This window comes from Vigna radiata, chromosome 5 (genome assembly GCF_000741045.1).
Source record: "Vigna radiata var. radiata cultivar VC1973A chromosome 5, Vradiata_ver6, whole genome shotgun sequence".
NCBI classification, from domain to species: domain Eukaryota; kingdom Viridiplantae; phylum Streptophyta; class Magnoliopsida; order Fabales; family Fabaceae; genus Vigna; species Vigna radiata.
In genome coordinates this window covers 21,033,253-21,096,786 of record NC_028355.1, presented here as the reverse complement: position 1 = coordinate 21,096,786, position 63,534 = coordinate 21,033,253, and the positions used below count along the sequence as shown (strand labels likewise).

The following is a 63,534-nucleotide window of genomic DNA, read 5'->3' as shown; positions in this document are numbered from 1 at the left end:
ATAAAGTAATACGGAAGAGAATTTCAGTGTATATATATGTATGCTATTTTTCATTTTAATATTGTACTTCAATCAAGCTTGTTTGTATTCACGTTGTTATTACAATGGAGTCATTTTATTTAAAATTTATTGACAAGTGTAAATTTTAAAAAGACTACTCAAATAGAGAAGTGGTGGTGTTATTAGATGTAAAATTTCAAAGTGAAATATGTTAAAAGCACTCTTTTATTTGGACATGGTTTATTTTATGTAGTAAAGTTGTGCTTCTTATAATGATTAGAACATAATATTTTAATAATTTTTTTAATTTTTTATAATAAATTGTTCTATTTTATTTATTAATATATTTGAAACAAACCAAACACAAATTATTACGTAAATAATTAATTGTAAAAAAATTATTAAAATAGATTTTTCACATTTTTTGTGTAGTGTAAATTTTCTCTCACTACTTCAGTTTTTTTTTTTTTCCAAAATAGTAATTTTTTAAAAAATAAATAAATAAAAGTATATCATTGCTAACCACACCTGGCAAGTTGTCTAAACTAGTTGCTCAGAAAGATGTAACTTTATGGGTATGAAAATTTACCCTACAATTTAAAGGTGGCATTGTGAGAGGATAGGATTCATGAACAAGAGACCTCCTGCAGCTCCAAGTATCTTGAATTGGATTACGCAGAGCAGACTCGTCACAATCGGGTTCCAAAACATGCCCAGTTGAAATTCCTGAAATAGACTGACCAAAACCAACAATTTATTACCAGCTTCCTCCTTCTCCTTATGGTCCCAACCATTTAATACAACTCCATCACGTTGTCTTTTCTTTCAAGAACCAAACAAAAAGGTTTAATAATTACTTGTCCTTGTAAGTATGACTAACCTCCTCGTAGGATTGCATGTCCCTTGCACAAAATGCGTTTGTCGGGTCTATGTTTTGATACTCTCCTCTGCAATTCCTTTGCAGTGACTGTTCACTCAGTAAATTATAAAAAAACTTGTTAGCTTTTGACCTTTTGGACTCTACCAAATAAACAAAGAACAAACAAAATCACCTGGTAGAGTTCATCAGAAATGAGTGCCATGCCATGATTAAACGGAATTTCGTAGTTTTTTTCAGTAAAAGTTGTTATGGGATTTCCCAGAATGTATCCCTGAAAAAAAAAAAGGGTTCCTGTTAATCAACGTGCTAAATTAATAAAATTATAATTTGGTTTTATCCTGGATCTTTTATACTCTATAAAAGAAATTATTATGGAAACTGTTCAAATTTGTCTGGAGATAGATAACTTGTCCCATATAATAACAAGAAAAATAATAATGATGGTAAAGGAGACGTGTTATATAACAATAAGATAAATTGAGAGAAATATATAGAACTTTTTTATTTAGAAATCATAGTCGTAATTAATTGCACAAACCTGGAGATTTATCCATGGTTGGATACCAGCTTCGTTCCCTGAGAGTAATGAGATATGGAGAAAAAGTAGTGTGCTACTTGTCAGTTGTCAATGTCACAACCATTTAAGAGGAAATAGGTGCTACTTAATCTTAGTTTTAATTTTGGTATTCAATTTATTTGACTCTTCAGTGAGTGTTATACCGTGTGAAATTTCTTGAACAAGAACTGGTATGGGAAGGCCGCAGAATGAGTCACCAGCAATGTACACCTCATTTGAGAGAAATTCCGGATGATCAATTAGCCACTACACACAATTTCAACATCATTGTCACAGACTATTCCACTTATCATCACGTTCATTTTTCTAAGCTGGAACTGTAGAAAAGTTATGCTATTCTTAGTCAGTTAAGTTTCTTCATTTCTAAAATTAGTAAATTTAGTCTTCATTTTACTTTTTTCCCTGAATACTTAATTCTTTTAAGTACAGAGAAATGTAGCGGAAAGAATATCAAATTTGATAGACTTTATATGAAATACTTGATTTGTTAAATTTCCAAAGACAACTAAAACCACAGACAAGCCAATGAAAATTTAAGATGGGAGTGGTGTACCTTCCTAAGAAATTGATGAGCATGGCGAACTATCTTGGAGGCACTTTGATTAACAGCAAGCTCTGTTTTGGGATAAGAGAAGCCTGTACCCGCTGGCAGGTCCACAAATATAATGCTACTCACCTGACCAACAAAAACATAAACAGTATAATTAAGCAAAAATTTAAACAGTATAGTTAAGCTTATGTTTATTTGGATAAAAAATTATACTAATAACAAAGAAAGTTGTAGAAGGATGATTAAGTACATAGCAAACGAAATCAGTGTTATCAATTAATATATCTAATTCAGGCAACATATGTCCACACATGCATGCATACTCAACCTTTGTCCATGATTGTGGCTTCAATGTTAAATTAGGTAAGCTCCCATTGTATTCCTGGTTTTCAAAGGACAGTGGACCTGCAAAACCACCCAGATGACAGTAATAATAATACGTAATTAGCACTTAATCAAGCAATCTAACTATTTTGAATCGAAAAACTTCCCCGTTTATCACGTTAACAGAATCACTGGCTGCAGACATATTTTTCCCATACAGAATTTCCAGATCATAATGTTTAAGGTTTTCACTGTTATTTATGCCATTATTTAACTGCGGATCAATTAATTAGAAAGATGATAACCATATTGTAATTTCTTTCATGCAAGATTCCGAGAAATTATGACATATCTTTCGATTAAAAAATCAATAACGAAGAATAAATATAAAGAGTTATAGAAAATAATCTAATATAATAGGCGATCTAATTGATAAAACAAATTTGACATAGAAATAATCTTGATCCGGTTAGTCAAGTTAAATTTGGAAAACTCATTTGGAAAATATTATAACTATGTTTTCCGATAATAATATTTTGTTTTATTATAACTTGCTAAAATAGATTAGAAAAATAGATGATGAAATATAGAGACTGTAAAAATATTGAAAGTGGGATTAACAAGTAATGATTATGAGGAGAAAATAATCACCTATTTCAAAAACTAACCCAGAAAAAGCGGAGCAACCAGGTCCCCCCGTTAGCCAAAGAAGAAGAGGGTCCCCTTTGGGGTCATTCTCCGACTCAAGAAAATAGTAGAACAGTTCTGCATTCTCCTCTGCTTTACTTTCGCCCACTTCCACATACCTGATTCCAATTCCACCACATCTATTTATTCTAAATTTTCATTGAATAATTGAAAATCATGAATGACCTAAATGGAAAATCTCGGTTAGCTTACCCAGTTTGAAGTAGAAAAGGAAGGGGTCCATCGAAGCCAGGAAGGAAGCGCACTATGGAGTGAGACGTTGCAAAGTTTGAAGAAAGAAGAAAGAGAATAAGGATAAGCAGAAGGCCTCTGTAATCCATAAACGCCATAGAGATAGTGCGAACTTGCGCTTGCACTCAAGAATCATAGTTTGTTTCTTGTCCCACATTGCTTTTCTACTCTCTTATCATTTCCGTATGGGTTTTGATATTCGTAAGGACGGATTCAACAATGCTATTTATGAAGGTGACCTCTTTTATTTACACACACAATTAATATTTAATTTTAATCACTCTTCTCTTTTCATCATCAAATAATAGCATTCATTTTAATAAAGTTTTATTTCTCTTTTATATTCCTTATTACAAGAATAATTATATTTATTTTATATTTTTCTCTTTCAAAATAAAGCATTTAGATATAATTCACTTTTAATGTTACTTTTCTTTTTCATTTGTATCAAAATTTATATATATAAAAAACTGTATTTGCAAAGCTTTATTACATTTTATTTTATATTATTTTGATATAAACTATTATAATTTGAAATATATCTCATATATTATGATAACTGCGTGATGGATTAGATATGGAGGATAATTATCCGTTACTTTTGGCCTATTAATTTACACTCTTCGTTAATTATTTATACTATTATAAAAACAACTAAAATAAACAAAATCTACCAAAATTAAAATTGAGTTTTAAATAAATATTAAAACTGAAGTAAATAAAATTAACTAAAATAGAAATTAAATAAGTATTTAAGTTATAAATCTATACAGTTTTGCATCCAAATTTTAAGAAAGACAAAAAGCTTGTTATCGGTTCAATCATTTTTGGAATTTTTCATGGGACCACCTTGACCCAAGTTATTTGGTCATGACAAATTACCACTGTTTTTCTTTTAAGAGAATTTTGACAAATTAATAATACGACGTAATATCACAAAAGGGTGATGACATACATAGAGAGAATATTTCATTTGACAATCTTTCAACATCAATAAAATAACACTTTTATTTTAAAATATAATATAATTTAAAATAAAATTATTAAAAATATATAAATTCTATATCAACTAAAGGTAAAACAAAATTTTAGTATATAATTACATATTTTATCTTAAAAAGAATAATACTGAATTATATTTAACATCCATTTTATAATATAATCTCATATTTATAAATTAAAATATGTAATATTTGTTTTCTACTTGTAGTTTATTTTTTATTGTTATATTGAAAGAGGCAAAGAAATAAAGATATATATATATATATATATATATATATGTAAAAAAAAAATCTTACGAAATTAATTTCCTTAATAGGCTACGATTAGGTTTTACAGGCCTAAATCTGGGTTAACATTTAAGCTTTTAGGCTTTGTTCTTTTGAGGTGATTTGGGGGAGATGATTTGGAGGAGATGATTTGAGTGGATTTGAGTGAATTTGAGGATAAATTTTTTGTTGTTTTTTTTTAATGAATTTGAAGGTAATTAAGGGTGGATTTGGAAGTAAAGTTTGTGAGAATTAGTGTAGGATTTGATTGATGGGACAGATAAAAAAAATTTGTTTAATTGATAAAAATTAAAGATTACCAAAATGTCCCTCATTATTAATGTAATATAAAATGATAATTGTTAATATTATATTTAATTGTAACAAATTTTATAAAGAGTAAAAAATTACCATTTATTATTAAAATTAATTTTAAAAATGTAAAAAAATTATAATTTAGTAAAATGAAATTATTTTTAAATTTAATATTTTTTGTAATATTATATATAATTGTAAAAATTATTATAAGAAAATAGAAAAATAAAATTAATTTTTAAGATGAAAATAAATTTTATTATTATTATTATTAACATGTGGGACCCATTTTGATGGGAAGTGAGAGAAAAACAAAGAGAGCTTTTGCATAGTTTATGTTTTAGAAAGAGAACATATTTTTTTCATTTTTTAACAAAATAGAATGTGCAGAAGAACGTGTTTCTTTCGTAACAGGGTAATTTTGTCAATTAATCGTAAATCAGCGCAAATTCGAACAGTTTGCGAAGATACAAAATCTTCACCCATTCTTCAAATTCGTGTTTTCACTCACCCTTAAATCAACACAAACGAACGTCCTATTCTTCGCAAATCATTCTTTGCAAATCAGCGTGAACAGGAGCATCCACGCAAACGAACACAGACTTAATGTGTTTTAGGTTTAACTGGATTACACGGATTTTATTATTATTACCGAATGTCATTTGGTAAACATGTATTATGTCAATAGCTAACACTTAATAAAATAAAATAAGTTTAACCCTTTTAGAGATTAAAATAAACTTTTATACGATGAAATTAATTGAAATAGTTTTACAAAAGTTCTGAATTAAACTAAGTTTAGTTTATATAAGTGTCTAAATTAATTTATACATTGGCTATTTAGGTACCAAATGAATCGAAATGTTGAGAAAAAAATTAGTGAAATAAGTTTTTCAAATGAAACCAGTAAATAAAAATTGTACGTAACACTAAAATTAAAGGTAGAACATTTTTATATAAAAAGAAATAATATTTAAAAAATAGTAAAAATAATTAAATGTGTATATTGTAAAGTTTTTGTTTAATGAAAATTGAGGATTTTATTTCTAAAATGCAATAAACTATTTGAATGAGACAAGAAAAAACATGTGTGATAAAAATTGTAATTGAATAAATTATACTTCTGAGAGATTTAAATAATTTTTGTGAATATTCAATAATTAAATAGTTGTGAATTTAAACGTATTTATATTGAAATTGTTTCGTTTGCCGATTTTTTTCTATAAAACTATTTAAAAATTTACTGAATTTTGTTATTTTAGTTTATATTTAATATTTTTATTATTATTAAATATACAAACATTTTAATATTAACAAATATTTAACGATTTAAAAATATGAATCGGAAAGTTTTCCGTCAATATTAATTGATAGCGAAATTTCGCTCAACTCTTTACACCTTCAGTCAATTAAATTGTTTCTATCAATTAAAATAAACCTAAAATGTTTCATGTCAAATGAGCATTTGAAAAATTAAAATAAAATATTCAAAGAAATCAAACGTGTTTCATTTTAAAAATAAAATGTATAGTTAATTATCCATAATTTAAACGAATGAAACTAAATCTAATTGAAAAAAAATAACAAAGATATGACTATTAAACTACCAACGTCCATCCAAAGTTGGTTTGGACTAATAGGCAGATACAGCCATATTCATATTAAAAAGTCGGTCGAAATCTTGAAATATATTATTAATTGGACTCACCAACTTTCTTTTGTTTAATTTTTTCACTTAATTAGAAAGCTCTTGAAAAAATTGATTATTGTTTGTTTGATCATTTAGAATATGGAAGTAGACATAATGTTTTGGAATTTTAAATTTAAACACGTAACATCTAATTTATTTAATAGTGAAATATTATTAAATAAGACTTCATAAACTAATAATTCATATAGAAATAAACACATAATTAGATTATTATAATTATTCAAAATAATTATACTAATAATATATATAATAGAGTTTCAATCATTTCACTTTTGAAAAACTAAAACCATAGTTACAATTATTTTTTAATAAATAGACTAAACTTAATTCTTATAATTCTATATCTATATACTTGCATAAACGTATAATCCACACATATTTTCTCATTTACTTATATTTATGGTAAAAAAAAAACAAAAACACAAAAGAAAATAAGTTAGTTTATAAAAAAATTAATCACATGACAATTAAATTGATTTCATCATAAAACACTGTATTCCAAACATTCATAAAATGAATCAAACATATAATTATAAACTTTTTAGACTCAATTATCCGGATATAGACATTGTTAATGGATTTCACCCTATTACATTCTAGTATCTATTAACAAACTCATCATCATCATCATTACAGTTTCATACACTATTATATACATGCATATTTATCAACAAATCCATCAACAATTTTATAAATAATCATATACATTCTCTTATTCTAAGATCAAACCAAAACCATAAATAAAAAATGTTTTTAGAAAAGAGAAACCACTTAAAACATGACAAACATAAGAAGTTAACTTTTCCAATTAAAGACCTCTAATAAAATATTCAACCATTCAAAGTAAAAATTCATTTGTCTATAACTTATTGTCAAAATTTTAGCTCGATCTAATGATTAACGAAACAAAAATTTCAATTTCTCCAACATGACACAAAACAAAAAACCACAGTGACATCTCACGTTGAAAAAGTGTGTCACAGGTCCTTGGAACCCACTTATTTGAATGTGCTTGACAGTTCAAAAGTAGCGTTCAGTGTCCCTAAGTCAATCGCCGTTGTCTAAGTAGCACTCGACGACATTACGACAGTGATAGATGGTATCAGAAAACTCAAACATCGCATTTTGACTTGATTTGAATAATTTGACACTATTTGAGTCAATTCTCAGTATTTAAACATTTCAAAGATTATAAGTTTCGTGTTCCTTAACTTAACTAGTGACATATTATTCAAATCTTACAAAGGTATTATCAACAACTCATCAATCAATTTTAAGTTATTCATATACTCAATGTTTGTTAATCATGATTATGCACACATTTACAAATAATTTAAGTGAAAACAATTTTCAATTAATTCAACATAATTTAATATATTTCACATTCAACCTAATTTAAGTGAAAATCAATCCTTCAAGTAAACTAAATATACAATTTCACAATTCAGAATTGAACTCATCACCCATTTTATCAAGTCAAAGCGATGTTCCACAAGAAATTATAATTGAGTTAGTTTTTCTTACTTTAATAACAACCTTAAAAAATATGGATGACACTCATATGCCTTTTTACTCAAAGTTTGAACTCACTTACAGACAATATAAAAACGAACAAATTGAATAAAAAGGATCACCTGTTAACAAAGAGTGAAAACAAAAGTTATGAGAATACATGCAACCCAATAAGAATGACTTGCAAAGTTAAAAACATATTGGATATAAGGAGTACAAAATTGTGAACTTATCCTAATGAAGATTTTGTTTTATTAGATTTAAAGAGTTTTCCACTGTCAACATAACTTCAACCCCTATTTATGAAGAAGATAAATTTGGACGAGAAAATTGAAAAAAAAAAAAAACGAGACCTATATTTATAAAATTGTAGGATTTTACTCTTAAAAAAATATATTGTTTTGCATTTTAAAATGGTTTTACAAAACCATTTTGTTTTCATTATCTAACCTTACAAAGCTACAAATTTAATCATTTTTTTACAATCACTATCAATTTAATTATTAAATTTATAAAATATACATTTTTTTTTACTTTTTTAAACATCGCAATTTTTATATCTTTTAAACACCAGTTATCTTTTTATCTTTTGTATTTTAACTGTTCACTTAATAATTGATTATTTTATATATAATTATTTACTGCAAGTAAAAACAACTAGAAAATCTTATAAATATTTTATTAAAGTTAAAAAAATTATTATATTTATAATTATTTTAAAAAATATTTATTCAGAATTTTATGTAAGAATGAAATTTATAATTAAAGGTTGCAGTAAACAGAAGTTTATAAAATTTAAAAATGTAGTTTTTTTTTAAGTTAAAAGTAAGAATTTGGGCAAAAACCCAAATTCAGAAATCTTAATAAATATTTTACTCCATTTATATAAAAAAAAACCCAGTTCTATATTTTAATTCAGAGAAGAAAAAAGGAGAGTTAAAATTGACTCGTGAGTTGTCTTCAGCAATGAATTAGGTAGATTTAATAATTAATTTAGTATGCTCTGATCACTAAAATAAATCAAATCGAATTAATTCATATTAAAACCTAGCCCGAGTAACTTATTGACCCTTTAGAACATCATTGCCAAAAATCAATGCCGTGAAAGGATGCATTTGTCTTTAATGATTACACAGTGCTTCCTCTCATCTCACCAAATTTCATTACTCTTATTCCATTTGTTATTTTCTCCTTCTTACAATTATTTCAGTTTTAATCATTTGAAAATTTTAATCCACTCATACTCTTGAAACACTTTCTTCTAATTTATTGTTACAATATTAAAAACAATATAAAGAACGTTAGCTTTATTTCAATTGATTTTTTCATAGTGAATGACGGTTTTTGTTTATGCATTTTTAAAATTTAAACTAATTATTAATATTTTAAATATAACAACAAAATATTAGATTAAAATTCACTGGAAGAGCTACAAAAACTATTTAAAGTCTCAAAATGAAATTTACCATTAAAACAAAAATTAAACAAGATCTTCTATCTACCTGATATATAGGTCTCTCATAATAAGAATTATGGCAATAAATATGCTTTTAAATATCAATTCTTAAGTGATAATGATATATGACGAAGGGAGGAGAATTTACAGTTAGGCACTGTTTTTCATTTCGTCACTCTTCTTTTGTTTCATTCCAACTAAATGGACTCCTTCCTCGGAGAACCATCCTTCATTAAAGACACATTAATTACAAAAATTCTCTTTTGCCGTCTACTGCATGCCAGATATATCATAGTTTTAAAATTACTACCACATTAATTTTTTTTTGTCAAGTAAAAATATATAAAAGTGCTTCGTTTTTTAAGAAATATCTATTTAATATGTTTATTTAATGTTAAATAATAAATACAAGAATATGTTAAACCATAAATTTGGTGAGAATATAAACTTTTTTTTTACCATGTATTAAAAAAACTATGTACCAATTACCAAAGAGATATTGAAGATAATAAAGTGAAAAGCGACTTTACATGAAACCGTCCCCTTCAAAGCAGTCCCTACCACCCACAACGAAAAACCAAACCACAACAAATTCCGATCAAACCTAACCTCAATCAAATTCCCAGAATGTATTAATCAATTATGTTTTTCTCTGGAGAAGAATCCAAAGAAATCAAAACCTACTTTAATTCCAGATCCAAAAGTGTGTACACACTTCACAGTACAGCACTCGTCTTTCCGACAGCGTAGCTTCTACTTCTGGGATACGATTTGGGAAGGGTGCCAACATCTCCTTCGGACAAATCATAAGGCGTGTCCTCGTCGATCCGGCCCATGCCAACGCTCGTGGACTTCGGAAGCCCATTAGAGGAAATGGGCGGCCGGGACTGGGCCTGCTGTTTCAGAACCAAATCAACGTCGATTCTGTTGCCCAGGGTCCTGGCAGAAGCCGCTCTGAGAAGCTCGGCGAAATCCTCGTTGTCGGAGCGTGACGTGGCAACACTGTAGCTTCTGGGGAGAGCCTCGAATCTGCCAGCAGCATCAACGGGGTTGCTATAGTTCATGCTGTGACCACACTGTGTTATGCTTCTGACGTAAGCATCCCTCGCTTTGCCCAAGACTCTGAAAGGCGTGGTTATGATCCACACCAACTTGTTCTGCTTCTGCTCCTTGCCCTTTCTCATGGTTTTTGAAGTCACTTACACACGATCTTCAAACTATTTGCGATGAAGGTCTTCTTCGGTTCTGGGGTGTAAGAGGGGAATTATGATTTTTGTAGAGACGGAGGAGGGTGTTAAAGAAGAAATGAAAGGAAGGTGGGTGTGAAACTGTGAATAGCGCACGGACTTTTTCAGAGCACACCGTATCAGAAAACAAAAGAGATAAGAACAAAGGCGTGGAAGTTGGAACGTGTTAGCCTAAATTCTCATTTTTATAATCATAATGAAGTTGTTCAATTATTTCTAAAGTTTTTTTTTTTTTCATAATAGTAAAAGGTGGCTTGGCTCCCATTTGAAGGACCGATATCATTTTCAATTCTCGGCACCATATTTTGACTCCTTTTATTATACTATGAGACAAGACACGCGTAAACGTAAACTTTGTACATATATTTGGCTTGTTTTACGAAAATGGAGAAAAAACTAAACAAAAATGTAATGAATACGTGAAATAATACAAAAAAATCGAAGAAGAGAGAAAGTATACGTATAATCGTATATGAAACATATTTCTCTGGTTGAAGAGTGCGTAAATGCTTATAATCGGTTTAATTACTAATACTGTGATGTTTTTATGTAAACTTTGGTAATAACTACCTTGAATTAATATAATTATGTGAATTCATGACACGTGTCGGTACACGGTGTATACTTTTCTTTAAGGTAGAAAAAACACAATAGTAGTAGTCATATCATATGAGAGCGTCAAGGCTGGGTCAAGAATGTAATGGCATTTCCCCTGCTCGTTATTTTAAATATAGTTAAAAAATGTGGGTTCAATAAATAAATAGGGCATTTTGTACTTACATTCTGTTAAGAAGATTGACGATGCTAATGATAAAAAATAATAATGTTGAAAATTATAAGTTTGACACGTATATTACAAAGTGGACCAGGTCTGATGGGAAGGAGAAGAAAAGTATTTGCAAGTATGCATTGGTGATTTTAATAATAAAGAGAGAGAGAGAGAGCAACGATAGACAGCAGTTTTAACATTAATGGTGTGAGAAAGTGCAGTAAAAAGGAAAAGAATAAGATGTAATAGAGAGACACGTGGCGGAAGGTGAGCATTATTAATAGTGTTGACTATTTTTGTTTTTATTGTTACAGGTTGGGAAAGAAAAACAAATCCAAACAGAGGATCCATGTGCTTTAAATTAATGAGAAGGAGTGCACTGCTAAAAACACTCACAACTTAAATGTTTACCCGTTGAAGTTCAATTAATTTATAATATAAATCAATTTATAATATATATATATATATATATATATATATATAATTAAATTAATTTAAAATTTATTTTATTAAATTTGTTTTCAATTGGATCAATTATTTTATTTATTATCAGGCTATGCTTAAGATGTACATAGCTCAGTGTAGATATATTTTAAAAGTTTTAAATCGACTAAAATAAAATTAATTTTTAGTATATAATAAATATAAAATTCATTTTATAAATTGTTTTAAAAAAAAATTAGTTAAAACTAAAATAAGTTTCTTAACCATATCAATGAATTAAGATCTAAATAATTATATTGTAAATCAGTATTCATTTTATAAATTGTTTTAAAAAAAATTAGTTAAAACTAAAATAAATTTCTTAACCATATCAATGAATTAAGATCTAAATAATAATATTGTAAATCAGTTTATCAATCATGAGTGTAATTTTACTTTTCAATAATTAAAAAGATTTTGACTTTAATTGTAATTCAAGAATTCTTGGAATAGACATGTCTACTAAGCCTAAACCCGTTAAAAAATTAATTATGAATTACATGATTATATTAAATAAAAATGAAAAAAAATATAAATAAAACAAAATTTATTAAAGTTTTATTTTAATGTAATCGATCTCCTCAATCCATCTAAGTTTGTAAATGAATAATGTTTTTCTTAGTTATTAACAGGGTTCATATATTCTCATAACTTTAATATAACAAATTCTATTATAAAAAAATATATATATTATCAATAGCTAAAATTTCTCTACAATACTAAAAATTTATTAATATATCAAAATTATCGATGTCTTACAACAAATTCATTATAAAACTCTCCTTGGTAAATTTTATTGATATAATTTTTGGTCTATTTGTAACTATTGATAAAAAAAAATGTTGATAATTACCAGTGGTAAAATTCATAGGTAAAATATATCAATAATTTGATAAATGTGATAAATACATATTATTCATGTTTATCAAAATCTATTATTTATCTTCATTCATGCATTTTGTGTTATTCTCATGAAAAGATGTAGGATTTTTATATTTTGGTTTGAGATAGATATAGTTATCTTTTTGTGAAATTATTTCATAGAAAAATAGAATATCGAAGAAGAATAGAGAATTACTTGCCAGAACTTTCTCGTCCAACCACTTAATCACTTGTGATGCGAGAATATCAAATACTTGCTCACTGAGAAAGTTGTCTTCCCAACTATATAGAGGTAGAGAATGTGAAACAAAATTTAACTCTTGTCCAACAAGAGTGTATGTTCTCCCATAAAAGAATATGATTTCTAGAAGTGGTTAAAATGTCAATAGTTAAACAAAAAGTTTAATTTTTGTGCTGAAATGTCAACTAAGAGTCAAGACATGACCAAAGACATTTTTAGGATTGAAAAACTTCATATTTCATTCTTTCTATTTTATCGAACTTTTATGTTATAAATGCATAAAAGTAGTTAAACTTCGATTTTATTGGAGTTAAATGTAATGTATTCATACTTTTTATAATTTTTCCTATGCAATATAATATCTTTCGTCATCCATATGTTCCATCTTAATTATTCACACGCCTTATGAAATATTATTCTATTTAATAATATTTAATCATTGAAAAATGAGTTATAAATAAAACAACTATCAATTTTGTTTACGTGTATCATTTAAACGAAAATGTATCACAAAACAATCTCATGTAACAACTCGTAATCCTTTCAAAAATCAATGAAAACCTATTCTATCAAAGTCAACAAAAGCACTCGTAATTTTAACTAAATGATTACTTAACACTCAATCCAATATTTAATATCATAATAAATTAATAGCTATCTCACTTAAGAAATTAGTTTCACACTTGAATCAAAAGTTAGTTTTAAACATGCACAAATTATTCCATCCAACCACAATCCAACATATTCATACAATATTATATAATCATTCTCAAAATGATAATTTACTTTCTAATATTGTTCACACGTAAATCAACGAATAAAATTTCAGATTCAGTTGCCTAAAAGTCACTTACACTTAAAACAAAAATAAATGGAAAGGTATAACACACTAGCCATAAAGACCTAAGATAACATAACAAACAATAGCAAAATTTAAAGAAAAGGCTAAACTTATTACGAGCATTACCAAACATAAAAAATATACATATTTTTAAATACATAAACATTTACTCAAAATCAAAATATGATGAAGATAATCTTTTTAAATGTCTATAGTAACAATTAAAAGATAGGTTAAACCACTTCATAGGTCCTTATTTTCGTGTTTTTTTTTCCAATTTAGTCACCGTTTTTTATTTTTTACTAATTTAGTCTCAAAGATTGCAAAATTGAAAGAAATTAATCCTTGTCGTTAGATCAAGTTAACGGGGTTAACTTCTAGATGATCTGTGAGGCTGAGGTCGCTATTATTTATGACATGGCCTGACAGAAGCTTGGATTATGCACATGGCTATTATTAGTGAAGTTAATTAGTGAAGTTAATCACAAAATTTAGAAATTGGGGATTTGGTTTCAAATTTAAAAGCTTCGATAGTTAGGATTCGTTGTTATTGAACATCTAGATTTTCAATTGCTTTTCAATTCAGACGAGGAATTGCAACACATGTTGTTGGCTCCACCATTGTGGAAGGACAAGAAGAGGTTATCGAAGCAGCTATCGATGTGCGAGAAGCCTAGAGACATTGCATGAGAAAGAAGGCGAATGCAAGAGCGGAGGAGAAGTTCGACGGTGTGTGATGATTTGACCGATTTGGACCTGAATGAGCTTAAAGGGTGTATAGAACTTGGATTCGGATTCAACGAGGAAGACGGTCAAAGACTCTGTAACACCTTGCCCGCACTCGATCTTTATTTCGCTGTCAACCGCAGGTTGTCTCCTAGCCCTGTCTCCACTCCTCAGAGTCATGCCTCTTCCCTCGGAGGTCGTTCTTCCTCGTTCGGAAGCCCTAGAAATGACTCTGACTCCTGGAAGATTTGTAGCCCAGGTCTTTATATATTCATCATTCGACCCTCTTATCGTAATTATCATTTGATTATTAATTTTAATTTTCATTGCTTAAAAGTTTGAATTTTTTTTTTGCAGGGGATGATCCAGAACATGTGAGGACCAAGTTAAGGCATTGGGCTCAAGCCGTAGCCTGTTCTGTGATGCAATCTTCTTGAGAAAACAATTTGTGGGATGTTCTGTACAGAGAGGGGACGAAAGAAAAGCAGAGAAACAGAAAAAAAAAATGAAGAAATTGGGAGAGAAAAAAAGAGAGACTTTGCTTAAACTTGAATAATATTATTCCTTGAGAAGGGATTTTTTGTTGGAGACTTTGGTGGGTGAATTTAGAATTTGGTTAGAGCATAGCGATGGAAGGAATTATGAAGAACCCAAATTTCTGGAGCAATTTTAATTATTCTTTCCAACCTTTAATTGCTTTTCAATTGAGATGTTCAATAAAGTTCAATAATTAACTTCACTAATAACAGCCATGTGCATAATCCAAGTTTTTGTGCACGCCACATCATAAATAATAGCCACCTCAACCTCACAGATCAGGTAGAAGTTAACCTGTTAACTTGATTTAACGACAAGGGTTAATTTCTTTCAATTTTGCAATCTTTGGGACTAAATTGGTAAAAAAAAAGACGAGGACTAAATTGGGAAAAAAACACAAAAATAGGGACCTCTGAAGTGGTTTAACCTAAAAGATACAATAAAAAAAAGATAATGATACTTAAACAATATTTTTTTTACAACATTTGAACATAATCTAAGTGTCATTCTGTGATTAGTCAATGGTAGTATTTATGATTATTATTATTAGGATAATGATATTTAGACAACATTTTTTTGACAACATTTGAACATTGATTACGTGTGTCAATATGTGATTGGTCAAAAATTACTTCATAATAGTGTTTATAATTATTATTATTAATTATGGAGTAATTTTTAACCAATCACAGATTGACACATAATGTCTAAATATCATTATCTTTATTATTAATTGTAAAGTAATTTTGAACTAATAATATAATGACATGTAAATAATGTTCAAATATTATAAAAAAAATGTTATGTAATTATCATTATTCAAAATTACTCATGAGGACCTGCAATTCTAAAAAACATGGAAAAGCTCAAGTAACATTCACGAAGTCATCATCATGCAACATTTCTTCACCCACCATTTACTTTCACCAACTTCGTCCATACAGACTTCAAAAATAAAATACTTAGACAACATTTCTTATAACACATAATTTTTGTTGCTATTTCCTATGATAAAAGATCTGATGTCTTCCACAAATAAACAAAGTACATTTTAAAAATGTTTCAACTCCAATGGTACATTATCAAAGAAATTATGTTCTTGCTAAAGGTTGACTAAATCACAGAAAAGAAAAAGGAGCATCTATGATATTTACGAAAATAGTAATAATAAAAGTAGATAACATTTACTTCATCTTTTTTTTATTGAATTTTTAATATTTAATTTCTTATATTTTAGAATTTTTTTAATTTGTAAATATGATTGCAAATTAATTTCAAAAAAATAATCTGAATACTTATGATTTGCAACGTAATTTGTTATATTATGTAATTTGTTTGAAAGATATATTTTTATCTCGATTTAAATGTTTTTTTTACAACATTAACCTGTCTCACATCTCCACATTTTATTTCCTTGCTTTGCAAAGTACGAAGCTAACAGTTTATGTTTCTTGATTTTAACAAAAAATCATTACATAAATTATAATTTATTTGAAAACTTAAATTAAATTATATTTGTTTTAAAAAATAAAATCATGGAGTTTATGAGAGAAAAATAAAATAAAATATATTAATAAAATAATGGAATTTATGAGATTCTCATATATCCCACACTTGGTCACATAATTTAGGACAAATTTTACAATAATGAACTCAACTATGTATGATAATTTGAACACGGAGATAGTATGCGAAAATTAAATTCAAATTCATTTATATTTTAAATCCTTAAAAATACGCTAGACATCACAAAATATCCAGGTAGTATTCTAAGGCGAACCGTAAAATAAATATAATAAGAAATAAGAGTTGAACACAATATCATAAATTAAACTATTTAGTTTCATTTTACAGTAAACAAGATATTCATTGCTATGAATTTAAATATAAAGAGTCACTTTTGAATTTTCTAATAGTTTAATAATAGTGTAAAATGTCAAACATATTCAGTTTGAAATCTGATTTCATATATTATTTTATTATAGATAAAGTATTAAATCTTAATAAGCAATAATATTAACCCCATATTAAAGATTAAGTTCCATGCTAGAGTTTTACAAAACAAATCCCATCTTAATCCGTTTGACAAGAAAACCCAAGTAAAAGACCTAATCTAGTAACAAAACACACCAATTCAACGCAACCTAGCAAAACTGTCAACAATGTCATCCAAACACTCCTTTACCAATCCCACACCCACCATCGTTTTCTTCCTTTTCTTCGCCCTCCAAATTTCAACCATTCTCGCCGCCAGTTCCCACGTCATCAATTTCCGCTCCCCGAATCTCTTCCCGGAAGGGCTAGCGTGGGATCCCACAGGGCAACACTTCCTGGTCGGATCCCTCCGCCACCGCACCATCTCCGCGATCTCCGACGCCGGGGTGGTCGAAACCCTAGTCTCCGACCCCTCCCTCCCGGAAAACGTCACCATCTTGGGCCTCGCCGTGGACTCCCGCAACAACCGCGTCTTGGCGGCGGTCCACGCAATTTCCCCCCTACCTCCGTTCAACGCGCTCGCCGCCTACGACCTCCGCTCCGGCCGCCGCCTCTTCCTTTCTGCCCTCCCCTCCGCGGAAGAAGGCGACGAGAAACGCGTCGTCGCGAACGACGTGGCAGTGGACTTCAAAGGTAACGCGTATGTAACCAACTCGGGGGGAAACTACATCTGGAAGGTCAGCGAAAAGGGAGAAGCCGGGATCTTTTCAAATTCCGCGAGATTCACCGAACACCCAGTGATCATCGAGGAGAGGTTCAGCTCCTGCGGCCTAAACGGTTTGGTTTACAACGGCAAGGGTTATCTCCTGGTGGTTCAGACCAACACGGGGAAGATGTTCAAGGTGGACGCGGATGACGGCGTGGCGAGACTGGTGCTCCTGAACGAGGATCTCGTGGGTGCGGACGGCGTGGCTTTGAGGAACGACGGCGTGGTTTTGGTGGTGTCGTTGAAGAGGGTGTGGTTGGTGAAGAGTAACGACGGGTGGAGCCAGGGTGTGGTGTTTGACAAAATTGACATTGATGATGAGGGTTTTCCCACTACGATTGTGGTGCGGGAGAGACAGAGGGCTTACGTGCTGCACGGGCGCTTGATGGAGGGCATTTTGGGAAATTCGAGTGAGAGTTTTAAGATTGAGGAGGTGAGGTCTCCCAGAGAAAGTGAGGGAGAGAATGTTTGGATGTATGTGATGGTTGGAATAGGTTTGGCTTATTTCTTGTTTTGGAGGTTTCAGATGAAGCAGCTTGTCAACAACATGAACAAGAAGATAAACTGAAATAACTATTCTTTCTTTTATTCACTTTTTATTTTGTACTCAACAAACCTACTTCTCTTTCACTGCACCATTGTAAGCACGGATGTTATTTTAGGAATAATTTTCTAAGTTTGGTTGTTTAAAGACAATGAAGTGGGGAAGAAATTTTCAGCAGTTATATTATGGAATCTTGATACTTCAAAACTCATCACAAGTTATAAATGTTTTAAATTTATACCATGCATAATTTGCTTTTTCTGTCAAATTTCTTGATATGTTTTTAACTAACCTAAACTATCCAGAAATACAAGGATTTTTAAGCTAGTGATTCTGCATACTCATACTTAGTTCATTGTCAATGAAGGAGAAACGTTGGTAAGGTCAAGAGGACTTTTTCAACGGTTTATAATTGATGGCTGCAATTATGGCAATCTTGTTAAAAAAGTAAAGTCATTTTTGAGTTAAGATTATTATCCGCCGAATTTCTGCTGCTGCTGTTCCTCTCACTTTCAAGATATACTGATTTTGTACAGAATTTAAATTCGTCTTTTTGTTTTGATTTATTAGGTCAAGCATCGTTGGTGGAACGAGAACTATTATTTTTCCAGTATTTTTTCTTTTTAATTTGGAATGGGCTTCGAAGGCTTGTTTTTGTTCTTTTTTTTTTTCTCTGTTTCGTTTCTCAGTATTTTTGTCTGTCTTTAAAATAAGATGATATTTTGTTTTCTATGTTCCTTCTATCTCTTGCGTGGGTTGGGCCGCTGAATCCTCAAGTGGATAAGGAATGTTTTGGCGTTTCATTATTTGCTTTTTAAAGCAACAACATGACATTTTGTTTTTAGTTCTTACTGAATTTAGTAAATGTTACTCTTTTAAGATACTAAATATATATTTTCCCAAAAAATCCCTACAAACCAATTCACCACTGTCTCACAACTTTCAAATAAAACAACCAATGATAAAAATGGATTTTCAAAAAAATATAGCGTGCGTGTAGAAATTGATGGAGTGCAGGAAGCAATTGTCACAACTTGTATGGGCCGTGCAACTTACCCTTCAGGCCTTATGAGATTCATTTCACAGTGACCCAAAACATCCTAGCCCATCAAATCGAATATAATGCATTTCAACGCCAGCTCACGGTCATTCATTCATAGTTTTAAAATAAGCGATTAAAGATGTGAAAACGTGGCACCTTAGCTGCCCCATTTCTTGTACATAATATTCAAAACGAAAATAAAACAGAAATCTGCACCACATTCTCTTTCTCCATCGTTACTCATCTATAAAGAACACTTAAAAAACAAAGCCGAGGAGCAGAAAGGGGCATAGTAGGCATTTGGATAAGTTATCATCCATATTATAATGAAGAAACAGGGAGTGGTCAGTATTGGGTTTGCGACACTCACAGAGGTTGTCGTTATGATGTTGTCAGTGGTATGCACGTGCGGGGCCAGCACAAGCGGGAACCTGCACCCATTGATTCTAGTACCTGGTAACGGAGGGAACCAGCTAGAAGCCAAGTTGAACAGAGAGTTCAAGCCATCCAGTTTCATCTGCGAATCATGGTACCCTCTTGGGAAGAAAAACCAAGGCTGGTTCAGACTCTGGTTTGATTCCAGTGTCATTCTTGCACCTTTCACTCAATGCTTTGCTCAACGCATGACCCTTCACTACCATCCACAACTCGATGATTACTTCAACACCCCTGGAGTTCTCACTCGGGTCCCTCACTTCGGTTCCATCAATTCCCTTCTTTATCTCAATCCTCATCTCAAGTAAGTGCCTCCCTTTCTTCAATTTTTCTCAAGAATACAACTTTGTGTTTATTAAGAATGTTTCACCAATTAATGAAGACATATTGTACCCCCTACGTTTGGATTGCTTTAATAGGCATATTACCGAATACATGGCATCCCTGGTGGATTCATTGCAAAAGCTTGGTTATGCTGATGGTGAGACTCTATTTGGTGCCCCCTATGACTTTCGATATGGTCTAGCTGCTGAAGGTCATCCCTCACAAGTGGGTTCCAAGTTCCTAAAAGACCTAAAGAAATTGATAGAAGAAGCAAGCGCTTCCAACGGTGGGAAGCCAGTGATACTGGTATCCCACAGTTTAGGAGGTTTATTTGTCCTACAACTTCTAATTCGAAACCCCCCTTCTTGGCGTGAAAAATTCATCAAACACTTCATTGCTCTTTCAGCTCCATGGGGTGGTGCTGTAGACGAAATGTTCACCTTTGCATCTGGCAACACTCTAGGAGTGCCCCTGGTTGACCCTTTGCTAGTGAGGGGTGAACAAAGAAGCTCCGAGAGTAACCTTTGGCTTTTGCCTAACCCCAAAATATTTGGTCCTCAAAATCCAATTGTGATCACTCCAAATAAGACCTATTCCGCACATGACATGGTTGATTTTCTCAAAGACATTGGTTTTCCCGAAGGGGTTTACCCTTACGAAACACGCATTGTACCCTTGATAGGGAACATTCCAGCGCCACACGTGCCTATAACTTGTATCATGGGAACAGGAGTGAGAACCTTGGAAAGTTTGTTTTATGAGAAAGGTGATTTTGATGAGCGGCCTGAAATTTCATATGGGGATGGTGATGGAACGGTGAACTTGGTGAGCTTGTTGGCGCTTCAATCACTATGGAAAGATGAGAAAAATCAATACCTTAAACTGGTTAAGATAGATGGTGTGTCGCATACTTCAATACTCAAAGACGAAGTTGCGCTTAATGAAATTGTTCGTGAGATTACTGAAATTAACTCTCATGCTCACCTTTTCGGGGTAAATGATGTTTGAATCACAAGTAAAATATCCACTCTCTGCCAATTAAACTTTTGCGTGGGATTCAATTAAATGCATTTTTTTTTTGTTGATACTAGAGATAAAATTCTTAGGATACTACACTAAGACTTGCTTGCTTTTAGTTCTCAAAAATTATTTATTTTTTGAAAGTAAAATAGAGTACATATTTGGATAATTGTTTCCTGCATAAATAAGTTTAGAATTGTTTTCAAAATTATAGTTTTGGAACCAAGAAAGCACAAATAGCTTAAAAGTTGTTTGGTATCTTTACCGTCCGTCATCAAATTCATCGATATCTATAGATAATACAATAGAATAGGCACAAAAAAAAACATAAACATGACGCATTCTAACACAAAAATTTAAAATGTCGGTGTTTTTTCTCAGATGTGCTTATGAAATACAGCCTCACAAAAATCATGTTATATAACCATTTCATTAATTTTTGCATATAATTTCATTCACAGTCAAAGGATTAGATCAAAAGGTAACTTGGTTTGACTAGAAGAATTATGATTTTTCATGAATTCAAAGACACCCCTTGAGAATAGGAAAACAAGTATATGCATACATTATTCATAAGCATCCTGAATTCCCATATACAAAACCATCCACCATATTCCTTTCATTTCTCAACTTTGAATTTTTCACTTCATGCACCTTTTACATTATTTTGCCTTTTGCTTTACTTCTTTCTTTTTTTCTTTATGTTTCTCTTTCTCTCTCTTTAATGGACACTAAGAGATATTCGATGATCAAATTTAAATCTTTTCAAACCATTTACTATTTACTCCAATCATTTTTCCCCCAAACTTAATCTCAATCATACTATTATTCATAACGTAGTACTTGTTCTCTTCCAAGATTAGCAAGAAATTTTTGCAGAGTATTGTTAAAATATATTTCTCCATTATAATAGGTTAGATATACAATTTGAAATTTTTGCTAAGAACAATATTTTCTGCATTTTAGTGTAAAAGTTAAGTTTTCACCTACTCTCTAGTTAAGAGTTTCATTGGTAAAAAAATTATTTTCGTTTTTTATCAAGATTTCCTGAGACATAACATTTGATTTTGACTGTGAAGATTTCATTTAAATTTTTTAGTTAGAGAAATTATTTTTACAATTGAACTAACATCACCTATTTCCTATTTCAAGTTATTTTGATAACAATTTAATTTCAACTTTGTTAATTGTTGAACCGAGTTCAAAATATTAGAACTTATTATTAAAAAATTATTCTTCACTCTCACTGTATACATTTAAAGTTTTCATAATAACAAATATATTTTCAAATTTGAAGTGTTACATTAATATAATCATGTTAATGCATTCATAAATTTTAAATATCAGTTTTATCAAATTTCAAGAATATATAAAATAAAGAAAAATAGTGAACACCTATAAATGAGAATTTTTAGCCCATGAATACGTATTTTATAATATTATAGAATGGCTAGTGAATGAACATGAAAAAAAATATATTAAAATATTAATGTAATAATAATATAAACTTCTATAAATAAATACTTAGAGAAAAGAGGAATGGAAAACTCTTCGTTATTCTTTTGTGCCAGCATTCTTCTTCCTTTCTCTACTTTCATTTACATTATTTTTCATTTTTTTTAAAAAGAATTAATCAAATTTCAAAATAGTTGAAAATGACTTGATCTATTCAGCACTAGAAGTTAACTTGGACAAGTTATTACAGGTAAAGGAAGTTAAACATTTATCTTTTTTATATATTTATTTATCTTAATTATGTGCTCTATTTTATTTTTATTTATATTTATTATTTTAGTTATTGAATTTATTTAGTGAAGTGTTTAGAACTTTTTTTATTATTTGTTATTTTAATTTATTTAATTTGTTTAGTGAAGTGTTTAAAAATCTCATTTTTATTTATATTTATTATTTTGTTTATGTAACTTATTTAGTGAGGTATTTATTTTTTTATTTATTATTTTAATTTATTTAAATTATTAGGTGCTGATATTTATTTATATTTATTATTATTTTTATTTAATTTATTTAGTAAGGGGTTGATAAGCTCATTTTTTATTTATTATTTTGATTTAATTAATTTAGTAAGGTGATCCTAACCTCTTTTTTTTATACCTTCAACAATATAATGTTTCTAGCAATTTATCTATTTATCTCCTTCTCCCAAACAACTTATAATCTGTTACCTTCTTCTCGACATTAGATGACTTTGCGTGTATCTGCTTCTAAGGATCCCTAATGTCTTCCACTTACATAAACTAGGTTGCTCTTTGTCTCGGTCGTCCATGCTTTCAGCTGACTTCATGCCAAGGCTGTCAATGAATGAACCTGGTTGCAACGTCATTATTAAATGATGCATGGGCACATATGGGGTGAAGTTTCATATGCGAAGAGACTTTATCTTGAACCTCGCCATGAAGGGCTTAAGAGATCCATCCTTCTCTTACTTGATGTTTATGAGGAGAATTGATGTCAATTGATATGATTGTCGGTTTGTTGTGAATTAAACTCCAAAATTTGCTTGTATGGTCGCGAAACATTCTAAAAAGTCGGTTGACAACGTGGAGAACAATGTCAGGATTTCTCCTTTATCAAGGTGGAGAAAATCGATACTATATGATGTCACCCATGATGTACATTGTCATTTGGTTCATGAAGATCTAGATTTGCTCGTCCGAATCCGTAGAACAATCGTTGTTGTCAAACATTGGCATGGTCCAGTTACTCGACAATGAGACTTTTGTGATTCCGACAACGAATGACAACAGACCGGTCGTGTTGACCGTTACAATAGAATGACCATAGTCGTTGCTTGCAACAAAGTTGTTGGTTTGGGCCATTTGTTTTGACTCCTCCCAAGGTTGTTTGGTTGGTTCGGGGAGGGTCAGAGTGGACCATACAAGGCCTTTATTGTCCTTCTCTTGCTGAATGATTTCATTCTTAGCTCTCGGTTTACTTATCTCCTCCTCGTACGTTTTTTGCATCTTGTCCATCTGTCGCTACATTATTCTCATTATCTTCATTGGATCCATTTGATGGTTGACTGTCTCTTTTAGTGCTTGGTTGCTCACCATATTTCTCGTGGTCACCATGTAACCTTAAAAGATTCCACTTAGTCCTTTCAGTGGGCACTAAAATGTTTTAAGTTTATGGGGTTAAGTGTTTACTTCAAACAATCTCCTTCACTCTTCAACTCTTTTCCCTATTGCTCGTGTGCTCCAACCGATTGGATGTATATGCTAAAGATACTTCGATGCTTAACTTAGTTTGTTATCAGAATGATTTAATAATTAATATTGTAATAAATGCATCGCAAAAGTCCTAATAGTCACACACTTGAGTTCTATTTATAGATTTCTCCATAGATCTTGGTCAAATTAATCGCGACTCAATTTGTTAACCTTATCACTAATCTCTTGAACTTAATCAGATGACTAATTGAATCTGATCGACATCGATATATTTAATCCCAACTTAGATATTTAGTTTGATGTGATTTAGACAATGTGTAACGATCAATACGTATACAATACAATATTAAACAAACATGTAAAAACCGTAGATAAAATTACTATTTTTGTACAATGCTTTAAAATATTATTAAAATAGATAAATTTAAAAATAAATAAGTCATATTAAAGTGGTATGATTTTACTCTGTAAAGTCAGACTATGGTGACTTGATTTTAGTCAAAAACTTTTTTTAAATTAAAATTTTGTAAATGTAATTAAAATTTACTTAAAAATATTTTAAACTAAAGTTATATTGTATTGACATAATTTCTATCAAAACTAAACTAAAATTTGTAAAACTTCATATTAAAATGCATTGAAATAAAACGATTTGTTCTTTACAAAGTTTAAATCCATCTTTGTTTTTGAAATCTAACTATTGCGGTAATTTTTTAAAAAGAAATTATCAGGACATATATACCTTTTGCCGAATTTTGATTCCACGGTGAAAAACATATAAAAATTTATTGAGCATATATTAACAGTAAGAAAGCATACGTTTATGAAATATCACATCCCATTCCATCCGCAGACTATTCCAACCACAGAACAAAAGAAAATCAACAAAGTGAACAGTATTATAAACATAAAGTTGGGACGTGGAAGGCGTGGCTAGAATTAACTGCATCCTAAAATGCTGCGATTCAAATTTTTCTTTTTTTCATACGGTTTCTTCAATTTTCAATTTAAACATGAACTAATTTCATTGGTGAAGCAAGGAGAGAAAAAAAAAAAAAAAAAAAAAAAGTGAAATTTGGCGTGGTGGAGGTTCACTCAATTTGTTTAGATTTAAATAGCAAAGAGAGAGTGGGTGAGTGAGGAAGCAGGAGTCCGAAATTCGAAGCTGAAGCTTGGAAAGTTGAATTCTCCCTCCGTGAGGTTCATTTTAAGAAGGAAAAAAGAAAGGTTCGTACGATACACGAGACACACCCTTTGGCCTCGGTTAAGTGCCAGCTAAATATTTTGACTAGATTTACTTTTTTTCTTTACAATTCATTCTTTGTTTGCAGGCACAGGCAATGCCAATGCCATCCCCTTTCGCCTTTCTGACATTGGTTTTGACCACTTTTGGTGGAAAGAGAAAGAGGAACATGCCCTCGTGCACTTCCTGCTTATATTCCTTTTCTTCTCTTTTTTTCATCTTCACCATCCATACTATTACATTATTCACCACAAATCTTATCCACCTGTCAGTAAATTTCATTTTCATTCTAAAAGATTCCTAACCACTATTAAAAAACGATCAATTATATTAATTACTTTAATCAACGAATAGTGGGAAATAGGAAAGAGAGTGAAAAAAATAAATAAAGTTGTCTTGAGAGTTTGAACCAATTGAGTTGAGTGACAGAAACGACGTCGGTTAGCACACTCTTCAATAATTCTCGGTTGGTGGCATCTGCTTACCTTTTTGACTATCTGTCCGGGTCCCAGGTTGCGTCTTCAAGCTCAAGATTGTCCCTTATCTGCTCCACAACTCATGCATTGCATACCATACACACACATTTTCTCTCTCTCTCTCTCTCTCTCTCTACCACTACAGTGGCAGTATCAGATATTAATAAAAAGGAGTTCAAAAGAAACACACACCACCACACTCTGTCACACTGACCTCAAAGTTAAAATTTCATTTCACTCTATGCACTCGTGTGCTGCACCCTCGTTTAATAAAGCCCCCTCAACCTCACCCCTACCCAATCACTACTTCAAAAGGAACCAACCATTTTTATTTAGATCATTATTTTAACTTCTCTCACAAAGGACCAGCCGTGGACCAAAATCTATTTCTAAAAAAATTATCAGAATCACATTAAAACAAAACAAAGTCTCACTCTTTAGTTCATGCTTATCTGTCTTCATTTCATGTATTTTTGATAAATTATAGAATGTGCCATCAAATTTTGTAAAAGGGTAAACTGCTTATGCCTCTCAGTAATTTTAGAGTAGTTAGGTGGCATGACAGTCTCGTAGAGGGAAAGGAGAAATACAGAAAACAGCTTTTTCTTCCTTAGTGGTTCTATTCCACGGTTTTTTGATACCTGTCTCTGTTGCTTCGACTATGTATTTTGTATCATTGGGTACACTGGGGCGCAGTTTTTGTTCTTGAACCACTGTACTGTTTTGTAGACTTCATTTTGTTCTTATCAAGCGCTATTCTTCCTTGTCCTCTCTATCTCTTTTTTTTTTTTTTTAATATGGTCTGAGGTGGGTGATTTCCTACACTTTTTCGAAGCTTGAGGAGGAAGAGTGCCTCGGTATTGGCGATGAAAATTAAGACTCAATCATGTCGTTCATGATGAATAAGCGGAGCACTACTTTTTTGACCAAAGAAAGGCAGCACAGTTAAAGAAAGAAAGGCATAAAAAAATAAAATAGAAAAGCAAAGGGTGGAAAATAAAGTTGTCCCTTTGACAAGCACTTCTTAGCTCTCTCTCCACCTTTCTTTATTGCTCCCTCCCTCCTTTCCCCTCTCCCACACGCTTCTTCTTATCCTCATTCACCATTTTCCCTTTCCCCAACTCCAACTCGCACCTCACCCTTCAACTTCCACTTATAGAAAAATCAAGTGCACGTATGCAACAATGCCTCCGTACCAAGAAGACCTACTGGCAACACAGACAACAACCACAACGCCAACCATGAAGGATGCCGATGGTGCTAACGTTTTGGATCTGAAAACGTTGATTGAGGAGCTTGAATCATCGATTGAGGTCCCTTCCGTTTTTATCTGCCCAATCTCGCTCGAGCCAATGCAAGACCCCGTCACCCTTTGCACGGGACAAACCTACGACCGTTCCAACATCCTCAAATGGTTCTCCCTCGGCCACAACACCTGCCCCACCACAATGCAAGACCTCTGGGACGATTCCGTCACGCCCAACACCACTCTCCACCACTTCATCCTCTCCTGGTTCTCGCAGAAGTACTTGGCCATGAAGAAGAAGCTCGAGGACGTGCAAGGCACCGCCTTGGAGCTCCTCGACACCCTCAAAAAGGTCAAGGGTCAAAACAGAGTTCGCGCCCTCAAACAGCTTCGCAAACTCGTTGATTCCCATCTCTCCACCAGGAAAACCGTCGAGGAAAACAACGGGCTTGCTTTGATTTCTTCCCTGTTGGGTCCTTTCACCTCGCACGCGGTTGGGTCGGAAGCGATTGGGATTCTTGTCAATTTGGATTTGGGTTCGGAGCTGAAGAGGAATCTCATGCAACCCGCGAAGGTGTCTTTGTTGGTGGACATCATGAACGAGGGAACCATCCAGACCAAGATGAATTGCGCCAAGTTGATTCAAATGTTGTTGGTGGAAGGTAACCCCTCCGAGACCGTTGTCTTATCAAGTTTGAGTCTTTTGGTCGGGGTTTTAAGGTTAGTGAGAGATAAAAAGCACCCAACAAGCGTTTTAACCGGACTCATATTACTAAAAATTGTGTGTTCGCGTGAATCGGTTAGAAGCACAATTGTAAGCATAGGAGCAGTGCCTCAGCTGATTCAGCTTTTGCCCACTTTGAACAACGAGTGTTTAGAGATAGCCCTCAACATTCTGGAAGTCTTGTCAACACTTCCTGAGGGAAGATTGGCTTTGAAAGAGTGTCCCAATATTATTCCCAGTGTGGTGAAGTTGTTGATGAGAGTCTCAGAAAGTTGCACACAATTTGCATTGTCGATTTTGTGGGCTATTTACAAGCTTGCCCCTGAAGAATGTGCTTCAAAAGCTGTCGAAGCAGGGTTGGCGGCGAAGCTACTTCTAGTTATTCAGAGTGGTTGCAACCCGGTACTAAAGCAGAAATCTGCGGAGTTTTTGAAAATGTGCAGTTTAGATTACTCTTCTAGTATCTTGATTTCTAAGTGTATGCTTACTGCCACAATACAATGAAAATGAAGAAACATTTGTTCATAGCTAACTTCGTATACGTATACTTGTTTGTGGCAATTGGAAATTGACGGTTGGAACATAACAACTAGTTGGTGGTACTACTAATTAGGTTAGAGTTGGTTGGAAATTCAAATCAGCACGGATCGGATAACGCTGTGTGCTTTTGAAATAATTGTGGGAAGCTGAGTTGTAAGATCATAGAAAACGATAATGTAATAGTAGTCCCATTTATACCGAAGCCCCACGTTTTTGTTCCGGTGTGTTGGGATTAGCTGGAGGAGGAGGACAGATTAATCACTCCTCTGTTTTTGAGAAAATAAGAGAAAGTTTGAAATTGGAATCAAGATGGAGACGGAGATTTTAATTTTTGGTTTTGAAATTTAATGATATTTTTTCCCTTTTTTATTTCTGTTTAATTGAATAAAAAATGTGTGCACTTGCTCTGGTCCAAACAGATAATTGATTTGCTTTGTGTTATTGTGGGAAAAGGGTAGTGTTGATGACAGGACAGAAAGTGTCATTTTTGGGAGAAAAAAGATGAAGGGTCAACAAGGAAGAATCTGGATTAGGTGCAGTCAAGATCGGGTGACTATAGAGTATTAAATAAAAAGTGAAGTAATTTTAAATGTTGGGGAAGACAACGAGACATAATTTTATACCATGCTTTTTCGTATTTAAATTTTCACAAATCCCGTTTTCCATGCCATGGCGCGGCCTCGTTTAATTTGAACACTCTTATGAGTAATAATGGGTCGGTATTATACTGATAATATAGTTATGAAAGTGAATTTTTTATTATAAAAATAACGGTTAAATATGTTTTTAGTCCCTATATTTTGGAGTGATTTTAGTTTTAGTTCCTCTCTCTTTCAAACTACAATTTAGTCTTTTAACTTTAGAAAATTCTGGTTCTAGTCTTTTTTACCAAATTTTTTTAAAATAAAATTAAAAAAATTTGGTAAAAAAGACTAAAACCAGAATTTTTCTAAAGTTGAAGGACTAAATTGTACCTTAGTTTAAAAAAGGATTAAAACCAAAATGTCTCAAAGTATAGAGACTAAAAACATATTTAACCCTAAAAATAATAATAAAATATGGATGTAATTGAGTAGAATGGAGAGATACACTTGATTTTTTTTTTTTAATTATTTTCTCCTCAGTCTTTTAGTCTGAATTAGAAGATTTTATTTATTAAAAACTTTAACACTCAAACCAGATCTTAATAAATGAATTTGATTGTGAAATAAGTATATAAACTATATTAAACTTATTTACCTTTATTGTTTAGTCTTTTATTTATAAGTTATTTTATAAATTCCAACATAAATCCAACAAAACAAATTTACTTATAATTTGACTCTTATTCATAAACAACTTTCTTAATCTCAACCAATTATTAATATCTTTATTCATTCTTTTATTAATTTATTAAGTATTTATTTGTATAATCTATTGACCCAATAACAATTTTTTGAATGTTGACTCAATTATAATCCAACCTCAATAACTTAAAAAGTAATCCAACATTTAATTTGCTTACCTGTCAACAAAATGAATAGACTAAACAATTATAGATGTTAAATGTTCTGCCTATCCTCTTAATCATACAAAATATATTATAAATTTATTTAACCAATTCTCGCCCTAAATTTATTTGTTTTTTGTTTGGCTAAATTCTCAGTTAAAGGGCTTCCCAAACAAAAATTGATGGCAGTATACTATTTATTTGATGGAAGCTGAAGTAAATTGGTAATAGCTTCCAGCTATGTCTAATATCTCACGTGTGTTTAGGTTTTTTATTCAAAAGTTATCAATATTACTATTAGTAATACCTACATTATTGATGTTTTGTATATTTCAAGTCTGTATGTAACACAGCTTTTCTTTAAGGCGACAAGCACTTTTTGTAGAGAGAAAATTCAGTTAGTGAGTTCACACGCACATAATCATATTGAATCAGAGATTTTTTTAAAAGTGTATTCTACCATGGATCACCTGTAAAAGTGATTCTTGTATGAGTAGTGAGATTGTGATGAATAATCTGATGGAGTGCGAGGTTCTCTTCTTTAATGTTGGAAATTCTACGTCCACTAGAGATAAAGCTAAATTATAATATATAAGTGAGGTGCAAACCTCATCTTACAAGCTAGTTTTGTGGGTTGAGTTAGGTCTAAAATCCACTTCTAATATGGTATCAGATACATGTTAAAGTCTATCCTAGCAAATTCTAAGTGGACATTTCTGTTTCTATTCCACCTGTTATCTGTTGCTATTGGACTACCCAATTTCTACTATCACGCACGAGATGTCTATACTTCGCGTGAAAGAGATGTGTTGGAAGTTCCACATCGACTCGAAATAAGACCAAATTATAATATATAAGTAAAGTACAAACCTCATCTTACAAACCAATTTTGTGAGGTTGTATTAGACCTAAAACACATTTCTAATATTTAGTAATTTCATTTATAACAATACTCGGATAGATTAAAGGAAGACTTTCAAACGGTGTTTCACAAATAAATTCTTTTTTATATAAACACAAATTCTTTTTCTTTCAGCCTATAATTGTTTTGTATATAAATTATAAATTAAAAATATACAACTTTTAGGTATAATTTATTATTTTCTAACCACTCCATATGTATTCATAAAAGTCCTTATTTTTCTCCGCTCACTGCTTATTGTAATTCACTTTTGCTTCTATTTTTATCACAACATATTTTCGAGCAAAATATAAAAAAGAAAACAAAATAATTACTATATTGCATTTTTCGTTAATTTTAAATTAAAACTAATTCTATAATTTGATTATATGATGTATTTTTTAGATTTTAAAATTATTTTTTAAACATAATGGATAAATAAAATACTAATGCTGTATAAATATTAAGTTCAAATAAAACAGTATTATAATAGAAATAGTTTCTTCTAGTCTTTTTATTTATTCTAATCCAAAACAATTTTATTTTTACTCATTTGTGAGCTATATATATGCCGCTTTTATTCTTTTTCTCACTTCTCAATTTTTATCACATAATTAAAATAAAATTTCACTTGTGAGTAAGACTGTCCAAATGAACTGTACTCGTGGCTAGTCAGTCAGCAAGTGAAAAAGGAACCGTCGATTAAAATTTTCAATCTATTAATCCTTTTAAAATTAAAATAATTTATAAATTAGAAACATTATATGTTTTCAAAATTTATAAATATATAATACTATTATAATTTAAAATATTAACCCTTACCAATTAAATTCCAATTATTAATTATAATAAAATAATTTAAAATATGAACTTAATAATAATTTGAATTTAACCAATTAAAAATATTAATTAATTAATTAAAAACTTATAAAATATATATTCGATTAAATATGTTTAAAAATTTATTTATAAGTACATACACAAACAAATTTTAAAAATACAAATATTAAAAAGAAAAAGTTGTGGGTCAATTCATGAACTCACCAACCTGAGTTGGAATATTTGATCCAATTTTTATGATTGTTCAACTTGGTACGATCGATTTTTAGTGGATCAAAAACGAATCAAATAAAATAGATCAAAGACTAATAATATCATCACATACTTTTATACTAATTTAATAAGTAAAAAAATATGTGTTAAAAATATTATTTTTCTAGATTGACTATCCACTTTACTACTTATATGACATTTTCTTTTTCAGTATTCGATTTTTATCACATAATTAAAATATTTTTTTTCAGAAAATCCTTTATTGTGACGAAAGTTAATTAATAGTAGAGATTTTAATATTTGTAATTACACGTCATTTTTTTTTATAAATACAACGTTAATACCCTAAACATCTACCATAACTATGAAATAAAATAAAATATTATAAATTTTACTATGTATATTTATAAAATTATTAACGTGATCATTTGTAAATATATAATTTAATAAATTCGGAAATCTCTATTTGTGTAGTTTTATGTCAATTAGATTCCTCTATTTTCAAATAGTTCGATTTAGTCCTTGTTTATAAAAAAGTCCTTACCACATCATCACCCTCACATGTCATCATCACCATCTCCAAACAAACCTTAATTTCTCTCTAAGGAATCCTAGCCACCACATCATCCAGCACCGCCACCGCCACGATCTCGCTGCCATCACCATTCACGACCATCAACGCCACTGCATAACCGATCACCATAAACGCCAGCACCACAAGAAACCTCAGGCCACCACGCTTCTCGTGACTTTCTTCCACGGACACTATCATCTTCCTCGCGTGCCATTCTCGTCGGTAGCCAACCATCTCCACAGCGCAGGTCGCCGTCGCTAACACATGCACCGTCAGCACCATCTTCATCTTCTTGACTTGGAAATCAAAGGACACTTTAGTGTCGACATCACTTTCGGACCTGCAAAGCCAAACCAAAAACCCAGAATCACATTACTTCTCGCACAAGAACTCGAAGCCATTGCAGCACCCACCTTCATCGCACCACTCCGCCATTAGTGAACCACCAGCAGCTCGCACCAACATCGAATAACAACACCTTTATCTATGAAACCCATTTGTTTCTGCGTCGCACCTGCAAAGAAGAACACCAAATCAATTTCATCAATTCGTCTTCTCTCGCATTTTCCTTTCGCGCCTTCACATCAAAATCCAAAAACCTGTAAAAATCAAACCAAGAACCAGGACGAGTTCAAATCGTCTGAACGCGGAGAAGAGATGAAACTCTTTCGCGAAAACAAACTAGGTGCTAGAGCAAGAATATTCTCCCAAACCTTAATTGGGAGGGTTTTTGAGAAGTTCAAAATCATTAACAGAAATTTTGAGAAGTTCAAAATCATGCAAGTTACTAAATTAACCATAAAAAATATAATTAAATTAACTAAATATTATTAATGGCCATTATGAAATTTAAATTTTCATCAATAACATAATACATACATGTATATACCAATTAAATATCATATTACTTAATATCTTTTATTAGATTGAAATTTCTTTCGCATATATTATATTTACAAAATTTTATATTAATTCAAAGTTATTTAACGTCTTTTATATATAAATAAAAACTGACATAATATTTACTTTTTATTAGATTGAAAATTTCTTTCGCATATACTATATTTACAAAATTTAATATTAATTCAAATTTATTTAACGTCTCTTATATATAAATCAAAATTGACATAATATTTACTTTTTAAAAATATTTAAACACGAATCACATAGTTATTTTGTTTAATCTTAACAAAATTTGAAATAGATTATTATGCTGATATAATTTATATTTTTGATGATGTAATAAAAATCACTTTTATATAAAATTAGCATAACATTTAATAAGAGTTATGAGATAATAATAATAATTTCCTATGTGATAACAATTGCTTCAATTCTTATAAAAATGAAAGTTTTAGTAAGTAACAATACTAAGTTTCGGCTATGTAACAAACTCAAACTCAAACTCGTTTCTTGGTGTATTTGAGTCTCTAACATGAGGAAAACAAGCTTCTATAATGGGAGATTAGACTTTAGTGAAAATATTCTTTATATATCATCATAAAATTAATACAAGTAATGGATCAGTTAATAATTATTTTCCTAAAGATTATGTTTACAATTATTTTAACAACTTTTTAACAATAAATTATATATTAACATTGGTTGTATATTTAAAATTCGTATTTAAAACAAATTAATCACGTAATCGAATATAAAAAAGTTTTAAATAAAAGTTATTAAAAAAATATTTTACTATTACTAATGTTATTTGGTGATGGGTAGATACAACTCCAATTCAACTTCCGCTTCCCTCCGTTTTACTGTTAAACACGTGTCTGGGTCGTTTTCGTCTTTGTCTCATCTGCAATGCAAGTTCCATTTGTTTCAAATTTTGTTGTAGTGGCGACAAGTTAGAGTGACGTGTCGAACTAAAGTGCACGCCCACCGTAGTACACGAAGCACCCGATCCACGCCATCTACCCTTCCCTTCACCCTCTTGCGATCAAAAAATTCGAAACCATAAACCTTTTCGCAGGTCACAATCTCCGATTCTCCAATATTTTTTTTCTTCATATTTTTGAAAAAATAGAAAATGTCATGGCTGGCTCGCTCCTTCGGAAATTCTCTCCGACTCGATGGCGACGGAGATCACGAAAACGACACCGTACTCGATCGACCTACCACGTCATTGAGAGACCCCCTGCAGCCGCAAGCACGAGAAAATGAATTCGGATCAGAATCAGAAGAAGAAGAAGACGAAGAAACGGAAGGGCGTGGAGTCAAAGAAGACCTCGACGAAATCAAGCAAACCCTGACTCGCCAATTTTGGGGAATGGCATCCTTCCTCACTCCGCCGTCAACGGATTCTCATTCTCATTCGCTTTCTCTTGCGCATACTCAATCCGATCCCTCTTCGTTTAACTCCGATCAATTCAAACATCGCTCTTTTTCTCCGAACGAAGAACCGCAATTGGACGAGGCTGCCGTTTCCAATCGCTCTAATTCGGTTTCGTTGGGATCTGATTCGGAAGGGGATTGCGGTCCAGAACAACGCGCTGTTGGAATCACGGAGGAGGTCTTGGCCTTCGCGATGAACATCGCTATGCATCCCGAGACGTGGTTGGATTTTCCTATTGATGAAGAAGACGACACCGACGGTAAATTCATGCAGACACTCACTAGAGAGAAACGCTGTTTTTAATTGGATCAGATCACAGCACGATTAATGGACATTGAAATTTTAACTGGCTCTTGTAGTTGTAGTTGTAGATAGATCGGATAGCTCATGACTGTTAGTTACACCGTATGCTACATGTTAAATGTCTTCGTAATTTAGATAATAATGTCATGACAGCATGAGTGATGGTATGGTTTCTCGTGTTGCGTGATTTAATTGGATTCTTTTACTCATTCGTTATATGTTGTTGAGATTTTGACGAGGTGAATTCTACTTGTAGATTTTGACATGTCTGATGCACAAAAAGAGCATGCAGCGGTTGTTGAAAGATTAACTCCTAGATTAGCTGCGCTCAGAATTGAACTATGTCCTTGCCATATGAGTGAAAGCTATTTCTGGAAAGTGTATTTTGTACTATTGCATTCAAGGCTTAACAAAGAAGATGCAGGGGTTTTGTCTACAACCCAGGTCAGTTACATGGGCTTTTGCTTTAAACTTTCATGTCCATGGTTTTCAAAGTTACCTAGTGGGCTTATATTTGGGAATTAAATTACGAGATAAAAATGGCCAATCATCCATTGTGATTAACTGGGGAATGTTTTGGCGTGTGAATAGTTGTAAAATATAAGTAATCAGTGGAAGTAAGAAATCAGGCTAATGATATGGAGTCCAAAAGCTACCGGACTGTTGCATTTATTTCCTTCTTTCATGCTACTCAGTTCCCAACTTTATATGTTGTGGAATTGGATCATTTGAGCTAAAAATCTTCACACAAACACACACAGACACGTATTTCTCAGTGGTTCAAGTTACTTTACTATAGAATTCGTAGAGTCTGTGCTTTCTGATTTTGCTATTTTTATCAAGATGAAACTATCACACTCGCAATGATTTTTCCTTTGAATTCTGGCTTCTCAATGATAATGTACACGATATTTAAATACACGTCACTTATGAACTTTTCAGACGATTTATTATAATAACTTCTAGGAGAGATAAATAATCAAACGAACTTCTCCATAAGTTAAAATTAGCTTATGCACAAGTTAAATATTAAAATTTAGAAAACTAGGTGAGAGAACTTTTATAAATTAGTCTATGGAAAAGCTTATTTTAATCCTTTTTTTCTCTTATAAGTCCTTATGAAGAAGTTCGTCCAATCAAACTTGTAGTAGATTTCTTTGGGTTTCAAAATATATTCTCCTTTCATGTCCATTTGTCTTTCCGTTTTCTCTTTGGACTTTAATAAGCCAAAATGTATTTGTTACGCGCTCCTTGTTGTAAAATCTATTTATTCTGAGTTTTATTCTCATTTTGTAGAAGACATTTAGCAATCTTTGATTCTTTTGGCAAGGAAGATTACTAAATTCTAATGCACTTTTATTCACTAGTGCTTCTCTATTATGAAAATATATTATTATTTATGATGTTGTAAATGTGTAATCCTTTTGTCTGTACTAAATCTTAATGACGCATATTATTGATATTGACACTGTTTACGATAAATAAGTTCTTATAATCTGCATTCTTCAAATATTATGTCTCATTTAAACAATAGAGAAACAGTAAGTCTTGAGAAGAAAAGCATACCTTTTTATATATAATGCGGCCATAAATTTTATTCTCTTATTGACTAATTATAGTTCTGCATTATGATTGGATGGTTAATAATTTAATTTGCCGAAGCCGTTTCTTCTTCCAGCTTCAAACGTTTATAACTATTTTGAAAATAATGTAGTTTGAACTTGGAGTAAGTTGGATCTATCATTGTTCCCTATGAAGAAAATTTTGTTTATTTATTTAAGTGTGCCTTTGCTTTGGTTGGTTTAGTTATCATCAGAAGATTGGTTTCTAATGTTTATATCTAATGTTTACGTGCACTTCTAGATTCACCTAGTATTATATCTACCTTAATAGGTACATGAACTTTTCCGATGTCTTAGTTTTAACACTTGCAGATCACGGCAGCCAGAGCAATGTGGATGCAGGAATTGCATAAACAAACAAAGCCTGACTTTGAAATTTTTGGAAGAAGTGCTTCCTACCCAAAAGACAACGCACGGTACAATGAATTAACTCCCAGCCTATTAGATGATGCTTATTCTGATGACATGCCTAATCAGACATATGGATATAGAACAACCTCTTTTTCGGCGAGGACAGATTATGAGACTGATAAATACATGGCTGAAACATCTGGAACGCATCTCACTGATAAGTCTGTTATTGAGGAAAAGTCAATTATTAAAACTGATAACAAGGATCCGAAATGTGGTCGACCATCTCAAATTATTATTAAGGATTATGAAGATGACGATGAGTGGCCAGAGGAAGATTCTGATTTAGGAGAATATGGTGGAACAACTCACCCCATAATAAATGAAGAAGACATATCCTTCAGCGATCTCGAAGATGATGATTATGGCATTAAACATGTTACTTTAAGTACAGGTGGTTTGAAATTGGTTTAAAACTTCAGTTCAGACACGACCGTGGTCATTTTAGGTCCTGTAGATCCTCACTCAGCACTAAGAACAGTTTAGAAAGTTGTCTAATGTTTGGAAGCAAGAGTGCTGGTGTCTGGAACATTCTTTTTTATATAAAGAATGGTAAACGAAGTGATAAAATGCCGTGATGCTATGTGAAGCCGTAAAAAGAACTTGTTAATCCTTTTTTCCCTACATCTCTTTAGCCACAAGGCTAGGTTTGGGTTCTAAGTTGCAGGCCGTATTTTGAAACAACTAATGAAAATGAAAGAGTGGAACTAAGACTGTGATTTCTGTTAATCCCTGTTCTTTTGAGATTCAAAATGAGAGTGTGGGATGAAATATATGCTACAATCCGAAGGACAGCTCTCTTTCTGAAGGTACATCATATAGGTGGAAGAAGTGTATATAAAATCTCTCTTATTTGTCCTCAAAAATAGATATTGGATTTTCTTGTGTATTTTTGGCGGTTGTAGTGGGGTTTGGGATGCTCTTTCGTTCCTTTCCATTTTGGGTTGTTGTCCTCCTGATTTGCCTTGCTGTGACTGTGTCTGAAAACAATGACGTGATTATTTGAACAACTTTGAATGATCGGATGGCATGATATGAAGGAGAAACAGAAGGGTGTAAATTTGGAAGGGAGAATATTAGTTTTTACCATGACCTCAGTTCCGTTGTGCATTAACGTTTCACAGATATATAAACGATTTTGCTAATCCTTATCTTAAAGGTGACGAATGATTGACATTTGAAGTTTTTACAGGAAATTACACATTACATATACTTCTAACATTTTAAAACAAATTTTTCACCCTGAAGGGGGAGTGTTTGATTGGGAGTTTTTCAGGCATCTTAAGCTGCGAATTAGAATCTTATATTTAGTATGAATTAGAAACATAATTATAAAACAAATATATTTCACTTCCTGGAATGATGTTTAAGAATAAAAAAATTATATACCATATATTCAATCAATAATGGAAAGTCAATTTGTTATAGATTAGCCTATGTGGCTAGTTGATTTCACTTGTCGTTTCCTCGGTTGACTCTTCAATGATGATGGAAGCCTTGCCGAATGCCAATTCACGGCTAATCTTCAATCTTGCTGATATACTAAGAAGGTGAATTTGTTTGAGTACTTCTGGAATGATGGAATTTTAAAGGATTGATAACGCAGAATTAAAATAGATTTGAAATTAGTTCTGATTAGTCATTTTACTCACCAAGGTCACCCCAACATCAAAAAACTATTAAACCTCTTCCGATTTTAGACAGATTCGAGTTGGAGGTAAGTTAGGAAGCTGACTACTTTATACTCTTCGAAATTACGGGAGAAAAAAGAAGCATTTATTTTCTTTTAGCCCTTCTGTTTTTCTTCTGCGTGTGCAGCTCCTTTAACATCCTACAAATTCCTTCTTCATCTCCAAAATCTCAATATATCCATTGACAAGAGTGACGAAGTTGCTTTGTTTTTTTTGTTAGGCCGCTTCAATTTGAATTATCAAAAGTGTTTGGGAAATAAGTTTTCTTTAACCAAATCCTAAAGTTATTTCACATAAAGCAGTGTAAGAAGAAACCAACCATTTTGGTAGTTAGAGAAAGAGGCATACGCATACGTTTTGTGGTTTGCAGAAATTATTCGATGACATTGATTTTGATTTTTTAACTGTGGAATTGTCAAATTGTATGGATTACTTGAAGTTTGAGTGTAGTTATTTTCGATGGAAGGGATTGAATAATACAACGTGATAAAAGAAAAAACTAACGTGAATTTTGAACACTTAACAAGCAAACAATTAATAGATTAAAAAGTCCCCATGTGCTTTTATATTGACATTTTAAAGTATTAATAAAACATTGGCATTATGCATATATACTATATAGTTAAAAGGTAGCGTGTGGAAAAGGTTTCTACTGTAATTGCATTGCATTGCATTGCATATGGGGTTATGTTTAACAACCGTTTGGTTGGCGCGTAGTTGCATGATGATGAGTGTGCAGTGTTATTTTAATTACTGAGGCAAAGGAAAGTTAGTAGTAGTAGGAGTGTGGTGTAATGAGAGAGAGGTGAGTTATTTTCCCTCCAACCATTCAGATTTCAATAACTAACTGCATTTATTTCATTTCCTTCTCCCTTTGTTTTCGCTGCCTGCATCTTCCCCTCTTATTTTTGGGGTCAATTTTATATCCGCTGTCAACTGCTGCATTACCCAACAAACCAATCTCACTTGGATACAATCCACTCTCATGGACCTTCCGCTTCTCAGGAACTCTCTCCATTTTTCTCCAAGAAAACGAAAATACCTTCTCCTAATTGCCTTCTTCGGTGCCTCCGGTTACGCCGCCTACAGGGCTTACAATTCACCCTATGTCGCTCAAAAACGCCGCCGTATTGCCAAGCTCCTCAGAACCTTCGTTACCGTCGCCGAGTTAATTTCCGATTCTGCACACTCTCTCACCGTTATCTCTAACGACTTTCACCAATTCCTCGCTTCTGATTCCGACGAGATCCCCACCAGTTTGAAGCAATTAGCGAAAATCGCCAAATCGAAGGAATTCTCAACGTCACTGGCTAGGGTTTCCGAGGCTGTGACGATTGGGATTTTGTTAGGGTATAACTCACGGCCGGGTAATGATAATAACGGTATTGCTCCCTTGGAAATCACATCGGAAGCTTCTAAATTCTCTGATAGGGTGTTAGAGAAGCTATTCTCGAAGGCAGGGACGGGTTTTGCGTCCGTTGTGGTCGGGAGCTTTGCGCGGAACTTGGTTTTGGGTTTCTATGGTGCCGAATCAACGGAGGAGAGGTCTCAATCGGCGGTTCCTAGATGGGTGGATGCGATTTATGATGAGAGGTGTGGCAAGTTTATTGGGGATTGTGTGCAGATTTTTGTGAGCACTGCGGTTGCTGTTTTTCTTGATAAGACAATGAATGTGAATACCTATGATGAAATGTTTGCGGGCTTGTCGAATCCCAGGCATCAGGAGAAGGTGAAGGAGATTTTAGTTTCCATGGTTAATGGGGCTGTTGAGACCTTTGTCAGAACTTCGCACCAGGTTTTGTCTAACCGGAGTGAGAGGTCGAATTCGGGTTTATCTATGTCTTCTGTTGTTGTTCCAGCAAGTGAAGACGGGTGCCTGAAACAGGAGGTTTTTCTGCGGCAGGTCAGGATTGGAAGCTCGGTTGGGGGGCCTCAGGATGTTGGGTGGCTTGAACAGATTAAGTCAACGCTGGCGGTGCCGGCTAACCGAAGGTTTGTGCTTGATGTCACGGGGAGGGTAACGCTAGAAACGGTGAGGTCATTTGTGGCGTTTTTGATGTGGAGAATAACGGATGGATTCAAAAGTAGTGTTTGTAAGGTTCATGATGAGGTAGTGAACAAAGGACTGGAAGTGGTTAGATATATTGCAGCCAAGTCATCGGTTATTTTTACCCTGTGCCTTGCTTTGTATTTGCATATTGTGGGTGGTAGTAGGATTGTTTTGCCTGCTTAGTATGATGTTTCAGCCTACCTCTTAATTGTAATGCAGTTGGAATATAATGCAGAAAATTCGGATCTTTCAGTTAGGCAGCATATATATGTTTCCAGGTATTAAATTTTAGTTAATATTTCAGTAGGTGAACAAGAAAAAAATTGTGGTTGTAATGTTCGAGTTTCTGTTTTTAGTCTATTCTCCATAGCCAAAAGAAGAGGCAGTGGTTTGAGCCATCTTGCTCAAATTTACTTTGCTTCAATGCTGGATGCATATAAACACAACACCTCAGAAAACTTGGATGATTATTTTATACTTCTTTCTTGAATGGAAAACAAAGATGTTCAATCATTGTTATAGTTAAAGCATATTCATCTACAGCAGTATATGAATAACGGTTTTGTTGGCACTGGCTGGCACTAGATTAAGTAATGTTCTTCCATCTGTTTTTTGTAATTTGTAAATAATAGTCTACTAATTAGCCTTCAATCTTTGGTACACTTAATCTTTAGTCATAAAACCTAGTTTTAGTGCATTTATTTTTGTTTTTTATATGGCAAATCGACATTCATATTTGTTTGAATATGCAGCTTTCCTTTCTCTATAAAGTTTAGATTTAGCAGATTTGACTCTCTGCAACTGCCAATTGGAAGTGGCTGTCGGGTTTGTATCTGACAAATTTTGAGATTGCCGATGTTGTGAGGTGAGTTTAGCCTCTCTTATCCTCGAGCAGCAAACTTGGTTTTGTCACTTACTGGATGATCGACTAACTGCGTGCTTATTGTACCCTAATACATTCTTCTCTAAAAGGAATATCGCATGCACATGCTTGCTTTACACTCTTTACATTGTTAATATTATTAATCAGTACTGTTCAGTTTCCTGAATTCTATTTCTTGCAATGGTTTCTTTAGGATTAGATTAAGAAGTCATATCATGAGAGAACTCTTACATTTAATTACTTCTGCTGAATGGTTTCTTTTTTATTTGATTAAGAAGTCCTATCATGAAAGAACTCTTGATTTAATTAGTTCTGTTGAATCAGTTATACTCTTTACGGGTCACCAGCAGTTTACTATCACTGTTTTGTCTAGGTATGGCAATTAAATCTTAACCCATGGCCATTCATATCTGATCCTGCCCTGATTTTGATGGAGAAAATATGCTTTGACTGAGGATGTTCATATTTTTTCCAATTTGCAATAGTGGCATGTGTATGATTATGTATCTATCTGCACCTGAACCCACTTTAAAGTCACACATGTGGATGGTGTACTTCGTGAGAGATGAGAAGTACGAAGGTGCGCTGTCGATTTACTATTCTCGCCTTTGATTCTTTCTCACTGTTTCTGAGACACTACACATGTATATGTTCTCTCAATCTTATTTCTTATCATGGTTGAAAGGTATTATAATTATTAAATCTCTTAAATTATAATATATAATTATTCAAATCGTATGTTCAGCTCTTAGGTTTCTACTTTTATAATTCATGTATATATCATTTGAATTAAAATTTGCTTGGCCCTGATGAAGACCGGTTGGGTTTAAATTTTCCATAACCAACTCCTCCTAACCTGTAACTGAAGCTGGAGAGGCAAAATCTAGAATAGACTCATTCCAAATCCATAACTAGTTTTCTTAACTCTACTCAGCATTTTTGTCCGTTATACGTCTAAATGGGCCAGTTTCCTTTTATTATCCATGTCACCCTGTCAGGGATTCAGCTGTGATCAATAGGGTACGAGGTTATCTTTCAATGCTCTTACTCTATCCTGTTGAATATATATGATGTTTTTGTTCTTAGAACATGCCAATGCAACTCTATCTAGCTCATTAAAGTATTATAATATAATTTGTGTCCTCTTCTGTAGATTTGACTAAACTGTAGATTTGTGTCCTCTTCTGTTTTCTATTTTGCCATGAATGAGACGTGGTTTAAGAGTTGAACACTGAAACTTTGTAAACCTGTGGGACTGAGAGGCTATCCTTTCGTAGAATTAGAACGTTTGCTTCTCTGGCTGACCCGTTTTCTTTAAACCAGAGGACCACTACCAGATTCTATACGCAGCCAGGTTAAATGTCCTTGCTAGTTTGCACAAGAAAACTTAATTTGGCCGTCCACAACGAGACTTTTTTCACCATTTCAGAACCAATTACGTTAGAGACAAAAAGGAACCAATTACATAATACTGAATGTCACTGCAGATTTGGATTTTTCCCTGCAAACAATGTCTTGGTAACCCTTGGGGCTGCTAGGCAGTTAAAACTATTTTTATACACTACACCTCTGTCAATGAAGATGATGCATTCCGCGTCTCTGCTTCATTAATGTCCTTTATTTGCCTCCATATTGGTTTGTGCATTTACTTTATGTTCTTTATTTCTTAGACAATCTGTTTATATCGCAATTAATTATGGATGTTAGAAAAAAAAAACGTTATTCTTAGATTTCTAAGTATTTGTATATTTTTTTAATAATATTGTACTAATTAAAAAAAATTAATTTTAAAATTATATTTTTCATGATTAGTTAATTTTAGTATTTTTTTCTTTTCACTAAACAATCTCATGGGGGTTAACGTTTTCTACTTTTGCTAACGGAAACACATGTGCTCTCGCATGTGTGTCTAAATTCTTTAAAGTTTAAAGAAAAAGAGATTGAGAGTAACATAAGAATACTTGAATATTAGAGTAACTATAGATCAAATTATTTAAATAGAAAAATAATGTTATTTTCATAGATAACGCTATTTACAATATAACTAAATATTCAATGTGAAATTTAAAAAACGTCATTAGTTATGGACGTTTACATGTATATATCTTAAATATTTTGGATTCTGAGTGTTTCAGTTAAATTTAAATTGAGTATTAGATTTTGATTCAAACCCATCCATTAACACTATTTATAATGTAACGCACGCACAATTATCCAATTTATACTTTCCTTTCATTTCTTGTTTATTGTGAGATTATTGAATCTAATACATTATAAATTTATCTCTTTACTCTTAAAAAATTAAGAATTGTTATATTTTCATTAACTCACTAATTTTTTCACTTTATTATTTATTTTTTTTTTATTTATTTCATTGTTTTTTAACATTCAAAATTTAAATTGATATATTATATCAAATTAGGAATAATTTAACATTTTAACACGTTAAATTTTAATAATATTATAATGTTCATTTGCATCAATTAAAATTTTCATAAAACATATTAATAAAATAATGTAAATTAATTCAAATAATCCATTTAAAAAAATGTATTTTTTACTTTTCTATTTCTAAGGAATATAGTTATCTTTTTAGTTAATTTTATTTAAATTTAATAAGTGTGTAATACAGTAAAAAAAAAAAACTGTTATAGAATTTCTTTTACCAGCTAAAGCAAAAGTATATTTTTTTTGGTATCGGCAAAATCAAAAGTATATACTATGAAGGCATGAAGTTCCTACCCTTTTAAAATGTATGAAATTATATACAAAAACATAAGGGTATTACATAACACGCTACAATCTCATTTTACATTACACCCTTTCGATAAGTAGTAAAACCAAGGAGTTATGGACTTCTTTTTTTTTATGTGAACATAACTGATATAATGATATTTTAATTAATGGCTTTTAATAATTAAGTCACCACCCTTTGTATAATTATTTTTTAAAATTAACTATTTTTTTGATAATTTTTTTTGAACTTAACAACTTTTTTAAACTAAAAAAAAAACTACTTATATATATATATATATATATATATATATATATATATATATATATATATATATTTTCACTAGTTAGTGCAGAGTGTATTAATTCCACACTAGTTACTTCTAATCCAAAACAAAAATTATCCTAAGCAATTTACTAAACAAATAATTAGTTTATCGTATTTGGAACATTACAATTTATTTAGACAGACGTCTTCATAAATATTTTTAAAATGGAAAATAAAATGAAATACTACATAAATTAAAAAATATATATGCGAAATAATTTGTTAAATTAACTTATATTTAAACTGATTAAAAGTGAATTACTTCCAAAACCGCCTTTGCAGTCCAATTGTACACTGTGTTTGTCTAATTACCAAAAAAATAGCGTAAAAATAGCCTCATTTTACAGAGTAGGTGATGGGTTACAAAATGTTACACTCATGATATGATAAGTTTACCCACGATTCTCGAAAAAGAAAAGGTAACCCATGAATAATGATTTATTACCTCATTAGATAAACATCAACAATAATATGCAACAATATTGTTTCCAAAAGAAGTGCAAATTACATTTTTGTATGTTTGGTTTGATTTTTAAAATAAATGGTTATTTGTATTGATTTAAATACTTAAAACGGACTTTTAAATAGGTATTCTGAAATGTTCCAGAGCTATGGACAATGATTACACAAAATTTTGTATAAAAAATTGTGAGTGTAAACTCTGATTTATGTCTTCTTGCAATGCTGCTAATAAAAGGATGTCCAAAGTGTGGTTCATGTTCGATGTGAGAGAGATATATAATCTAAGAGAAAAATCTTAATCTATAAGTTGAGAATGTATTGAAGAATTGAGCAATAATTGTGAACGTAGCTTATGATCAAATTCATGAAATAGTTTAATATATTAGCTGTCTCTGCTGTGTATTTTGTGTCAGATGCAACGTAACTACAATGAGTACACATCGTTTATTTTCAATGTGTGGGGGCGTCTGCTACGTACATAACAATTTAGCTTAGGATAAAAGATAATACGAGATTTCTATCAATTTTACTATTTTGAATGACACCTTATTAGATTACAAATTATATTTTCTACTAAATATATATATATATATATATATATACTTTTTACATCTCTTAATTAGTTTTTTACTATATTATATTATTTATATACCTTTTCAATCATTAAGTGTGAATTTCCCTTAATAATGTGAAAAAGGTATGTTATAAAGCAAAACGAAGCTTATTATAACATAACATGTCAATTTAGATTCGCTGTTACGTCGTAAAAAGTTATTAGCATATTGATTTACACAATTGAAATCTATAATATAATAAATACGCATTTTGTAATCAAGAGTTAAAGGTTGATGTTACCAATATTAAAAATTGATGATTATAAGAGAAGAAAGCTTAGAAGGAGAACAAATTGAGTGTAAAATAAGAGATTTTCAACAAATCATGACAGTGTTATCATGTAAAACATAAAAAAAAAAAAATGGTCTTACATAAAGTATTGGGATAAATATGTTTTTAGTCTCTATACTTTGAAGCGATTTTGATTTTAGTCTCTCTTTCAATCTATGGTACAATTTAGTCATTCAATCTGGTTTTAGTGACTAAAACCAGAGTTTTCTAAAGTTGAAGGACTAAATTGTACCATAGTTTCAAAAAGAGACTAAAACCAAAATCGCTTCAAAGTATTGAGACTAAAACCATATTTAACCCTAAAGTATTAATGTACTTTCTTTGGGTCTCTTATTACTTTACATCATTAAGTATTAGATAATAAGTACTACACTTCTAAAAATTTTCTTTTTCCATAAATATATTTCAACTGAAATTACTCATTTGTGTATCTACTGTTTTGAAGCTTACACTTATATTTAAAACAACTTCATTTGACGTAGACAAAATGACACGACACCTAAAGAATATTTGGGACAGTCATAAAGTGAGTAAATGAGAAAAGAATGACCATGTTTTTTTTTTTTTTTTTTTTATCTTAAAGGGGATTAACTAAATGGTAGGAAGAATATTTGTAATCATTAATTACTTAGTAGTAACTATACATTTTATAAAAAAGAAGTATAAGAGTTAAATATTTTACATATTAAATATTCTTATCTACCTCTTTATTTTAAATTTATATTTATAGATCTAAGCAATTCAATGTTAAGAATAATGTATAGTTATATTTATAATATGATTAACCGTTTGAAACATTTGATCCAATATGATTAACTAGTTTTATCTTTTGGACTAGTATATTAGTATTGGTATATAATATGATTAAAAAGATTTGACTAAACTTTTTATTAGATAGATAAACTTTATTAAGAAATATACATAAATATGGTTTTAAAAATACATGAAATTAACTATAATATAAACATTAATTTTGTAACTTAACAACATAAAATATGAAAACATAATTAAAATTAGGATAACAAAACTAACTAACCAGTCCGACTCAATTAGATATGCTTTGCTTTCTATTCCATCAAGGAAAAACACCCTTATCAACCTTATTAAATAGTAGGTCAATAGGACAATTTATTGTCCCACAAAAGTTAACATTTTAGTAAATTATTTATTTATATATATATATATATATTAAAACATACTTAATTACGAATATATTGTATAAAACTTGATTGTTATAGTTGATTAAGCTTTGTAGAGTCCGTTAACTACGAAAAGCTGAAGCTTCTTAAGCTCTGGCTTCTGTTCTCGCTGTGCTCCTTTCAAACTATTTCTATGGCTGCCACTACTTCTTCTTCCACCTGCACCGGCTTCTTCAGTCTCCGATCACCCAACTCCGTCGAGTCCAGGGTCTCCTCCACGCAAGCCTCCTCCGGTTGCGGAAAGTTTGATGGCGTGGCCATGTGGTTCATCAACGGCGTCACAACGGCTTTCTTCGCCTCCCTGAACCGTTGCTCTTGCATTCGCATCGCCACCCAGGAAGACGGCGAAGACGCCAACGACTTGCCGTTGATGCTCAACGACGGAAACCTCCGCCACGACGGTGTCGTTTCGGCCGCCGGCAGCAGGAGAAGGACCGGGAAAGGGAAGAAGTGTGAAGCCCTGATCGTCGTCGACGAGGACTGAACGTAAGTCAAGCGAACACAATCAAAATCAACGTCTCTTAATCTTCTCGGTATATGTGATCTAATGTTGCATCTATGGGGTTATTAATATTATGCCTTCTCACACCTTAATTATGTTTTGGAGTGATTTTGGAGAGCCAAAATGAAATTAAGAATTTATCTTTTATATTATTATACATAATGAAGAATGATTAACGTGTAATGAAATAAATTAAACGGAGTTTGGAGTTTGGAGCTTGAAGCTTGAAGCTTGATTCCCCTTACCTTTTTGTGCAATTTTCTGATGTTTCTTTCTTACAGCTTGACAACATTTCCATTCACCAACGTTAAATATCTGTGAATCCACAAAATTATGAAGTGCTTATTTTTACCCAGTTATGAATTCTGATTGTATGTTCATTTTTATCTTCAGCAGCCACCGACTGAACTATCGATAATGAGAGACTTTATGGATTAACATTATTGAGAAAATGTTCATTTCTAATGTGATATTTAATTAACAAGTCGCATCGCAGTAACAAAAGTTTTATTGAATAAAATTTGCTATAAAACTGTACAAAAATTAATTTATTTAATTGTAATATAACTCTGATATGATATTTAAACTTAAATTAATCTCGCAAAATCTGTTAATCGATTTAGGATTTTCAAAACATCATCACGTGTAACAAGTGAAGTTTGTCTATTTAGACTCAAAGTTGGGACAGTAGAAATTTCGGTTTACATTGCAAAAACTGAAGTTTAATTTTTGATGAATGAAAAAAGGGAAAATGGGAAAGGAAGAAAAGAATTAAAGTGATGGGCAGGGCAAGAAGATATTGAGTTGGGATCTGAAAGAAGATGATAGATTGTTAGATTTTGATATGTGTAGCAATTAATTTAAAAGTAACAAGTTGCAGAAAAAATGGTTTAATAGTGTAGATTGAGCATGTTCTGTGGACTAAAGCTGCATTAAAAAAATGAACATGTACTCACACTCTGTCGCTCAATTGTTTCATATTTGATGATGTTGTCGTTTGGGTCGTGATGATTGCGTTGTTTCGGTGGACAAAGTTTCTTTTACTTTAAAAATGTTGTCCCTTGACTTAACATCAGCTACAAGGAATCCAAGAAATAGTAGAAGACGCGTTTGCATTCAATTAAATTAAGGGAAACGGCAACCATTTTATTACTGAGATTTTGATTTGCCTAATTATCTTTTAATTTTTGGTGCAATGGTGTGGACAAAAACACATGATTAATTCTGAGTTTCTGGTTTATGTTCAACTTTCTTTAACAAGTATTGATGAATTACAAGTGAATTAAGTAATGCTGTTTTTTTGAAAATTTTAGTTTCATATTTATATTATGTTTTTAAATTAAATTAGAGTATTTTGATTTAAGATTTTACAATTAATAACGTGCAATCTATTTATGTCATGAATCAATTTACAAAGATGTTTAATTCGATGTATTTTTAAATAGAAATCGAATGGTGGGAAGAGAAATGAAATGCTGTAAACAAAAATGAAAAATATTTTAGTTCTGTCATTTAAAAACGTACACTTACATTTGTAATGTCTCTAAAGTCAAAATGACATGTGATATGATGACATTGAACCCATTATGAATGATTCTGACGTGCCATCAGCGCATCGTTCAAACCGATGCGTAGTTACACTCACATTTCACGTTACTCATTTTCTCCTTATTTACCTTTTTTATTATCTTATTTTCTTCTTTCTACCTCTCTCTATATTTCACATATTTTACGTTCTACAAAAAAATTAAAAAAGCTATTGCAACGATCAATCACTGTCCCTTCTTTCTTTCACTACCTACAACTATTTTACCTAATGCAACAAATTCACGCCTTTGTCTCCCCAAAACTTATATCTATACAACTGTTTTACGTATATAAAATAAGGATAACGATGTTTTACCAATATTATTTTATTTTTTTATAATATTTTAATATTATTTACGTATTATTATATAATATTTATGATAATTTTTATTGATCATAAAATAATTTTAGATTAATAATAAAATAACATGTAAATAATATTAAAATGTTGTAAAAGCAATTATCAAAATATCAACTAAATGCTTTAAATTAACAAGAATCAAATATTACTAAAAAAAAAGTTATAATAAATAGACAAATTTTGGATATCTTTGATTCCAATTACTTATGAATGTTTAAAGTTTTTAATTACCAAAATTTTGTATTTTAAAATACATTACTCTAATATTAAATATAAATTAAGTGAAACTACTAACAAAATTTGTTAAAAACAAATTTCTAACTATTTTCATGATCTTTATAAAATCGAAGAATAGTGAAACACAAAAAGATAATTTAGATACAACACATTTAAATACAAAAGGTAAATATGTAAATAAGGAAAACAAATAAACAAAATCAAAGGAAATATTGATGTACAATTGAGAACCAAACAACTATAGTGTGGAATTTAATAATAGAACGATTATATAGAATATATAAGACTTAGACATACAAAAATCCAATTTAATTTTTGGAAAATGTTTCCTAACTAATTCAGACTAACAAAATGACCTCAAGCACATCTAAAAATACATATATAACGTCACTAGAGATAAGATAAGAAAAAGAGAAATCACAATGAAATCATTAGAAAAAATAATCTTATGAGTCTTAATTTAAAAACTTTCACATTAAATACCAAATAATTCAATGTAAAACAATTTCACTTATTCAAAAAAATATCACTACATTTTTTTCTCATTTCCCTTTAAATCCAATGTAAATAAATAGTGTGATAATTAGTTTTACACTAATATCATATAACTTTACTAATGTAATTTAATCTTATTTCTAATGTACATTTAGTGATAATAGAATCACAAAATGTATTTTTGAACGAAAAAGCAATTCCATGATAGCCGAGGTCGAACCCATGTCATTCGTAAAACAGACGAAAATTATTTCCACTATTACAACGAAAACATAGATAATCTCATTAAATCATATTTAATAGAAACAATAATTAATAGTAAACGAAAGTTAAAATTCGCCGTTGCCGGGGATCGAACCCGGGTCACCCGCGTGACAGGCGGGAATACTTACCACTATACTACAACGACCAAGTGATGGATTCATTTATAATAAATAAAATATATATTAATTTCTGTTCTCTATTGGTGTGTTGAAGTGTATAAGCACCGAACAACTTGCCCACTCTTTTTTCTTCTCGAGCACTGTAGAGATTTGGAAGCTCATCATCGCCTACGATTCTTGGCCATAAACCCTAAACTGGATTATTTTTCTTGAACATTGATAACCGAAAGCAATTGAGATGGTGCTGGGCGATGGAGACGAAACCCCCTCAAGGTACTTGTAATTTTACGATCACATTTGTGTTCTTTTGCGCTCTCTTTTTTTGTGGTTTCACTCGTGATCAATTTTATGATTATGATTGGGTAATGGAATGATAATGCAATCTCACATGGTGTTGCATCGTGCATTAATATTTTTCCAGACTTTCTTCTTTTGGTGTTTTGGATGCGCTAATAATACTGTCCTGCATCAATTTTTTTTTCTCTTTTTGGTAAATTGTAATTATTAGGTTTTTGATTTGTGTTCGAAAGGTATGAATTGTTGAGCATGGTGAAGAAAAACTCCAAGTTAATTGGGCAAACGGTAATTGAGGATAAAGATCAAGATACTTCTGATGTTGAAATGGATATGAGGTTTTGGCACGATGTTTTTGATTTGTATTTCGTCCGTGGCATGGAGTCAAGGGGACGTCAAGATGATGATCTTGTTTTCTTTGTCAGAAAATTGGTATGTCTTTTTCAACTTAAAATGTTTCGATTCATTTAATGTTAATCTTTGTTCAAACGGATTATTCGTGACATATAATTGCTATGTTCTTTGGTTTGAAAGTTGGATTGGAAGCAATATTTGATCCGTTTAGAAGTCTTGTTTTCGTTCAGGGTTCCCATGGTTCTGGTTCCAACAATAAAACAGAGATCGTCGAGCCTTATTTTGTACGCAGGTGGGCACCTAAGGTAAATTCAAATTTAAAATATATTCAAAATCTCGTACACTTGTGCACACACAATATAAGGATCGGCAGAAGTTAAAACTCCGAAAGTGCTTGTTGTCGATGTTCTTCACGCTAAACGATATACGATAAATCGTTTTCTTGTGTGCTTCATGTATATGATGATAATATTCTAACTTGTGTCTTTTTCCCCTGAATCATTTACATAGTCAAAGAAGAGGAAAAACATGTAAAAGATGTTTGTTACTGATTGATCTTTTACCCCTGTAAATCGAAGGTGAAAACTATTATTATAGGTGTTTGAGACTTTTAATTGTCATTGGCATTCATGGATATGTAGTTGTGAAAACAATTCAAAATTTCTTCTAACAAACCAACATGTTAATGCAATCTCATTTTTTAAACTTGTTCCTCTTTTATTTGGTTTGGGCCTTAAAATTAGCTTGTGCTTACTTATGTGTGCTATTTTGGTCTTATCGCTGGTCAGTATATGATCTTTGACTCACACTCCTCACATTTGGGATTGCACATGTCAATTAGATTTTTTAAGACTAGATATCTACCATACAGGTGATCCTACAATGACCCATTTACAAGAGATCCAATTGGTTTAATAACAACCATTAGGATAAACTTTGATGCTGTGTATGTATTAGAATTTTGGTTTAGGCGTTACTCAAAATCTAAGATATAGCCTAATTAGAAGCTAGGGATGCCTTAAAAAAGCAGAATTTTAGGTGAGTTTGTGTTAATTTGAGGTTAAAGTTGGAGAGCGAGCCCAAAAACATTTTTTAAAGCAACAATTTCTCTGTTCTTCATTTGGTGCATCGGAATTAATGAAGGCACCCATCCAAATTTTATCCAAACATGACAGTTAAAGTTGGCCTGGCTTAGTATGAGTTTAATTGTGGCAGGTATTGAGTGCATGAAAGTGTTTGTGCATCATGTGGCTTGGGATTATTTTCCTTGTGAACCAATTATAATTTTTAGTTGCTAAAATCCATGTGGTTTATTTGATAACTCTTTTTGACGTAGGATTTGGTAGTTCAACTATTATGATGCCAAATAATTTTGTTCACTTTTTCTCAACCAGTTGCAAGACTTAGTTGATGAAACTTCTATAGATGTGGACTGGAGGCGATCATTTTACTTGAATTTAATTGCCCATACATCATTCAGTGTAACTGTGGCAATTTGCAGGTAACGATCCTCTTTTGTTAATTTTGTTTCCACCATTGTGTTTCACCATGGCTAATCTTTTAGATGATTTCACAACCATTCAGGTTGCCTCTTAAATATATCTACTTTGTACCGTGGTCATATGCATGCATCAGTTGATTTTTTTTGCAGAATCTCCAAAGAACCGATCTCTTGTTTCCTTAAATATTACCAAGATAGATGAGTTGTATGATTGCATTATCATTTGGTCATTTATCACCTGCAAGATTTCTTTTATGCTAAATACCAAAGTTCATTTCAGTTTCAACAGTTTTCTTTTTTTCATATATTTTGTTTCATCATCATATTTTTCATTGTACTTAGAGTAACTTAAAAATTCCGATTGAAAGATTCTGCAATTTTAAAGAAGAATTATATATATATATATATATATATATATATTTAGGCCAAGAAAGTGTTTGAATAAACTTTATAAATCCTTACAATTTAGGTTTATTATCCATAGGTTCCCCACAAGCATTTATCTAGGCAATCTGATTTGAGTTATCTATTTCTCTAGTCACCAGGATCTTCTTAATCATCGAACTGGGGAGGATACACCTTTGTCCCCTATATACAAGGTATGTGTATAATGATCTCTCTCATTTGCATTGTCCATACTTCCTCTACTTTTAGTTGTTTGTAAAAGATAATGTTCATTTTTTTTATTTGTTCTCCTCTCTTCTTTTTTGTTATCTAATATTCATAGGTCAAAAATGAATTTTCAAATCTTGTGATATACGTCAATATAAGGTTCAGAGAAAACGGAAGATTTATCAACCCTAAGTCCCGTTTTGATGGTTTGGCATGTATTGGATCCGTCGTTTCTTTTATGAAGGTCTAGTTCTTCTGGGCTTATTCAGGCTCATCCCAACCAACAGCAAATATTTTAGTCCTAACTTTCTAGCTGATTCAATTTGTTCATTTTGTTATATTGTGTTGATTAATTGCCATAAGAAGACCCATTGAGAATGTCACAAATACCTTTGCAATTCGGGGTTGTAATGTTATTCTATGATGATGAATTTCAGTTTTCATGGCTTCAAATACAGAAGTGTGGTACTGTGAGTGATTTCTAGATTTCTGTTACTTCGAGGTTAATATATCTCCTTTTATGTCTGTCTAAATGTGAGTTAGACTTTCTTGACATTTTGATCAAGGGCTGCCTGGAACCGTAGTCCTCAACCATTCCCATATGTCATAAACTCTAAATGTAATTCAACTCCTTCCCAGTAGTTGGTAATATTCCCTTCTGTTTTACATTATATATTTTTATCTCATTCGACTTCTATATTAAACTATTTTTGTCCCTTTGAAATGACTATAGATTTGAGAATGTTGTTGTCTGCATCTGTGATTGTTTTATTCTTTTCCATGGTCAACCTATTGTTGGTGCTGTTTAAATTTATTTATCAATAAGGATTTTTCAAAATTTTGGACTGAACGATCGCTTTCTGTGAAACTTTAAGCCAATGAGTTTTTTTTCTCAATATTATATGCTTAGTATTGGTGAGTTGAAAGTTTAAAATGTCTAAAACTCTAAATGTAAATACACATCATATCCTCTGATTTGGCAGTGACGCCCTTTGTACTTACTCAGATTGTGAAGACTGTTTATGCATCCCCAAGTCGTGTAAATTTTCAATTGGACTCTAAAAAGGCAAGTATACCTATCTTTTTTCTTTTATATATTCATATTTAAAAGAATGAAAACTATTGTTTTTGGATACTTTGTACTTTTATTGACAATCACACTGACATTGATGTGTGTAGGAAGTGGAAACGACTCCTGCTTATCCAGATATATGTTTTGCAATTGATGATTTTGACTCTACTTTTGATGCTGTGGTAATAAATCACTTTAGTAAGTTTTACGTTTTTAATTACACTTTCATGTATGGAATGTTTATACTTACTCAACATATTTTGTGGTTTACATTTTCTAGTTAAGTTAGGTGATATTTTGTAAATATGCCATGCTTTATATTGTTTGTTTCATATTGCAAAAAAGGTTTGAAGGTTACCTTGAAATGCTCCACACTTTTATTTTCTTGTGAAATTTCCATATCCATTTACAAAAATGTATACTAGTTACAGATTAATGGCTGATCTTGATAATTGTTTAATGCTTATGTGTTTCAGTCAAGAGCTGAATTTTGATTGATATTAATTCTAAATTCTTAATTCACATTGTCATGTATTTATTTACTGTATGAATGCTTACTCTTGGTTGATTGTTCTTGACTTGCTCCATATCAAGAGTAGACATTATTGAATGCATTATGCTTTCTCATTGTGATGACTTCATGAAATCTTGGTGATTTTGTTTCCGTGCAGGTTTTGACCGAAAAAGATCATTGCTATTGTGTAGTTCTGAATGCACATGATGGGGCAGCATTTCCAAGTGAGAAGGTGTCAAATGATTGTAGTAATAGCTCCAATTTGGAAGTCCATACTAGATCCACAAAGAAAAAGGATACAAAGGTTTAATTACTTCTTCGTTACTATATCTGAAATTTATTTTCCCTCCAGATTTTGATAATTTGCTCAGTTCATTCTATAAATAATTTTTTGTTTTATTTAAATGCTGCATAAATGGACTGTATATTCCTTCTACATGCTTTGATGTTAATGATGAAATATGCAGCTGGAACATTTGTCACTTTTTGCAGATGCTAGGGCAAAAAGATAGTGCTTGTAATTTATGCAATTGAAATGTGAATAACTGTCTTTACACTTCGCTGATTATAGCATGATCATTATAAGATGAGACTATTCATACCACTTTCCTAAGTTTATAAGATGCAGCAAATTGTTTGTAATGAATTTGCTTGCAGGACTCACTTTGACAAAACAGCTAAGTTCAACATAATAAGGCCATACCTGAAATGCATGCTAGAATATTAGTTCCTAATGCGCTTTCATATGAGTGTGATTTCTTCAGATATGCTCTCTATATATAACCTATAAATTGGAAAGTTAATGGAAATTACAATTTTATCTAACAATGTGCCTTTTTTTTATTGATGAACCAAGTTTTATTTTCAAGATTCTCTGCCTAATTCTTCAAGTAGCTACTTAAATTATTCAATGGCTATGTCAACAAACAAAACTTATGCAGAACTTCTTAATTTACTAACTCAAACATTCTGATGTTCTGATATCTCTCCGATTTGCAGCTTACCCTTTTCTCAGGATTTGTCAGCTATCAAATGGTTCGAGATGCTTATGATGGTAATCTTTGGGGATGTATTTTTAAATATATAGCATATTGTCACCATAGTATTTTACCAGATATGTGGATGTGGATAAATTCCTTTCCTTCACTTGGTGTGTCAATGTTATTTTAAATATCTTGATCTTTGAAAAATCCATTAACCATGGTTGGGTAATTTTATTGATCCTTGCTGAAAAAAAAGTGCCCAACCATATTATGGTATTTCATAAATTCTATTTACAGAAATTTTCATATGTAGAGCAGTTTAATAGATTAATCTTTAGTAGCATTTTCCCTCTTACTTAAAGCAACACTTTACTTCCTTCAGACCGGAAATTCCACTAGCTCTTTATGTTGTACATAGCTAATAGGTGCCACATACCATATATCTGTTGTCTCTTTGCTCAGATACAATCTATTCCCTCTTGTTTCACAGCAGGTGGCAGGTCCCGATTTGGGAGCCTTTTATCAGTGGGCCATTCCTCTGGCAAAACAGATAGGATCTACATGAAAGGTCCTGGAGGCCGAGGAGAAGTTGAAGTAGCTGTTTCTGGTGTTGCAGGTAAGAAACCACTTTATGCCTGGGATTTCCAAAATTTTCGTTGGCATTTGACATGCTATGATTTGCTACCTTACAGGATTTCTGTATTACAAGACTTAAGAAAATAAGATATTATAAAGCTTGAATAATATTCTTCGTCGGATTGAAACATGTTTAAAATATTATTGTTTGTTTTACTTTATGTGAATTTGTATTAAATTTGTTTCTATCAGGATAGCATGTGCTTCTACAGTGTTTATAGGGTTAAAAGAAAAAAGCCTCACGGCAATACCGTTTCTTTGTTTGACTATTCTAACCAAACATGTTGTGAAGCTTGTTTATGTTCCAATCTTATCAATTAAAAGATAGATATAAGGGTGGCTGAAATAGAATCTCTCTGTCGCAATGTCAGATCAAAGCCACGAGGATTCAGGCCCATTTTCTCCAGTTATATCAAAGAAAGGGTTCGGGCTTGGCGTAATTGTCCGCAGAGCAGCTTCCGCCGCATCAGTAGCAGCAAGGCATGCTTATGCAGCGGCCTCTACCTCTAGCTCAAATTTTGATGATTTGGTACCTTTGAAGTGCAGCTTAATGTCCATATCATTGCCCTGGGAATGTATTGCGTATGATCTTCTGTTTAAGGTGTGTTGATCACTAAAGGTTTAAATGAAATGGCATGTTCTCATTGCTACCCTTCGACTTTGTTTCACTGATTAGAACCTGATCATAGTAAGTTTGATTGTGAAATTAGGGAGCTCCTGCCGTTAACATGTGATCATCAGTTGTTTCTGTGGGCGCAAAGAAAATCCAGAAGGGGATATATGCAAGCATACTCAGAAATGTGCATATTTGGGGTTGGGTTGAGCATCTCTTGGTAATTTGTTGCATCTGGTTATACACATCTATGTTAGTTGGTGTATGTTGGAGTATTGTAATTTTTATATTTTCAATTACTAGGGTAGGTTCTTCTCGACTAATGCATTCTTTTAATTATTTTAAAAGTTACTTATATCTCTTAACATATTCCACTAGAGATAAAAGGTGAAAGAAAATAATCTCCAGTCAAAGTTACACTCAGGCAGCGATTGCCACTAAAAATGGGACTTTTAATGTATATGGGTTTATTTATGAAAAAGTATGCATTCTTCTTTTGTTAATCTTCATAAATAAAACTTAGAATACCCTATTTGTCTCTTTTTTTTCTTTAACAGCTACATATATAATCCATCAGCTCATTTTTGCGAATTCATACATTTTAAAATTATTATTACATTATCTTTTCGACAAGTTCACTGGATTACCTAATTTTTAACTCATAGAGAATTTGAAAGTTTTTCGTATTATGGCAATATTAAACACCACAAAAAGACACGAAAGTCATTTGTTTACTTCAATAGATAGATCATAATGGATGTCCTTATGTTTGTTTTTCTAATCTATGTTTCTGCCGTTGTATGATATTATCATATTTATAAGTACGCGGGAGAATACAAATTCAATTATTTGTATTCTCTAGCTCTATAAAGCATTGAGTTATTCAAGTTGTTTAACTATATGGTCATTTAGAGTTGCCGAAAAATCGTCTGAAACTGTTGTTTATTTTCTTTTATGTCTTTTTTTTTATCAAACATTTTCAAGGGGATGAAAGTTACGGTTTGAAGGGGATCGATAAAATACTATCAATATTAAAAAATTAGCACTAGTAATTAGTCATAATCTATTTACTGCTTTGACAGATTATTGCTTTTGTTATTTTTTATAGCACATGATTGTGAGAATTGTGTCCTAAATTAATCTACTTTTGAGAACTCTATTATCACTAATAGGCTTGCTACCTGAATTATTATGTGTTATTTTTATATATGAATATCATGCTTTGAAAAATTTAATGTATATAAATATATCTGGATAAAAACCTAAGTTTTTTCTATGAAGAGAAAAAAATAATTTGAAAATAAATATTAAACAGGGCACATTATGGGCTTAACAATCAAAAACATGATTCGAAAAGCGTGTATGTTTAGAAAAATAAATGGTTTTTTGAAAAAATTCTCATGAAATCATATAAGAAAATCATCTTAAACTTACTAATATAATACTGATCACTAGGAGTACGTAGACGATTGACTTGGTAACCATAATTTCGTCAATCATTTGATCAATCATACAATATAGTAGTCTACTCTGGGCATCGGATTTATTCATAGAATATCTGAATGTTGTTGTATCACAAACTTCATGTTAAAATTGATTTTCAAGTCAATTTAATAGTGCTATTTTTTATCTTTAGAGCATCTCATGCAAATGATGGAATGCATTGCTCATGACTAAGTTCGATGTAATTGCATTCCTTTCGTCACCATACACCACTCGTTTCACTCACTTCTCTTAGTGTTATGAATAATTGTACTTTTATTGACCACATAATGCCTAACCCTTCATCAAATATATGTAATTAATTACGAAAACATGTCATCATGATCAAAGACTCCAAAACTATACGTATTTTTTCCCTTAATATTTCTCTAAATCGAGCAATGCCAACAAATTATACAAGGAAACTTTACACGAGGGATGAGATTGGGCATTCCCTTAGTGTTGGAGATTTGTTCCCTATAGTCTAAAGAAGCAAAAGCCAAGTGATTAACTACATGAAATGCAGTGTGTTTATTGTAATGTTATTGCGGCCACAAGGTTAAGCAAAAAGAAAGGCTTGCAATTAATTGCAATAGATAAAGGAGAAGCACCTAAATTGTACTATTCTTCTTTCCATTACATTTACTTGCATTGATGCACATGCAAGCTACTTTAGCAAGCTAAAAAAAGCGATTGCTTCATTATCTTTTCCCTTCATTTAATTAATCAAGATTAACTAAAATGGCAACCCAAGTGATTGCATGTTATCCCCCACTCAACACTATGCTGCTTTAATATTTGCTAATAGTCCAAGGGAACCAACTACCAACCACTACAAAATTCCCCCATTTACTCAACTAAGAAAACTACCCAAGAATATTCTTCTCTCTTCTCTAACAAATAAATAACAAATAACTCACACATATATATACCATTCTCCATCATATTACTTTCAAAACCCTAATGCCAAAACTACTTACATTTTACATACACTAATGGCAAAACATAAAAATAGTGTTTTTTGCTTTCCCTTTTTATTATCTACTTTTTTTATTTTCACCCCCACACACTTTCTTTTGTGTATTTGTTTACGTCCCTGTCATTTCCACAATACTGTTACTTTTTTTTTTTTCTAGAGATTCCATTGGTCGTTTACACTATATCTCGGGAACCCTTTTTCCAAATTATTCAATACGGAAATGTCATGTTATCATCATAACTAAAGCTTTCAAGCTGTTAACTTTTAAAATGTGCTTTGTGTATTCATGGTATAAAATTATTTCCACAGTCAATCGACCAAAATCAAATGGTTTTACTATCATAAAGTAAGATTGGTTCCGTTTCTTCCTTCTCCACTTTTTCCACTCTTCATCTCCACTTTTACGTGTGTTTATCACACTTTACATAAATTTATATCTTATAAATGTATAACATTTCTCAATTTATGTTTTGTTACTGTAAACTCAAATTGATTGTAGCCTGTAACTAACGAATAAATACGTGGGTTTGGCATGAAAAAAAAAAAAAAAACAGTTTCACCACTGCTTTCTAATTAAAATTAACGTGTAATTTTGGTGTTGGGCAGCTTTCTAATCAAGTTTGTTGTTTATATGTTTTTGTTTGATCCTTCGTCATTAAGATAAAGCTAATCTCCTTCTTCATTTTGTTACCTTAGCAAAAAGGTTACCCAATCTGAATCTCCTCCCACTAAACTTTACTTCAATCCCTTCTCTCCGCAGTTTTTATTTTTTTCAAGTCAAAAAGAAAAAAACTCAGCATTAAAAAACCCTAATTATATTGATCAATCACTTTTTTATGAAAGGTTAGCATCAAAACCAACTTACTTCCATTAAAAAATTATTAGTATTTTCTGTGAAATTAGTTTTCCAGAATCTTTTCCACTGATGGGCCCCACATTTTCCTTTTCCACCCTTCAAATACCCCTCTCCTATGCTTCCATTCCTCCCTTTTCTCCTTCCTTCCTCCCTTCGGTTCACTCTTTTGAATTTCCCGGTTTCTCTTCTCTCTTTCTTATTTTCTTCTTCTAACCCATGTTGCTCCACGAAACGGTTCAGTTCCCATCTTCTCCGGTTCACCAAACCATGCTGACGCAAAGTGATATAGAAGACCTGTTTTCTCTCATAAACAAATCCATAGACCGGCCCAGCCTGGGCTCCGGTTCGCAGGGATCGAACCGGACGGTTTACTCGTCCGAGGAAAGAAAGCTGAGACGCATGCAATCGAACCGGGAATCGGCCCGAAGGTCCCGCTACAGAAAGAAGAAGCATCTTGAGAACCTGACGAGCCAACTGAAGCGGTTGAGAATCCAAAACCGGTTTCTCAAAAACCGACTCGCCTCGACCATGCACCAACATCTCCTTCTATCTCTACATAACGATCATCTTAAATCCGAAGCTATTGCCCTTATGGCCACTCTTTCGGATCTGTGTGGGATTTTGTTTTAGACTCCATGCTTTCACATTAATAATATATTACAAAAGGCTTCGTCGTAAAAACCAAGTAACAAAGCATTCACACTTGATATATAATTTTCATATTAAACTTCTCTATGTTACTAGCTACGTATATAGTCATAGAATAAAGTTCTCAACCCTCGAAAATTGTTGGTTGGGGAAAAACAGTAATGAATGCCCTAGAATGTGCTATTCTTTATGTTTTTTTGGCTCAATTTCTAGCTCTAGGAAGAGGAAAACACGAATATTACGTACGTGCAGTGTGGTGGGTTAAAGAAGCCCCAGGTTGTTGGAACTACGATGTAGGTTTTTCAATCTCATGTTGTTTTCCTTTTTATCTTTTCGGAGGTTTTGTTTTGTAAATATGTCGAGTGGTGAAAATCATGAATAGGGTGGAATATGTTATGTTGGTATCAAGAAAGTCTCAACGTCGTAATGTAAATATTCTAGCAATCCATGCATCTTGTTTCTTAGTATTAGTTTTTGTGTCTTTCTGCGTAATCTTGTTCATTCCTTCGTGTAACAGAGAAACAAGTGGCATAAAACTTGTGGTTGTGAGGTCATATATAGGACCTACACGTGAACGATTATTTCTAATCATGTGACCAAAAGTACTTTTTCTAGCAGCGATGTGACATGAGTTAACAAAATAAACAATAATACTGTCTTTTTTTATGGTATATTCGCCCAAGTGAGAGAAGAAAGAAAGTAACAGATGACACCTGTGATGTAATGGAAAGAGAACAAAAGTATATCAGCATTTTTCTTCATAAAATAATTTACAGGAATCTAAAAATAAAAAGTAATTCGAATATTAGATCATTAGAGTAAAAAGTAATCTTTTAATTTTAACAGTATAGCGTGATAGTATCTATCTAGACTAAAATAAAATCCCGTAAGAATTTCTTAATATTAACAATATAGCGTGATAGTAATACTTTGTATTTCAAATCCAAATCCTCTAAAATTGTTTGCATTTAACTTTGTTGTATTACATTTCTGCATTATAAATATTTATAGTTTCATCGTACTTGGATGTATTGTTAAAATTTTTTATTCACTTATATATCACGTGTTAGGATTATTATTGATTAAAATTATAAAATAATATATTAATATTGACTATATAATTAAGAATATAATTATCATGAAAGAATCATTCTTTTCGCAAAGCTATTTTCATTTGAAATCCTAATACTCTACATTGGTACTATTCGTCACTTTTTTCAATTTTTCAAATTTATGTTGATTTTTTTTGTTGTAAGAATGTTCATCTAATTATTAATATATGATGTTAAATTTAATAAAATTTATTTTTGGACAACCTTTTTAAGTAATTTTTTTAGTAAAAGTCCTTTTTAAGTAAAAGTTATTGATATATGTATTGATTCTGATATTCATTATGAGTGGTGTAGATGACTTTCTCTACTAAAATGGTGGTACAATATCAACTATCATACTACCATAAAGTATAGTCCTTATGAGGTTATCTTTGGTCAAGTTCTTCGAATAATTCTTTATTCTTAGAACTTCATTCGTCACTAAGACTATTATTTCATAAATATATACTAGATTAAGAGTATCCCAAGAGAATGTGACATTGGGTTGACTAGGTTTATGTGTGTATATATATATATATATATATATATATATATATATATATATATATATATATATATATATATCACATTCTATTGTAAACATGGGTAACTATTAATACATGTACGTGTGGCGATACTCTTCATGA

The 63,534-nt window shown here is 31.6% G+C and overlaps 9 protein-coding genes, 1 non-coding gene and 1 pseudogene across 14 annotated transcripts in view; 8 read left to right on the top strand and 3 right to left on the bottom strand.

The window, feature by feature from the left end:
• The window catches only part of LOC106760863 (serine carboxypeptidase-like 12), a 5,780-nt gene extending 2,321 nt beyond the window's left edge, over positions 1–3,459 (bottom strand). The window contains exons 1-9 of the mRNA XM_014644300.2: positions 3,232–3,459; positions 2,983–3,137; positions 2,336–2,412; positions 2,011–2,133; positions 1,601–1,703; positions 1,419–1,456; positions 1,053–1,151; positions 881–967; positions 590–736 (exon numbers count right to left, since the gene is read on the bottom strand). Of these exons, the coding sequence (XP_014499786.1) occupies positions 590–736; positions 881–967; positions 1,053–1,151; positions 1,419–1,456; positions 1,601–1,703; positions 2,011–2,133; positions 2,336–2,412; positions 2,983–3,137; positions 3,232–3,368 (966 nt within the window). The 5' untranslated portion in view covers positions 3,369–3,459. The remainder of the gene's footprint in view (positions 1–589; positions 737–880; positions 968–1,052; positions 1,152–1,418; positions 1,457–1,600; positions 1,704–2,010; positions 2,134–2,335; positions 2,413–2,982; positions 3,138–3,231) is intronic.
• Positions 3,460–10,011: 6,552 nt separating this feature from the next.
• LOC106761232 lies at positions 10,012–10,961 on the bottom strand. Its single transcript, XM_014644759.2, has one exon. The coding sequence runs from the start codon at positions 10,714–10,716 to the stop codon at positions 10,249–10,251; it is 468 nt and encodes a 155-aa protein (XP_014500245.1). The 5' UTR covers positions 10,717–10,961; the 3' UTR covers positions 10,012–10,248.
• A 692-nt stretch (positions 10,962–11,653) lies between these two features.
• Positions 11,654–15,513, top strand: LOC106760451 (annotated as a pseudogene).
• Positions 15,514–17,275: 1,762 nt separating this feature from the next.
• Positions 17,276–18,710, top strand: LOC106760882. The gene has a single exon (XM_014644319.2). The coding sequence runs from the start codon at positions 17,421–17,423 to the stop codon at positions 18,525–18,527; it is 1,107 nt and encodes a 368-aa protein (XP_014499805.1). The 5' UTR covers positions 17,276–17,420; the 3' UTR covers positions 18,528–18,710.
• A 943-nt stretch (positions 18,711–19,653) lies between these two features.
• Positions 19,654–21,394, top strand: LOC106761102 (lecithin-cholesterol acyltransferase-like 1). The gene is made up of 2 exons (XM_014644608.2): positions 19,654–20,284; positions 20,400–21,394. The coding sequence occupies exons 1-2, from the start codon at positions 19,872–19,874 to the stop codon at positions 21,310–21,312; spliced, it is 1,326 nt and encodes a 441-aa protein (XP_014500094.1). The 5' UTR covers positions 19,654–19,871; the 3' UTR covers positions 21,313–21,394.
• Positions 21,395–27,051: 5,657 nt separating this feature from the next.
• LOC106759839 (U-box domain-containing protein 30) lies at positions 27,052–29,110 on the top strand. The gene has a single exon (XM_014643188.2). The coding sequence runs from the start codon at positions 27,416–27,418 to the stop codon at positions 28,703–28,705; it is 1,290 nt and encodes a 429-aa protein (XP_014498674.1). The 5' UTR covers positions 27,052–27,415; the 3' UTR covers positions 28,706–29,110.
• A 5,516-nt stretch (positions 29,111–34,626) lies between these two features.
• Positions 34,627–38,521, top strand: LOC106762844. The gene is made up of 3 exons (XM_014646932.2): positions 34,627–35,358; positions 35,659–35,846; positions 37,337–38,521. The coding sequence occupies exons 1-3, from the start codon at positions 34,794–34,796 to the stop codon at positions 37,847–37,849; spliced, it is 1,266 nt and encodes a 421-aa protein (XP_014502418.1). The 5' UTR covers positions 34,627–34,793; the 3' UTR covers positions 37,850–38,521.
• A 1,319-nt stretch (positions 38,522–39,840) lies between these two features.
• On the top strand, positions 39,841–42,753 carry LOC106759944 (protein PHLOEM PROTEIN 2-LIKE A10). The gene is made up of 3 exons (XM_014643344.2): positions 39,841–41,454; positions 41,929–42,041; positions 42,433–42,753. The coding sequence occupies exon 1, from the start codon at positions 40,112–40,114 to the stop codon at positions 41,357–41,359; it is 1,248 nt and encodes a 415-aa protein (XP_014498830.1). The 5' UTR covers positions 39,841–40,111; the 3' UTR covers positions 41,360–41,454; positions 41,929–42,041; positions 42,433–42,753.
• Positions 42,754–47,724: 4,971 nt separating this feature from the next.
• On the top strand, positions 47,725–48,446 carry LOC106761471. The gene has a single exon (XM_014645023.2). The coding sequence runs from the start codon at positions 47,821–47,823 to the stop codon at positions 48,169–48,171; it is 351 nt and encodes a 116-aa protein (XP_014500509.1). The 5' UTR covers positions 47,725–47,820; the 3' UTR covers positions 48,172–48,446.
• A 2,760-nt stretch (positions 48,447–51,206) lies between these two features.
• Positions 51,207–51,278, bottom strand: TRNAD-GUC. The gene has a single exon. It is a non-coding gene; the product is annotated as a tRNA-Asp (tRNA).
• An 89-nt stretch (positions 51,279–51,367) lies between these two features.
• Positions 51,368–58,188, top strand: LOC106759665 (uncharacterized protein KIAA0930 homolog). 5 transcript variants are annotated; one of them, XM_022780947.1, is made up of 13 exons: positions 51,368–51,525; positions 51,783–51,978; positions 52,131–52,205; positions 53,295–53,401; positions 53,940–54,000; positions 54,129–54,257; positions 55,020–55,079; positions 55,193–55,267; positions 55,757–55,903; positions 56,599–56,653; positions 57,076–57,198; positions 57,590–57,819; positions 57,929–58,188. In XM_022780947.1, the coding sequence occupies exons 1-13, from the start codon at positions 51,491–51,493 to the stop codon at positions 57,950–57,952; spliced, it is 1,317 nt and encodes a 438-aa protein (XP_022636668.1). In that variant the 5' UTR covers positions 51,368–51,490; the 3' UTR covers positions 57,953–58,188. The 5 variants fall into 5 exon arrangements, with proteins under 5 accessions (XP_022636668.1, XP_022636667.1, XP_014498441.1 ...); XM_022780946.1 differs by having other exon boundaries at positions 51,369–51,525; positions 57,073–57,198; XM_022780948.1 differs by having other exon boundaries at positions 51,382–51,525; positions 51,761–51,978; positions 57,073–57,198.
• The last annotated feature ends 5,346 nt before the right edge of the window (positions 58,189–63,534 follow it).

Coding starts and splice junctions, on each gene's coding strand:
- LOC106761232 (XM_014644759.2), bottom strand. CDS start 10,716: ATGAGAAAGGGCAAGGAGCAGAAGCAGAACAAGTTGGTGTGGATCATA.
- LOC106760882 (XM_014644319.2), top strand. CDS start 17,421: ATGTCATCCAAACACTCCTTTACCAATCCCACACCCACCATCGTTTTC.
- LOC106761102 (XM_014644608.2), top strand. CDS start 19,872: ATGAAGAAACAGGGAGTGGTCAGTATTGGGTTTGCGACACTCACAGAG. Junction 20,285..20,399: donor TATCTCAATCCTCATCTCAA/GTAAGTGCCTCC, acceptor TTGCTTTAATAG/GCATATTACCGAATACATGG.
- LOC106759839 (XM_014643188.2), top strand. CDS start 27,416: ATGCCTCCGTACCAAGAAGACCTACTGGCAACACAGACAACAACCACA.
- LOC106762844 (XM_014646932.2), top strand. CDS start 34,794: ATGTCATGGCTGGCTCGCTCCTTCGGAAATTCTCTCCGACTCGATGGC. Junction 35,359..35,658: donor TGAAGAAGACGACACCGACG/GTAAATTCATGC, acceptor TTCTACTTGTAG/ATTTTGACATGTCTGATGCA. Junction 35,847..37,336: donor GGGTTTTGTCTACAACCCAG/GTCAGTTACATG, acceptor TAACACTTGCAG/ATCACGGCAGCCAGAGCAAT.
- LOC106759944 (XM_014643344.2), top strand. CDS start 40,112: ATGGACCTTCCGCTTCTCAGGAACTCTCTCCATTTTTCTCCAAGAAAA.
- LOC106761471 (XM_014645023.2), top strand. CDS start 47,821: ATGGCTGCCACTACTTCTTCTTCCACCTGCACCGGCTTCTTCAGTCTC.
- LOC106759665 (XM_022780946.1), top strand. CDS start 51,491: ATGGTGCTGGGCGATGGAGACGAAACCCCCTCAAG. Junction 51,979..52,130: donor TTTTCTTTGTCAGAAAATTG/GTATGTCTTTTT, acceptor GTTTTCGTTCAG/GGTTCCCATGGTTCTGGTTC. Junction 57,199..57,589: donor AGCTGTTTCTGGTGTTGCAG/GTAAGAAACCAC, acceptor TCGCAATGTCAG/ATCAAAGCCACGAGGATTCA.